We start from the raw sequence: 69,830 nt of genomic DNA, 5'->3' as shown, positions 1-69,830 counted from the left end.
CTGGGGCAGTGTCTGGGGCAATGGGGCGTGAGAACATCTGGGGCTGAGTGTGCAGAACGGCCGGGCAGTGGGGTAGGGCCTGCCATGGCAGCACAGAGGGGCAGAGGTCCAAGGGAGTTCTCATCGCGTGGGGACACGCGGTTGTGCCCCTGGCTGACTGAGGGTCTCCGTGTCTGTGCAGCAAAGTCCAGGTTCTTTTCCTTCACAGTGTGTGAAGGCACAGGGCGTGCGCTCGCTCTGAGCTGGGCACACAGGAGGACGTGTTTGTCATCCTTGCTACGAGAGAGGATGGCGATTAGGGAGGATGGGGAGGGAGGCTGCTTTCAGACTGAACAAGGGTGTGTGAGAGCAGGCGGGGTGCCCACCTGCTCTTTTTCTTCTCACTGGCTGGGCAGTGATATACCAGCCACCACCATGGCCCACCCCACCCCACCACACCCCACCACACTCCACCCCAGGCCTCTGTGGACTCGCCAGACAAGGTCAGGGCCCCTGTTCATTGCTCTTACAATACCCTGTTCTTTCTTTCCAGCTCATATTCCAGATGTAATTGATGATTTGGTTAATGTCTGTCCCTGACTCTTCTCTAAGATCTCTGAGGTCCCCTCTCTGCTGATTTAATATTGCGTTCCCAGCGTCAACCTCGGCGTCTGGCTTATAGTGGGAGCTCATATAGACAGGGAGACGGGCTCTCAAGAGGTGTCCGTGACAAGATATCATCATGTCCTTCCCCTGCTCACACAAGTTCACATTCATGGCTCCCTGAGCCTCCCTCATCGGCTTTCTAATTGAAAGGCCTGCAGTCAACAGCCACATTGTTCCCCAAATTCACTTCCCTTAAGCTCTCCTTTAGCCGGAACAGCCCTTTCCTCTGCCCACCCCCCACTTTGGTTGTCTTCAAAATCCCCGCAGGACCAGCTCAGAGTATCCCTCCCCTGACAAGCTTTCCTGGACTCCCCTGAAGGTCTAAACTAGCTTCTTTATGTGGGGTTGGCCTCTTTTGAGGATGGATATCCCAGTGATCAGCCAAGGTCACGGTCTCTTCAACCTGTATATTCCCAGCATGCCTTGCACACATGCAACAACTCTTTGTTTTTGTGTGTGTTGGGGGGGAGGTTTTTAAAATATATTGTTATTGATTTAAGAGAGGAAGGGAGAGGGAGAGAGATAGAAACATCACTGATGAGAGAGAATCATTGATCAACTGCCTCCTGCACGCCCCCTGCTGGGGATTGGGCCCACAACCAGGGCATGTGACCTGCCGGGGAATGAAACTGACCTCCTGGTTCATAGGTCGATGCTCAACCACTGATCCATGCCAGCTGGGCTCAACACCCCTTTGTTGAGTGGAAATTGAAAAAGAAAGGACCCACACCCGGCCCCTCCACGGACTATCAGCAGGCTCACTGCCTCACGGGTCAGAGATGGCAGAAGTCTGTGGGAGTGGGCGTCGTGACCTTACCAAGACCCTCAGTGTCTGGTGTGGCAGAGGCACACTAAGGCGGTCCCCAATGAGTCACACCCTCATAGATTCCCCTCCCCTTGAGCGTGGGCAGAACCTGTGCCTTGCGCTTAGCCCGTAGAATCTGACAGAGGTAAGGGGTCTAGCAGATGCAATTAAGATTCCACATCAGTTGATTCTGAGTTAGCAGCAGGCGTCCTCAAACTACGGCCCGCGGGCCACATGCGGCCCGCCGAGGACATTTATCCGGCCCGCCGGGTGCCGCTGCCTGTCCTGCTTAGCAGCCGACTCGTCCCGGGCCCGCAGTGCGCATAGGAATTTGTTCATAGTTTTTTTTTAAACTATAGTCCGGCCCTCCAACGGTCTGAGGGACAGTGAACTGGCCCCCTGTTTAAAAAGTTTGAGGACCCCTTGGTCTAGGAGCTGAGAGTGGCCCCTGGCAGCAAGGAAACCGGAACCGCAGTCCTGAGGCTGCAGGAACTGAAGACGCCAACAACGGTGCGAGCTCCGAAGAGGACCTTGAACTCAGAAAGGAGTGCAGCCTGGCCGACACCTGGCGAGACCCTGGCAACAGGTCCGGTTAAGCTGGACCCAGACTCTGACCCATGGAAACTGAGATTTTTAAAAAAAAATGTGTTGCTTTAAGTTACTAAATTAGTGGTAATTTGTTACTGGGCAACTAAACCGGATGGGCTTGAGACAACCAGCCATAAGGAGCAATACTGAGGGGAGGGTCATGGGGTGTGGGAGAGAGAATCCTGGGAACAGGAGGCTAAATTCAGGCCTTCACATGCGTACCACCACGGGGTTCACCTCCTTCCGCCCCTACTCCTCTCCTACCCGGGACCTGCCTTGTGAGTCTATGTGGAATCCAACTGGTCTCCGTGGATGACTTGCAGGGGACTTGGTTTGACTTGGTCCTAGTCTCTGAATGTCTTTGAATTCAGACCAAATTTGGGATGAAACTGTATCACAAACACACACACACACACACCTCCATCCTAACACCAACTGTAAGGCCCCAAATTACCATAGAGGCAGGTGTAACATGGATCCTCCCCCCTCAACACCCCCATCCAGAGCCCAGGCGCCTGCTTGTGGCCCAGACAGCCCCAAACCGACAGCTGCTGCTCCCCGGGGCTCCACTCCTGCTCTTGGGACCAGGCGGGCTGCAGGGGAAGAGTTCACAGCCTCTACGGCAGGCTGGCAGCTGGGGCTCCAGATGTGGGGGAGCCCGGATCCTGGGGATAGTGTTACACCCAAGTGGTCCGTTTGCTTTCCCAGGAGGGATGGGAATGTCAGGGGGTGTCTGGGATTGGAGAATCAGGGGAGGGGGCTAATTCCTACTCCCCTCTCCCCCTAGCTCTGCTCCTAGGCCCCTTCCTGGATGTGGGTAACTTGGAATCAGCTGAAAGTGGGGCTTGATGAATGGACCCAGGTCCCCAACCAATAGGGGGGCAAGCCTCCACCTGCTTTGAGTCTTTCCTGCCCGTGCAGAGAACCTGACTCGGATGTCCCAAGACCCTGCCAGAATCCTCCAGCCAGAGCAGCTGGTGAGAGGAGCCGGACCCCTTCTCAAGCCCTTCCTTTTGTCCACAGTGAATACGGCAGGATTTGGTTTCTCCACTGACACTTGTCCCCCCTCCCCCCAGCCCAGCCACTGGCCCAGGGCTCCCATCCATCCTGTCTCAGGCTGGGCCTCTCCAGGACACAAAGAAGGCATCTCAGGTTCCCTTGTCGGGGAGCTTGCCCTTTGATCTGCCCCCTCCTCCTACCCTGGGGGTCCTGGGGTGCCCCAGGGAAAGCTCATCCAGGGACAGGCACCCAAAGATAAGATCTGGGAGGGGAGGGAGCCCAGGGCACAAGGGACTTGAAAGGAGTGCCGAGAGTCCCCTGCCCCAGCTCACCTCTGCCTGATGCCTCGGCTCCCTCCCTGTGCATCTGCCAGTGCTCTCAATCCCCCTCGCCAGCGAGCCTGAATCCGGACTTCACAAAGCCTTTTCACAGCTGTGGTTTCACATGGCTGTCTCCTTAGCCCTATCAGAGAGCCATTATTGGACCCACTTTATAGATGAGCCGACTGACACACAAAGGTTTGCCCAAGGCCCCCTGATAGTAAATGGCAGAGCCAAGCTGGGAGCCATAGCTGCCTCCCTGGCACCCCCATCTCCTGTTCTTCCCCCAAGGCAGGCTCTATAGTGTCAACCTGGCAGCATGCTGAGTGTGGCCAGGGGTGGAGAGTGGGAGGGGTGTGTAGGGGGAGCACAGAGGGTTTTAGGGCAGTGAAATTATTCTGTGTGATACTACCATGGTGGATACATGTCATTATTTGTCCAAACCCATAGACTGTACAACACTAAAAGTGAACTCATGTAAATATGGGCTTTAGGTGATAATAATGTTCATTTGTTTTTAATATATTTTATTGATTTTTTTTTACAGAGAGGAAGGGAAAGATATAGAGTTAGAAACATTGATGAGAGAGAAACATCGATCAGCTGCCTCCTGCACACCTCCTACTGGGGATGTGCCCGCAACCAAGGTACATGCCCTTGAACAGAATCAAACCTGGGACCCTTGAGTTTGCAGGCCGACGCTCTATCCACTGAGCCAAACCGGTTAGGGCGGTGATAATGTTTTAATGTAGGTTCATCAGTGTAACAAATGCACTGTTGGAGTGTAGGATAGACAGTGGGGAGGGCTGTGCTGGGGAGACAGAGACAGGGACCCTATGGAAACTCTCGGTACTTTCCGCTCAGTTTTGCTGGGAAGCTAAAATTGCTCTACAAAATAAAGTCTATTAATTTTTTTAAAAGAACAGAGCACGGAAGGAGGAACTTTTGTTATTGATTTGGTTTTGGAGGAGTGGTGAAGATACATGACTTCTTGTTGTATGTTGAGCACGTTGAGTTTGAGATGTTGGTGGAACATGCAAAAGGCAGTATCTGACAGGCAACCAGGAGATGGGGTTTGGAGAGAGGTGGTGCGGAGGTAACACACTTGGGCCGTTTAGAGTGGGGATGGGGCCCACACTGGCAGTGGGTCATGTGACACAGGAAGGCAGCACAGCCTGGAGAGATTACACGGCATAGAAGGGGACCCACACGCTCTGGGGTGGCTGCAGTGAGCAGAGGCAGTTCAGTGTCTGGGCAACGGGGTAGAGGCAGGGGCAGGGGCAGGGGCAGCGCAGGGAGGACAGGGGTTCTGTTTCCGGGAAGGTGGGTATCCGTTTCCGGAAGGTTTTCCCCTCTGATCTCAGGAAGGCTGAGAGGGTGAGCCTGGGAGTGCAGAGCTGGATCCCACCCGGAAGGAGGCCAGCTTGGGCAGGAGAGGGGTGGGGGACTGGAGGAGAGCTGGGTGCTGTTGGTTGAGGCTGGAAGGGAGGAGGGGTGAGCCTCTTTTCCCTGAACCTGTAGTTTGGCAGGGAAGGTGAGAGGACGGGGGTTTGAGGGTGTGAGGGGTTCAGAGAAGGTGTTTATAGGATGAGGGAAGTGGGAGACTGTTTATAGACCGAGGGGACAGTCCTCAGAGGGGATCCAGAGCACAGGTGGAGGAGCAGGGACGTTGTCATGGATTGTTTCCATTTATCGTAGAAAAAGTATTACACCAATAAAATTTTTTTTGGGGGGGAAACACTCATAATTCCACCTCTCACCTCACTCGATGATGTCAAGTTTTCCTGGCAGAGAGAGGCAGGGAATCCAAGGAGGTCCTGTCCCAGGATCTTATCCTGCCCAGGGATGAGAAGAGAGGCTGGGCACTGAGGACTCACCACAGCCGTGAGGGGATTTAATATCGAATCTACCAGACACGAGTAAAAACATTGAACCCTGACCCCACCCCCCCCCACACCCACACGCCTCCCTCACCAGCTCCGGGTCCAGGTCCCCTCTCCAATGGCTGTCTTCCCTGGACCACCCCTTAGCAGGGTACCACCCGGAACCCTACGTGGAGGGGGTGGAAGGGCCACAGCACTAGTGGGGGACTGGGTGGTAATTGAATCCAGAGGCCCTGAGACAGAGGCCAATGGCTTTTCCCCGCCTAATTAGAGGGTTTTTTTGTGTTTTTTTTTTTTAACCCAGGAAACAAATCCATATGGTCTGCGATTGTTTCTCAGGCTCTTTACCCTCCTGAAGTCGTAAATGTCGTGGGCTTTTTAGCACCAGAGGATTGGGAAGGGGGAGGGCCCACGGGCTTAGGTTTCTCTGCTGGAGCCCAGTCCAGGATCTGGGGCCTCCAGGGGTCTTGTCCCCCGACCCCATCCGTTCAGACACCTCGGTTCCCTCTGTAAGTCCTGGCAGGCGGCCTCCACTGCCACCCACACATGTCTCCCCTTCTCCCCAAGCCCTTTCCTCTGGCCAAAAGCTCTCCCCCAACCCAGCCTTGCTCCCCCTCCTACCCTGCCAGGCATGCCGCTTTCCCTCTGCCCTCCCCCAAGTGTCCTGCCCTGGTGCCCACTGCCCTTTGTCTCTCTGCTGTGCTCCAAGTGTGACCTGTTTCCGCCATCAGATGGGGGAGCTGACAAGAGAATCATGTGTTTTCCGTTAGTCTGGGGCTTCTGAAGGGTTGCTCCAAGCGACCTTTATCTGCTCTCAGTAGCAGAAGGCACTGGGGTTAGGCCTGAGGAGGGTGGAAGGGAGAGGGCAGAGCTTTGCTATTTATACAAGGAGCTCCAGGAAGACTGGAACCTGGAGTCACACCCGTGAGCTGCTGACCACACGCACCACTGGCTGCCTCGCTGCACCAGGGCTGGGGGTTCCCCCTGGTGGAACCAGGGCCTGGGGTCGTGGTAGGGTTTTGGGGTTTGTTTTTTTCAAACTGGGAGAGAAGCTCCTTTGCTCAGGGCCTTCTAAGCTAGGAGGTCATTTTGGGAGAGACCTGGGAGTTCATGGGTGGGGAGCAAGGAGCCTGCTTTCTGCTCCTGAATCCTCCAGAATTTGCTGAGCTTTGGGGATTTGTTTGCAGATTAATATCTTGCCCTTGAGATCCTCCATCTCCAGGGCACTGTGAGAAGAGTCCAGGTATTTGGGGGTCCGAGGTTGCAAATGGGTTTCCATGTCCGCTGTGCATCCGTGGTGTGAACTTGGGAGAGTCATGCACCCCTCTGAGCCTCAGTGTCCTCACCTGTACAAAGGGATGAGCACACTATTCGTTGTTCCTCAGCCCAGCACGGGGTGCGGGGATTAATTAGTAAGAGGCAGTCCCCTATTCTCAAGGAGCTTCCAGTTCCGGCGAAATGAACTCTAAAGGGGGTTGGAGTGGAGACGTTGTGTACAAGGAGAACAGCCCAGAAGGCGGACAGGTGTCTGATGCATTAGCCTCCAGCCCCCGGTCCGCTGCAGCCATGTCCCTCGCCTTACTCCCCCTGCCCCCAGCCTTCCTCCAGCTCCTGCCTGGAGGCCCAGGTTATGTCTGTCTCACAATTAGTGTCTGTGGGTGGCTTTTCCTTCTCTGCTTCGTGGGCCAAGAGTGGGGGAAGGCGCGAGCTGCTGGTCTGGCTGGAGTCAGAGGGACAATGTGAATGGCTTTGCCAAACCGTGTCAAGCTGGATTAAGTCCCAGGGTTGGTCCCCCATTAATACACTTCTCTCTCTGCACTCTCCCACTCTCCACTTTCTGTCTGAGCACAGGTGGGTTCCAAGTTCTCCTTGATTAGCAGGCTCAGTCCTGGCTGCCTGGTGGGAGGGCTCCGTGTGCAAGGAGGTTGCAATGCACAAGGGGCTGGGGGGAGGGGTTTGGTGAGGATAGAGTGGCAGAGATGAATCAGCTTATAATTTAATAAAACATATCAAGCAAGGACTCAATATAGAATCGAGCCCTTTCTATGCAAAGTGCTGAGGAGCTCCTGGAGGAAAGAAATATGAGAGAGAGATCCGGAGGGCTTCCAGGAGGAGCTGGGAAAGGGACGTGGCTACAGGCAGGGCTCGGGAGAGGGCTCTGCAGGCAGCAGGCGCAGCAATAAGGGCCCCAATGGGAAGCATGAGCTGTACTTGGGGAACACAAGCCGCCCAGTCAGACTGCAGCTGGGAGATAGGCTGGAAGGGCACGGGGGGGGGGGGGTTCTTATGGGGGCCTCTAATGCCAGGATGGGATGACAGTGACTCAAATATCCACTGTGACCCAAGGTTGTGCTAGGTCTAGCCGTAAAGCGTTAAGTTCTACCGCAAATCTCCAAGGGAGCTGCTATCGCTTCCCATTTCCCATCTGAGAAACACAGGCTGAATGACCATGTGTGGGTACCTTCCCCACGACCCCAGGCCAGGGTCTGAACCCAGGACCGTGTGACTCTTAAGCTCACATCCTTCCCACCTGTGTCCTTGGGTGATGAGACCAAAATAACCAGTGGGCCTCAGAGCCTCTGTTTCAGGGACCCAGGGAGGGCCCAGCAGAGCCCCGAGCAGGGAGGGGGTGCAGTGTCTTGAGAAAGCAGGCTTGTCTGAGTCCCAGACTGAGGGCTCGGGCCTTGAGGAATCTCCATGGACAGGCAGCATGGGGGGCAGTTGGGAATAGGCAGAGGGGTCCAGGCCAGCCCCCCCAGGGTGGGACTCGGAGCTGCACTGTGGCCATGCTGGCCTCCTGCCCCCTCCACCAGGCCGGGCCTGTGTGGCTCTGTGCCAGGCTCCCAGTGGCGCCAGCCTCCTGCAGCCTGGGTGGGGGCTGGGAGCAGAGGGGAGGGGTGCTGGTGGCGGCACCAAGGTTAAGACACCAGGCTCAGAACTGGGATCCCCTTTCTTCTTCCCCTTGTGGGTTCCAGCTGTCCCTGCCACTCTTTGCAGGAGGGGGCAGGGGATTCTGGAAGGGGGATGAACCTTTGGAAATACCCAAATGGGATATTTCCAGTCTCCCCACATCAGCCCCTTGCCCCACCCTTCATCCCCACCTCACCCTCAGCCCAATGGTGGCAGACTCGGCCTGCCTGGGGGGAGGAACAGGAGATGGGGGTGCCAGGGAGGCAGCTATGGCTCCCAGCTTGGCTCTGCCTCTTCATATCAGGGGGCCTTGGGCAAACCTTTGGGTGTCAGTTGTCTCATCTATAAAGTGGGTCCAATAATAGCTCTCTGATAGGGCTAATGAGACAGCCATGTGAAACCACAGGTGAACGGGCTTTGTGAGTTAAAGTGTATTCCCTTATCATTGAGCAGTGTCACCAGAGGCCCAGTTATAGCTGCTGTGTTGCTTGGTTCACCCACTTCAGTGGCTGTGGTTAGCTCCGGTCCCTCAGGGTCCCCTAGGGCCTCCAGGTCCTCTCTCTCACTTTGAGGCCAAACCAGGAGCCAGAGTCCAAGGACTCAGGCCATGGCTCCCACTGACATCCCCTACCCTTACCCTCACTGCACACCCTCCCAGGCCTGGACTGTGGTGTCCCCTTTGTCCTTAATGGAGATTCTTCCTTGATGGAGGGCTGCCTGGGATTGGGGCATCAAATCTGAGTTTGGGTCAGCCCAAGACAGCCTCTATGCCAGTCTGCCAAGCAGACCCCTTTCTTGCCAAGAAAGGCAATGCCATGCTCCCAGATGGGGGAGCCAAGCCCCTGCTCCTGGCACCCATGCTCCCTCCACTGGCCCTTGACTAGCCAGACACTGGGTGGGAGCGGGGTGGGTGTCACAATCTGGCCTGGACTGCAGCCCTCCCTCCCAGCCCCCACTCCTCACCTGAGACACTGTTCTGGGTTTGCCCTGCTCCGGGGCTTCTGGCAGCCTCCCTAGAGAGGCATGAGACAGGCTCCAGCCTGACAGGCATGTGGCACTCTGGGCACGTGCCCAGCCCATGTGGTTTCCCAGGAAGGGGCGGGGCTGGATGTCCAGAGCTGCTGAGGTGGCTTCTGCATGAACCTATTGTGATTCTGGCAACTTCTTCGGTCCTGCCCTGGCCTACTGGTTGCTTAGTAAAGCCTCAATGAGGCGGCATTTTGACAGGGGTTCTAGCTTGTGGTTCTTCTGGCAGAATCAATCCCGCTTAGATTTTCAGACAATTTCCCTCTTCATTTTAAGTGAACTTTGAGCTCCTTGAGACCAAGGCGCTGGTTCTTGCTAATTAATCCTGCACCATTGGCACTGAGATGGATGTGAGGGGGACCGAAGAATGGGTGGGGGGTACAGGGCAAGATGGTTGGGACAACCAGAGAGGTAGGACCCTGAGGACCAAAGCTGACCCCTTTAAGCTGGTTTGGACGCTCACACAGAGGGACTGGGCTGGTGGACCTATGCTGTGGAGCCCAGGTGGCGGTGGATGGCTCAAGCCATCCAGCTTGAAACCTTTAAGCTTCCTGCCCAATGGAGGTCACATCCTCCTTCCTCTTCCCCACAACCAAGTCCCTCCTCATCCTAGGACATGCCCTATCTCCTCCCCCTCTCAGCAAAGCTTCAAGGAGAACCGTTTTCTATACAGTGGTATCTCCACTGTCTCACCTGCCACCTCTCCTCCCACCATTCACTGGTTTCTGCATCTCCCGCGGTCCAATCCAGGGGCTCATCTCAGCCTTCTCCCTCCCAGACCTCCCTGCAGCACCTGTACCAGGATCACCTGCTGCTCCCTCCTGGAAACTTGCTCCTTTCTTAGGCTTCCTTGATGCTGCAAGATCAGACTCCCCAAATCACTGACCGGCCCTTCTTGATCATCTCTGATCCTCATTCTCCTTGGTCACCTAAGCAGGCCTAGCCCAAGGGCTCTTTCTCCCTCTGTCCCATGGGGCCCTCACCCTGTGCCTGGCAGACGATCACAAAGCACTCCCCGGAATTTCCTGTGGCCCTGGAATTTCCCGGAGCTCCTGAATTGTATAACCGCATCTCCTGCCTTTCTCCATGGATGTCCCACAGTCTTGGCAAACTCAACAGGGAATTTGTGATCCCCCACAAAAGCCTGCCTCGCCTCCAGGGCTGTCTCCCCTCAGCTGCCAAAACTGGAGACTGGGAGTCATGGAGACTCCCCTCCGCCTTCCTATTTCCCATCTGATCTAGTGCCAAGAGGAGTTCATTCTTCCTTCTTAATGTTTCCTGAATTGCTTCCCTCTTTCCTCCCCACTGCTAGTTTCTGTGCCTGAAGCACCAACCTCCCAGCTGGTCTTCCTGCCTCTGGTTCCTCCTCCTTCCACAACGCTTTGTTGCTCAAACAACCCCAGTACCAGCCCGTTCAGTCCAAATTCCTCAGCCTGGCATTCTGGTACCTGTTAGATCTGGCCTGACTTTCACCTTGTTCCCATTATAATTTACACCCGTCAACGCTAACCATGCCTCGCTCCCCGTTCTTGTGCCTCTGCTCCAGCTGTTTCCTTTGCTGGAAATATTCTCCCCACCTATTTTCCATTCCCACAACCCAAATCCTGTCCATCCTTCAGAACTTCAAAACTCAGATCAAGGTCTCCCCCTCCAAGACCCTCCCCAGGTCCCTGCAGCCTTGAGGACTTCCTCCTCAGATCCCCAGTGCCTCCTGGATGCTCTGTGTCCCTATGTCTGTGCTGTTTCATGATTCTTGCTAGAAAGACACACCTGGGTCTAGGGGTGGAATGTCACTCAGATTGCCTGGTGAGGAGGAAGGAGCTACCTTTGTTGTTTTGGGGGGCCCCCTTTTCGTCATTGTACCTCAATTTCTCCCACTCTCAGTCCCCATGCTGCAGGCAGGGCATACCCCTGCCCAGGAAATGGAGCCCTGGAAATGGACCTCCACCTTAGCCAATCAGTGATTGACATTCCTGGGGCTGGGCCAATCAGAACCAAGGACGCCTGAAGACTTTCTGCTGGAGTTCTAGGACCTGAGGCTGTCTTTCCCATGAGCTGGAGCCTGAAGCTGTGCAGCCATTTATCAGCACAAGGGACTTGTCTATGGGAGGAAATGGAGGCAAGAGATGGAGAGGGAGAAACTCTGGGATGTTGTTTGAGCCTCTGAATCAAGCTGCGCCTAGAGCCTGCCCTACCCCCCACCCCCAAATCACTTCTGACAAACAGTAAATTCCCTGGAACCACCCTGGGTTTGGTTTCCTCCTCCTTGCATTACAAAGAGGCCGGGCTGGTGCACAGGGTGAGAAGAGGGGAGCTCCCAGGTGGCTGGCTTCTGGATCTCAGCATCATCTTCCAGGAGGTCATGGTGGGACCTCCCTTGGTTCCAAGGTTGAGCCGTGGAAGCCTGGCTGCCCTGGGCCCTGGCCGGCATATCCAGGGTGGCCCGCTGGCATCCCAAGGTCCGTAGGAGTAGATGAGAACCATCTGGACCCCGGAGTGAAGCCTTAGGCCCTGAGGTAGGGCTAGGTCTCCGGAATGTGGATGCTGAGCCCCAGGCTCAGGGTGGAGAGTGTTGAGGGGGCATCAGGCTCCTACTGCATGAAACAAAAGATCCCCAGACTCTATGAGTCATTAGAATATGGGTGGGGAATGGGAGGAGACTCAATCCCAACTTTCCCTGGAGCCCTTGGGGAATATAGCTGGAAACAGCCCAGCAGGGATTACCGGGAAGGGAGCACAGGGATTGGGAAGTGCCCGGATGCTGTGGGAAGAGGGAAGGACTGAGTGCCCTGGGAGGGATGAGAGTCGGAATGTTCCTGAATGTTCTTTCATGATGGAGCCTTAGGGAAATGCTCCTGGCCTCTCCTCTGACATGATGGGGGGATTGGGACAGGTAGAACTGAGGTGTGGAAATGGGGAGCCCTGACTTTCCGTTGAACCTGGGAGAAATCACCATAGATGTGAGGATGAAAGGTCTGCTCAGGGTGTGCCTTGGGAAGAGGACTGGGTGCCCATCTGAATGAAGGTGCTGCATCAGAGGCCCCCCAAGGATTTGTGCTGAGAACTGGGGGGTCTTTTATGAATCTGGAGAGTGACCTGGAGTCTGAGGCAGGGCCTAGGGCAGGCAGATTGCTGAAGAGGAGCCTGGTGTAGCTGGGAGGGGTCAGCATGAGGCAAAGGTGTTGGGGGAGTCAGAGATAAGGGGGCATGAGGCTGAAGGAGCCCTCCTTGCTTCAGCTCTTCTACACCCAGATTCCTGAGAGCTCGGTCTTTCCTCCTGGCCTTCTGCCCACCAGCTGCCACAGAGCGAGGGAGGAATCTGCTTTGCATTATCAGAGGAGCCGCGTCCCCCAGGCATATGGTCAGCAGACCCCCCAGCCAGGAGCATCATGGGTAATGTCTTCTCCTGACCCCAGCTCTGGCCCAGCCCCTTCTTCCCCTAGAGCAGTGGTTGGCAAACCGCGGCTCGTGAGCCATATGTGGCTCTTTGGCCCCTTGAGTGTGGCTCGGCGTTAGAACCACTTCTTCAAAATAGACTCGCCCAGGCCGAAAACCGACTTCTGCGCATGGGCCACGAAGTTTCAATCACACTGCACGTGCCCGCACGTGGTATTTTGTGGAAGAGCCACAATCAAGGGGCCAAAGAGCCGCATGTGGCTCATGAGCCACGGTTTGCCAACCACTGCCCTAGAGCATGGGGCTCTAAACTCAGTGGCCCCCCCACCACACCCCTCCCCAGTGGATGAAGAGGCTTTTCACATTGCTCCAGGTCTCATCTGGGTTCATTGACCTGGATGAAACAGGGGAGGGAGGCACTAGGGGAAGAGAAGGGGCTCTGATGGGCCAGCAAGATAAAAGGTCTCACCCTCTAGCCTAGAGAATGAAAGAGACAAAGAGATGTTCCCCAACCTGGGCGAAGAGAGGGCTTAGGGCTGGCACGCGGGTGGGAAGGGAGAACTATAGGCCTCGGGCCCAAGGAGATTGATGACACAGGAAGAAGCAAGGGAGCACCTATCGGTCCTCTGAGCCCACATCAGGTCAAGTTCACAGCTGGCTGGACTCAGAATGAGTCCTACTCTGGGAGGATGAAGCTCTGGAGCTGCCTGAGGTGATAGTCACATATGGCTACTGAGCACGGGCGATGGGCTAGCCCAACTGAGATGTACTGTAAGAATAGAATACATCCTGAATGTTGAAAGCTTAGTAGGAAAAAAGAGTAATGTATTTCATTGATCATCCTATCTAATAAAGAAGGAATATGCAAATTGACCATCACACCGTCATAAACATGGCACTGCCCATAGCCACAAGATGGAGGCGCCCAGTCCCCTCAGCCCCACTGGAGTCCCCCAGTCCTTTCAGTCCAGCCGGAAGGGGGGCAGCAGGTGCACGGTGCGGCCGGACCTGACCTCAGCCCCCCCAGCTGCCCAGGGCCAGCCCGAGGTGTAGGCAAGCCTCAGATGTCAGCCACCCAGCTGCTCAGGGTGGGCTCCAGGCACAGGCAAGCCTCAGATGGCGGCTGCCCATCAGGTAACCAGGGCCGGTCGAGGCTTGCGCTCCCAGCAGTGGCAGCAGCAGAGGTGTGATGGGGCGTCACATTCCCCTGATTGCTGGGTCACCTCCCATCCCTGAGGGCTCCCAGACTGTGGGAGGGGGCAGGCCAGGCTGTCGGACCCCTCCCTCCAGTGCATGAATTTTCATGCACTGGGCCTCTAGTTTTAAAATATTGATTACATGTTGAAATAATGCTTTGGACATAGTGGGCTAAATAACAATACGTTAAGTTCATCTCATCTGCTTCCTTTTACTTTGGAAATGTGGCTACTAAAAAAATGAGAATCACATATGTCACTTGCATTCTATTTCTATCAGACAGGGCTGCTTCAGAGCACGCCATTCATTCGGTCAACAAGGTTTTATTGGGTGCTAGCTCTATGCCAGGCAAGGTGCTGGGGATTAGAAAGTGAGCAAAACCAGACCCTGTCTCTGGTTTCCTGGGGTTTACAGTAATCAAATAATCACTCAGACGGGTGCCTAATTGCAGAGAGACAAGTGCTCTAAGAGAAAAGGAGTGGAGCATGGTGTTCTCTGAACCGGGGATCAAGAAGCCTGCATTGGGGCCAGGGTACGCTGAGAGCTTCCCCAACGAAGTGCCGGCCTGGGAGGTAACTTGAAAAAGAAGGGGAAAGGGTGTCCCAGACAGAAAGGACAGCATGTGCTAAAGCCCATGGCTAGAGGGATCATTGGAGCTTGAAGAGGCATAAGATGGCTGGTTTGGGGGAGCACAGAGTGAGTATGAGGGTGCCTGGGCATTGGCAGGGGCCTCACGCAGCCCTTGGAGGCCACATTAAAGGTGGGAAGCTTCTTCCCTAGCTGGTTTGGCTCAGTGGATAGAGCATCAGACTGTGGACTGAAGGTCCCGGGTTCGATTCCGGTCAGGGGCACATGCTTGGGTTGCAGGCTCGATCCCCAGTGGGGGGCGTGCAGGAGGCAGCCAATCAATGATTCACTCTCATCGTTGATGTTTCTCTCTCTCTCTCCCTCTCCCTTCCTCTGAAATCAATTAAAAAATATATATATATATATATTTTTTAAAAATGGGAAGCTCCTGAAGCATTTTCATTAGCCCTCCTGGGGGAATTGGAGAAAAGGGGGTGGAGGTGAGGCTGCAGGAGGGCAAACACGGCTTCTCCACAGTTTAGTGTGTGTTTGGGGGAGGGGGAGAAATCTCTGGTGCCCTGTCTTTAAGGCTCTCTGCCACCCAACCCCCAGGAGCCCTAGGTCAGGGTCAGTCACCTCTGTACCCCTCACCCAACCCTGTGTGCTCTGAGGAACTTCTTAGAATGCCCTCTTTTCCCCATCCCCATGGCCCCTTCTTTGCTTCAGGCCACCAGTGACCCCACCCCCCAGCCTATCCTGCTGCACCTCACCCTGCACCCAACAGCCAGAGCTAGTGCTTTCTAAACTGCAAGCTGTTGCCCAGCCAGTGTTGCTCAGTGGTTGGCGTTGGCTTAAGAACCAGGAGGTTGGGTTCGATTCCCAGTCAGGCACATGCCCGGGCTGTAGCTCGATCCCCAGTAGGAAACCTGCTGGAGGCAGCCAATCCATGGTTCTCTCTCATCATTGATAGTTCTCTCTCTCCCCGTCTCCCTTCCTCTCTGAAATCAATAAAAATATATTCTTTAAATAAAAATAATAAACTGCAAGCTGTCTATGGAGCCCCTGCTTAAAACCCCTCGGCGGCTCCACAGTGCTCCCCGAATGCAGTCCAGACGCCTTAGCATCTCTCCGTGAGGCCTGCTCCGCCTGGCCCCTGACCCCCCGCTCCCTGGGCTCCAGCACAGCCTCCCAGGCCCCGTGTGCTCTCTCCGGTCTCTCAGGGCCTGTGCTGAGCTGGTTCCTCTGCCAGGAACACTGTCCTCCCCCAGCTCATTGATTCCACTCCGCCCTAAGGACTCAGCTCCAACGTCCCTTTTCTAACAGACCTTCCCTAATCCCTGGCAGGGGTGGGTCTGGGCTGAGACCTTCCACTCACCCCTCGTGTAGCACTGCACACCATATGGGGCCTGTCTGCTGTGTCCCCCTCGAGAATGCAAGGTCGCTGAAGGCAGGGATTTGTGTCTCCCTTATTCACGCAGGCAGCATCGGGCTCTCCTTCGCCAGGTGCGATGTGTTTCCCCCGTCAGAACGGAGGCTCCCTTAGGACAGGCATGGTGCCTCCCTCAAGCCTGGGACTGTGTCTCCCCATCAAATGGGAGGTTCATTCAAGACAGAGACCATCTCCCCATCACACTGCACACTGGGGGTTACCCAAGTACCAGGGTCATTTCTCCCACCTATGGCATCCCCAACACTCCTTCCTCACAACCCTCTCAGTCTGGGGGTGGAAGATGGAAGACAGCCACCCCTCCAACTCGTGCCTCACTCTTGGCTGGGGCCCGGCTGACCCTTCCCTGGAATCTGAGATCAGGAAGGCTGTTTGTTTTTCTTTCCAGGAAGAGCAAGCCTCCTGTGCGTTTCCCAACATCCACGAGCCAGCCCCGTCAGAGGACCAGCAGGGGCTGAGGGATCAGCAGGGGCTGAGCAGCTCTGACCAGCTGCCTGGCCAGCCCTGGAGAGGGGAGCAGGCCTGGGGCCCGGAACCCTGCAGCTCAAGGAGCTCCCAGGCCCGGGCCAAGCAGGACTCAAAGCCAGGCTGGCAGGAGCCAGAGTTGGGACCTGCCTGGGAGAGCCACAAGGGAGGGCCTAACTCCAGGTCGGGTCAGCCAGGCTTCCTCCGGGCCATCTGGAGCCAGAGCCTGTGCATGTGTTTGGAGGGGGCGGGGGGAGTGTCTCCCAGGCCACGTGGGTGGCTGGGAGCCGCAGGGCTGTGATCTGGCCCTTCCAGCAAGCCTCTGGCTCCCCTGTGGTCACTTTCACTTCTGACATCTGGTCAAGTTTGCAGCTGGCCAGCTTCCTGCATAGCCATGTTCACTTTCCCTCTCCAAGATCTGGGGACAAAGGGCTCCCACTCCTTCCCTACCCCACAGAAATTAACTCCCTGGCTACTATGCATGTGAATGTGCTGGATTTCTGTTAAAACTTCCCCATGTGGTGTGCGTACAGGAGGGAGACAGGGCAGAGAAACAGGACGGGAACGGAGTTGAAAATGACACCTGGGTCCTTGTGACATATCCGACCTCGGCCAACTCAAAACACATGCATTTCCAGAAAGTCACTGCACCGATTTTCTTTCTTTGCTATTTAATGTTCATCCTTTATGTTTTATGTGTAAGTTTCAGGAGGGCCCAAGAAATGGTTACACAGGATGCAAGGGGAAGGTGTCGGGAGTCTGGAGCACACAGCCCCCGGCTGGGGGGCCCAAAGGGAGGGAGGAGGGGCCCCGAACCAAACACATGCTAAGCCATACCTGGCTCCCTCCAACCCCTCCCACCTGCTGGGGAGGAAAATAAATACTCACTCTGTCCCTCTCCCAGGCGCACAGGTGAGGGGCCAGCGGGTGAGTTTCCTCCTCCCACTACAGACTGAGGTCAAAGGAACGCCATCTACATACAATGTTCCCAGTCCCTGGCAGGGGGTTGGGAGAACCCTGGGTGTGTGGGGGGGTGGCTGTTAGTGCACCCCCCTGCTCTGGGCTCCTTCATGCTAAATAGAGGGGGGAGCCATTCATTCCAACATAAAGCAAAACAGAACAGGCCAGGAGGGACCTCCAGGCCCCTTCCTGGCACCAAGCTAGGGAAAAAGCTGTCTTTTGTAGAGTCCTCGAGACTTTGGACAGACCGTCCAGGGCCCACAGTTCAACTCAAGTCCTTCTTGCTGCGTTCCCAGACTGGTCCAATTTTCTTCATCGCAACCTTCGGGGCCCAGCCAAACCCATGGCTTCAGGGGAGGGGAGGCGGGGACAGCATTCCTCCATGTGCCGGCCCCTGGAAGGCAGGCGCCAGCTCGAGCCTCAGCCGTCCTTGGCCCGCCAAACCCGGGGGCGAGGGGAGACGGCCGAGCAGAGTTCAATTCCCTGTGATGCTTCTCTGGCAGCTGCCCCGGGCAGGATCCGGTCCCAGCCCAAGAGAAAGAACTTGTGGAGAAAAGAGTTCTCATCCGCTGTGTGTGTGCGTGTGTGTTTGTGTGTGTGTGTGTGCGTGCGTGTGTGTGTGTGTTGTATGTGGGGGGTCCTTAGCCCCTAACCCCGAGTACTGTCTGTGTTGGCTCTGGGTCTGTGCCGGGATGGAAGGCACCTACAGACTGGGCCACACCCAAGATGCCACACTGACATGCCTGAGGGGGGCAGGAAGGGGAAAGTGGCACCCCTTTCCACAAACCCCAAGCTGACTCGGGTTATGACGGACCCACGGACCAAGCCTTGGGTAAAGCATCCTGTCTCCCTCAGGATTGAACAGGCCTGGAGATGGTGGAGGGTGGACCAGATTTGGCTGTACAATACTCCCCAGAGGGTCACCTGGCCTCCCTCCCCCAGCCTTTAAGCAAAGCTGAGGCTTGCACCCCCCATTCAGAGAGGAGGAAGCCAGCCCACACTTGGCCACCCCATTGCTGGGTGGCTTTGGGCCAGTCACTGCCTCTCTTTGGGCCAGTCTACAACAAGGAGGGTGGACTAGATTTCAGTACCCCCTTCCCGCTCTGACAAGCCTTCGATCCTCTTCATCTTTGGCCACAGGGGGGATGTGATGGGGCTGAGGGAGGGTTCAGGATGCTCCCTCTTTCCCCAAGTTCACAGTGTAGAGTCCATGGCTCTGGTTCCTCAGTCTTCCCTCTGAGTCTCTGGGACCTTGTCATCACCCAACACCATCCCTGGTGTCAGCCCCCCCAGCTCTGACACCTGCTATGGTGGGAGGAGCTGGCCCGCCTAGAAGTGAGGGGAGAAGGAGCGGAAGGCTGGAGATGGTGAGGGGCAAGGGCAGGGTGGGCAGGCATCAGGGGCACTTCTGGCGCTGCAGAGGGAGTGTGTGGTCAGAAGCGATGGGGCCACAAGGGGTCAATGGCAGGGCTGTGGTTCAGGGGCCCCGGCTCCACAGCCCTGCCCAGAGGAGCTCAGCTCTGATGCTGGCCCACGGGGGTTGGCTGGAGCGTCAGTCATCGGAATGTGGGGCAGGGCAGGGGCTCCCGGGTCAGCTCACACAGGGGACGTGGCGGTAGACTCGCTGCACAGGCTCTCCACGATGTCGGCTCGCTGGATGCGGCGCAGGGCAGCCAGGAGGGCGTCGAGTGTGGCGCTGTCCTGGGCAGCCCAGCTGGCGAGCAGGGCGCGGACAGGGCAGGCCTCGTGGGTGAAGGAGTCTATGTGCTCAGGCTGGTAGCCCAGCTCGTCTGCCAGGTGCCGCCAGGTGTCCCCTGCAGAGCCATTGAGCAGCTTCTCCACCTCCTCCCGCTTGGCTGGTGGCAGGCTGCTGTAGAGGCCTCCATCCCCCTTGAGGGCTGCCAAGAACCAGGGGGCGTCACACACTAACCGCCGGGCCCCCTCCCCCCACAGTGGGCCTGGGCGCCCGGGAAAGACCCGAGAAGGGCTGAGGCAACTCTCCCCCCCAACCCCCACCGGGGCCTACAGACAGAGGGATGGCCAAGATGAGGCCCTGGATCGGTGGGGGAGTGGGGGGGTGCAAGCTGTGGAGGTCTGGGGGCGATGCTGACTCATGTGCCTCCCCACCCAGAGCCCAGCACTATCTCCACCCCTAACCCCTCCCCGTCCCCCAGCAATTAATCAAGGCAGAGAAGGAGACAAGACTTCTCAGTCCCAGACTCAGCTGTAGCAAGTGTCCTGGAGCTGGGCTATGGGCCACTAATTAGGGGACATAATTAACTACTTGTTCCCCAGAAGTCCAGGGCAGGAGGCTAATTGCAGCCACTTGGGGGAGTAATTAGCCCTAGGGGGGACAATTAGCTTGATGAGTCTGGATGCTCCAATTTGTCAAAGCCTCCATTTCTCAAGTCGCTCTGGGAAAAGGACCTCCCCCACCCCTTCCCTCACCCCGACTCTCCCATCCTTCCACCCAGAGGCACAGGGAGCCAGCCCCTCTGGCAGTCCTTCCTAGAGTCTAATCTTCATCACCCCTAATGGCCCTGCCTCAGTCCCCTGCCCGGCCTTGCTGCTCACCCTGGCCCGCGGCCGTCTGCGTGTGGGGTTGCTGGTCATGCAGGCTCTGGCTGTCCACAGAGATGCCGCTGTCGCTGTGGAGTTTTTCTCCCTCGGGTGGGGGTGTCTGGTTCACCGGCCGGCTGTTGGCTCCTTGCTTGTTCTGCTTGCAGCTGTTCCACCTGGAGCCAGAAGACAGGCCCAGCCTCAGGGGGCGGAGGGGAGGGAGGGGTGCACTGGCCATGCGGCTAAGGCATCTGATGTGTAAAGCCAGGGGCACAGTGGGCACCCAACTATCACCCCCGCCAAGGTGCCTAAGGTTCCCCTTTCTCTGCATAGCGGCCTGGCCTACACGGAAAGCATCGTGAGGGCAGAGGGGCGCCCAGGGCTTGGTGCACACTGCGAGGGTTCAATAAATGTTCCTGGAATGAATGACGCATAAATAAATGACTTCCCAGAATTCCACTTTCCCAATCTCCTCGTAAAATACTCGCACATGTGTGCAGGACACATGTCGTACAGGGACTTCCTCTGCTGTTATAAAGCACTAAGAAAAAGCGGCACAAACCAAATGTCCATCAATAGGCAACGGGTTAAATAAATCATGGCCCACCCACATTATGGAGTGAGTGGTTAGAAATGATCAGATAATCTCATGTCCCAAGGAAAGCTCGCCTGAGGAAGACTGGTGAAAAAGCAAGTTGTAGAATATATACTAGGAAGTGTGATCCCAGTGATGCTAAGATATATATATATATATACCTGCGCGTTTCGTCCAACTAAAACGTTTTATGTGCATGTGTTTATAACTGCACAGAAAATGGTTGGAAAGGGCTCAAACAGATTCCGATGATGAGCGGGGTAGGATTTGGGGAGATAAAAGGGAGCTTTTGCTTTTGGCTTTACAAGACTTTACCCTTGTTTGCATTTTCCCAAACAGGCCTATATTACTTTGATGTTTTGTTTCTTGTTAGGAATGAAAAATGCACTTAAACATTTGAAATGCTTTCTGGGAGCCCTGGATTTCTGGATGTGGATGCCACAGCCTCCCAAGTGTGAACTGGGAAGGAAGAGACACACGCACGTGTCGGTACCTGTGTGGGTCAATGGGGTTCAGGGAATGAGGACAGAGGCAGTTGGGAGAGCAAGCCTTGTGTGTGCAGCTCAGCTAGGGCTGCGTCAGAGAGGGGAGAGCGGGGGAGTGGGCGGTGCTGACCCCAGGAAGGACAGGGACAGCCCCCTCCCTGCCTGCTGACGGCCATGCCCGGGAGTGGAGCAGCTGATGGTGAGTGACGATGAGCTGGCTTTGGGGTTGAGTTAAAAGAGTGTGTGCGTTTTCCGGTCAAGGTCACAGTAAAGCCCGCCTTGAGAGCAAAGGTCTCTTCTCTGCCCCTCCCCCTCACCTCTTGAAGGCGATGTAGGCCACGAGGCCCACAACCACAGCGGCCAGGATGGAGCAGTAGACGGGGATGAGGTTGTCATTGGAGCCTCGGGTCACCACGGGCTGGGAGCTGCCCATCACGGTAGTCACCACGTCTGCCACCGTGCTGGCCACGAGGTCTTGGTCTGGAGGTCCCTCGGGCTCCTGGGTGCCGGGGGCGGTGCTGTCCGAGCCCTCTGGGGGCGTGGCCCGTGTGGTCCAGCGGCCAGGGATCTCTGGGAGGGACGGAGACGGGACTGAGCGACCATTCCCCTCAGCCCTTCCCTTTGCGACCGGAGTCCTGAGTCCCCAGCCCATGTCAGGGGCTCATGTGCCCAGCTCTCACCCATATGGGTGGAGAGCAAGAGCCCGGGAGTCAGGAGACCCAGGTCCCCTCCACGTCCCCGTCCATGGAATGGGGACATTAAGAGAGATGGTCCCTCAGCTCCCTTCCACCCCGCAGGTAGCTGAGGTTCTAGAAATCGACCCGGCCTCCCCTGGGGGCCCAGAGCCTGGCACACAGAGAGGAGAGAGTCAGCCCCAGGAAGCCTCTAGCTGGGGTCACTCTGGGAAATGTTGTAACCGCTCTGGCCCTAGGTTGCCCCAATGCCCCCAGCCACCCCTGTCCTAAGGAAGGATGAGGGTACTCGGGTACTGCCCCCCCAACCCCCACCCCAGAACTGGCACTCCGCCTCCTTTCCAGTCTCTGTTGTCTTAGCTCTAGGCTTGGACAGGGCGGGGATGCCATACAAGCGTGCTTCCAGCCAGCCAGTCCTTGGACAGCGGCTAGCCGTTTCCTGCCCTGCGTGGCCCTCGCACCCTCTGATCTTGCCACCCAGGGGGGAGTATCAAGTAGCCCGAACCCTCCCCGGGCAGGAGGCACGCTGCTGGTGGAGAGAGGGCCTGTGAAGCAGGGACTGCCCAGCACCTCAGGGGCAGGAGACCGTGCCTCGCCACCCACCTAGGCCTTCTCCTGCCAGCTGGGGATTGCCAGCCTCTCTGGCAGGGGACCCAGGTACCTCCTGGCACCAGTGGGTGGGATTTTCCACTCTGTCACCCAGCTGGGGGCAGTTCCTGGGGGTGTGGGCTCTGGTCTGCCTGGGGGTGCCTGTCTGGGCAACGCTGCTTATCCGATCTGTCTTCACTTCCCACCCCTAGGGCAGGGAGGGAAGCGGATGGGACATACCGATGGCGTGATGGGGAAAGCGCCTTGCCCTTCACCTCAGTCTCACCAGCTCCCAGTTTGCCCACCCAAGTTGGAGTCAAAGCTGCCCAGGGGTCTCTGGGCCTCCTGGCTCCAGACTAGGATGCTTCAAAGAGCCTTGTTTTCAGCACCTTCTGAGGGGTGAGGCCCGCAGATGGGAATCTGGAATCCATTTGGCTGGCACTGGGGAGGGGGCTGACATCTGCCCCATTCCCCCAGCTCAGTCCTGGGAGGGGGTGGGGCAGAAAGGGGAGGAGACGTAGCCCTGTCTTTCATACCCCCAAATAGGGCATTTGACGAGGAGGGGAGGGGCTCCCCTTGCCCTGCTAGGGACCTGGGCAGGTCAGCCTGAGCCCTGAGGGAGCCCCAGCTCATAAGCTGAAGGTGTGGTGAAGCGGACCATCAGGGCTGTGAGTGGGGGGCGAGGGACAGACCAGGCTGAAGACGGGGCTGTCCTGGGCATCTCCCCACATTCTCCAATACCCTCTGATGGGCGCTGGGGATGAGATCCAGATGTGGCCATGTCCACTGGCATTCCAGCCCCTAAGCCCTTGGCAGGTCCTGACAGCCGTTTCCGGAATGGGAGCTGCCAGACTTGGGGGTGGAAAGAGGGACCAGGTTATCCCTCCTAAATCTAACTTTCGCTGAGGCAATGAGGGGGGGGGGCTTCTGCCCCAAGGGAGGGTGAGTCACCACGTTGACACCTGAAATGTATATGCGAGAAAGTACGATACAATGGAGGGGAGGGGGCAACCCAATGAATCCAATTCTGTTTCCTGAAGGGTCCCTCTGCCCCAGAGCCCACACTTAACCCTTCAGAGGCTAGAGTAGAGGGGCAGAGGGTAAACACAGCTCTCAGGGGTACCCTCCTCCTTCAGGGTGGCTGGGAAAGTGGGGTGCGATCTGGGAGGAATCTATGAATGCCCCCAAAGAGGCAGAGCCCACCCCTCCCCCAGCCACCACCTTTCTTTGCTTTTACCGCGCCCCTGACTAAGTCCCCCCACAGCCGGTCTGGACTTGCCCAGGGAGCTGTGCTGGCGCCTGCCTGTTGCCAGCAGCTGAAGCTCCCTCCCTGCCCCGTGCCTGGCGCCACTGGCCTGTCTCCTGGCCCAGGGCAACTGCCACCGGAACCACCAAGTTCTGTACCCCCACCCTCCTCCCACTCCCAGCCCAAGACAGGAAGCTTCACACACACCTGGCTCAGCCCAACTGAACAGCCCCTCCGCCTGAGCCAGAGGTCACGGGGCTGGGGGGTGAGGGGGGGGGGAGGTTGTGTGGGAGCCAATGTCAGACTGCAGGCTCCCCACAAGGGGGACCTACCTCCCCCATCTGACTGGGGACCGACTGAAGGCAGAGGCTGTGCTGCCGCCACCAGAATGAGGGCGCTCCTGGGAGATGAGTGCTGGGGCCTTGACTCCCTCATCAGACCAGGCCAAGGCTGTCTCTCCCATCACACTTGGGGTCCCCTAAGGAGGCGCTGCACTGCCTGCTGGGACTGAGGGTATCCTGAGGGCTAGGGAAGTAGCTAAGTGGGCCCCCAGCCACAGGGTGATGGAGACAAAGTAAAGCATTGCCGGCCTCTCCCTGCAGTGAAAAGCCCGCCCATCTCCCCGAGACATGTCACCAACCAGAGACCCAAACCGCCCGCTCTCACTGCCACGGCGCTTCCTCCTCCCATCCCAGGAACCACCCCACCTCCTTCCGGCCTGGGTCTGGCTCAGGGGGGCACACCCAACTCCCATCCTCCCCTGGGGGCGGGGTGGGGGGCTGAGACCTCACTGTACCCGCCTCTCATCCTGGGGCTCCTGCCACTCCCCCTCCACCCCAAAGTCCCACCCCCACGGCGTCCTTAGTGTCCCCGGGTCCAACTTCATCTTCAACTAACTAAAAATGGCTGTAGACACCCCCCCCTTCCCTCCTTTGAGCTAAGCGTTGAAACAGGCCACCTTCTCTAACCCACACCACTGCCCAGTGAGGAAACTGGGGTCCAAGACGGAGTGACCCCTCTAACAAATACCCCTCAGGTAGCAAGTGACAGGTAGATTCATCCTAGGTCCCAGAGCCACAGCCCACCCTGGACCTAGACCAGGCCTCCCTGCGAAGGGGCCCAGCTCCTGGGTCCCCAAGCCCCTTTTCCAGTTCAGGAAGCCGGCTCTGTGCTCTGGTCACCGTGGCCGCTTCCCAGCTGCTTACCTGCCACCTGCCCAATGCCCGCTGCCAGCCACAGACGTAGAGGCTGTGGCCTGGGAGGAGGAGGAGGAGGATGGCTTTCCAAACGCTTAGCTCAAAGGAGGGAGAGGGAGAGGGGGCCTTGGGTGAGAAGGATCGGGAGCCACCCCTCCATCAGGTCTCAGGGAAGGTGGCCCCTGCTCAAGCCTTGCCTGGCCCTCCCCGGCCCCCAGGGGGCGCGCTTCCCCAGCCTGCGGCGGCCGTGGCCGGGGACCGGAGACCGGGGACCGGGGACCGGGCCCGCGGCGCGCTCACCCTCGCACTCGGCGTCGGCCCAGCGCGTGCACTCGCGCAGCTGGCGCTCGGTGTCCTCGCACACGGTGCACGGCAGGCACGGGTCCACGTGGTTGGCCTCGTCGGAGTACGTGCCGTCGGGGCACTCCTCGCACACGGTGTTCTGCTTGTCCTGGCAGGAGAACACGAGCCCCGAGCCCGCCTCGCACACGCGGCACGCCTCGCAGCGGCCCGTGGTCTCGTTCTGGTAGTAGCCGTAGGCGCAGCGGCACACCGCGTCGTCCGCCTCCACGCAGGGCGCCGACATGCTCTGCAGCCCCACGCACTCGGTGCACGGCTTACAGGGCTCCGTGGCGCTCACCACGTCGGAGAACGTCACGCCTGCGGGCAAAGGGGTGTGGGGGAGCTCTCCTGGGCCCAGATGTTAGTCGCCTGCCTTTGGGGCAGCTGGAATGCAAGGGCTGCAGGTCCTCCCTCCCCCCCCCCCCCCCACCTCTGCCAGGGCCTCCGCCGGGGCGCTGACTCCCTGGTTCAGCCTCCCCCCCTCATGGATTCCCACCCTCTCTCTCCCCTCGGGGCCCTGATCCCAAGTCTGGGAAAGCTTGTGGCAGCCCGCTGGGAAGGAGGAAGGGGACCAGGAGCCCCTGCTCCAGGCGAGGAAGCCATGGCTCTGGGGCTTGGCAGGGTAACCCGGCTGGTGCAGGTCAATTACTTGGCAAATTCTCTTAGAGAGTTCCCAGCAAGATTAAGGAATAATCTATAGGTGGTTCCCACCCAGCCCTCCCCGCAGGCCAGAGCTGGATTGTGAACCCGGCCCAGGCATGGGGCCACCGCCATGGAGCCTCCTGCCTCAGCTGCCCTTCCACAGGTGGGGGGTGGGGGTGGGGTCAGGTGTGGCCCGAATGGGAGTAACTAGGGTTGAACAGCTTAAGTTCCCACCCACGGCGCTCCCCCACGCTGCTGAAAGGCTTGGCTCTCCAGGGTAGGGATGGGAATCCTGGCAAGCAAGTTCAGGTACAGCAGGAGGGATTGGAGCTAGAAAGAAAGAAGGACTTGCATATCTCATCCTCTGCCCTTTCCAAGGGCATAAAGGGGAGATTTCCAGGCTCACGCCTAACGCACGCTCTCTTAGTAATGGGGGGAGGGATGCCAGGGGTGCCAGGTCTTCCCCTTCTTGTGCAGAGAAGAGGAGGCCCGGGGCACATTTCCTTCACCCCTTCCAGCCCAGGCTGGAGAACTCGTGCCAATCTGAATCCAGAAGGATGCCTCCTTGCTCCCAGGGGAGGAAGAGCGGGGGTTTAGCAACCTGAGAACCAGGGCAGGTCTGCTCAGAATGTGGAAGTAGAAGTAGAGAAAGTGTCAGATCCCACTGAAGGGAAATCAAGGCCTGTTGTGGGGTCTGATCACAACCCTCTCTAAAGGCACCAAGAGACAACATGGAGCTCTTGGTGGGTGGGGGTGGGAATGGGGGGGGGTAAAGAAGCAAAGAAGAAAGCCAGACAGAAGTGAAAGGGGAAAAAACTGGGGGGAGAAGAGAACAGAGTCAGTTCTGGCAGAGGGACCCCTGTATTTCTCTTCCTAGGAATCAGGCAGATCTGGATTCAAAAGTGCTTCCATCACTTATTAGCTGTGTGACTCTGGGTGTTTTACTTAACCTCTCTGAGCTTTTTTCTTTCTCTGTAAAACAGGGACTAATATCTCCACTCACAGGGTTGTGGTGAGGAATAAGTGGGATTCCACTGTAAAGCGCTTGACACTCAGCCAGGATCTATAAAGGTTGGGCCCCTGGGGTGGGCAGTGATAAATATGGTGAGCTTCAGTAGCAGGGATGTAGTCAGACAGCAGAAAGGACTTCCAAACACAATCAGCCGAGGCAGGACTTACTTCCAGTTTAAATAAACAAGAGGCTCCTATCTGGTTGGCATGTGGTGGGGGGCGGGGGGGGTATAGTCACCCTGAAGGGAAAGGGAGGGCCTTGCTCATGGGAAAATACAGAAAATGAGCAGAAAACTCCTGGGAAAGGGTTTTAAGGGGTGGGAAAAATGTGGTCTTTTTTGGCAGAGAATGAAGGCAGGAGCTTAATGGGTTTCCTTGTGGAAACGTTTTGAGGATAGAAAGTCCACTGGGGTCTCCATTCCATAAAGTGGGCTTGTAAAGGCAGCCTGTTAACGCAGCTGCTGGAGAGAGAGGGGAGGAGGGAAGAGGAGGGGGGCAGGAGGAAATGAGAGGGAGGATTCCTGCCACCACTTCTGAGCTTGCTCCCCTCCTGATCCCCAGAACCTCCCTCCCCAGGCTCCTCTGCCCCACCCTTTGCTTTTACGGAAGATGAGAGGGGGCCCATCCTGGGAGACTCAGGGTCCAGGGAGGAGAGGCCCTGGGCCGGAGTCTAGGAAATGAGAGAGGCAATCTTGGGAGCTTCCGGGGTAGGCAATAGTTGGCCAACCCTTCCCTGGGATGGAAACCCTGTTAGGCGAGGGCCAGGGCAGGTGGCCAGATGACAAACACTACAGGATGTCCAGTCTCCCCACCCAGTCCCAGGCATCCCTCTGCTGGGGGGTGGAGTTATAGGATTCATAAGCACAGAGAGGGGAAAACAGTATGTTGGGGAATACCAAGGAGTTGTGGTTGTCTGAAGGATGGAGAGGTGTGCAGGTGTTGTTTTGTTTTGTTTTTAAATCTATTTTTATTGATTTCAGACAGGAAGGGAGAGGGAGAGATAGAAACATCAATGATAAGAATCATTGATTGGCTGCCTCCTGCATGCCCCACACGGGGGATCGAGCCCACGACCCAGGCATGTGCCCTGTCCAGGAATCGAACAGTGACCTCCTGGTTCATAGATCTACGCTCACCCACGGAGCCAAGCCGGCTGGGCACGCAGGTGTTGGCAGAGGTGGTGGGGAGGCATCCAGAGGTAAGACGAGGCTGGCAGGTGGATTCAGAGTTCCCAGTTCCTGTACCTGGTTCCCAGCCTGATTATAGAATCATCTGAGTATGATCACCACAGGCCCTCGGGGTGGGCCGTGCGTGCCAGGGAGAAGTGAGCAAAGCTTTCTGGGCAGGGTCAGCCACAGAGCACTGAGCCCAGAGCCTGAAAGCAGCAACTGAGGCTGGGGGCATCCAGCAGAGCTGAGACCTCTGACTCCACAGCACACAGATTCCAGACCCCAGACACACCACCCCGCAGCCTCCCTCACCCAGTAGGAAGACAGGATTCTCTCCCTTCCCCAAGGAAATCTCAGGTAGGAATGGCCACAGTGGCCCTCTCCCCATAAGAAGCACATCCCTATAGTACTCCACCCCCACCCCTGCTGCCTGGGGAAAGCTCTTCGTCCTTAGTCAGAGCTGGAGAACAGCTGGCCTGGGAGGAGGGGTAGCCACACCCTCCCAGGATCCCCCAAGGTCAGTCTACAGGGCAGCCAGTATTTGATCCTCCTCCCCTCCCCCCAAAAACACCGAGGGTAAGTGGCAGCCATTGATTTTGCAGTGCAGATGATATTTTTAGCTCATCTTAGTGTCAGCTACTCCTCCCACCTGGCCACACTCTTCTACCAGGCTTCTCTGCTTGGGGGCTGGGAAGGGGCTCCCCTTTGGGGTCCCCCATGAGGTCTCCTCCTTCCTCTGCATACCTCTCACCCATTCTCAGCTTCCCCTTTCTGCCTCCTATCCTGCATCAGACCCATGTCTGATGCCCATGCAGTTGTGGGCAGGAGACCCTGCCAGGAGGCAGAGGACTTATAAGGCCTCTCCTCCCCAGCCCCCGGCCCCTCCCTTCCCTTCCTCTCCCCTCTCCCCACCTGCCACCCTGTACTCACTGTCCAGGCAGGGCTCACACACGGTCTGGTTGGCTCCACAAGGCTGGGCCACACCCTCTCCTAGGTTGCAGGCTTTGCAGCACTCGCCGCTGTGGGTGTACAGGCCCGTGAGGCATGCCTCCTGGGCACCTCCGAAGGACACCTGGGTCGGGGGAGAGCAGAAGGTCAGACTGGCAAGAAAAAGGAGAGGGGGTATCTTCTGAGGAATCAAACACCCCTCCCCAAAGCTTTCTATTGGAACCACCTGGGCCCGGATGAGCTCACCAGGGAGGTATTAGGCACATCAAAGCTGGCCGGGAAGAAAGGCAGTGGGGGGCACTGCACCCCTGCAGGCTGCTGGGGGGGTGAGGTCAGAGCCTCCCAGGCTGACCCTCTGCACAGTTCATTTCGGGGTTACAGCAGCTCTTGGAACCTCAAGGATACACCACATGCGGAAGGAGGCTTGAGGCCCAGGGGAGGGCCTTCAGGTTGCAGCTCGAACAGGGCACCCAGCCAAGGGGGCAACTGGCAGCTGAGATTTAGTCCAAATGCCACTTTCTAAGCTGCACACCTGCAGGGCTGCATCTGCCCAGAGGGGAGCCTTTTTCTAACAAAGGCTAGCGGGGCCCTCCCTACCCCAGGTCCTCCATTCTACCATTCCGCATATTATATATCCAGCAGGCGGTATCTGTGCCCAAGAGCAGAAGGCCGAGGGGGTGGGGTCTGGGGTTCAAATCCTGATTCTGTATTGGGAGCTCTGACCTGCCCTGCTCTCCCTCTCTGAGTCTCCATCCCTCCACATAGGTAGAGATGGCTGCAGCTCCGGGCCAGAGCAAAGACCAGCCGATCGGCAAGAGTGTGGCGCCAAGATGTGAGAAAGGGTCGCCTGTTATCAATGATGAGAAAGTGGCGGCTGTCATCACCCAGCAGCCCAGCTCCACGAGGGTTTGATTTCCAGTCACCAGCCCTCCCCGCTCCCTGCCCCCCATGCAGCCAGCGGGAACAGCTCTGGAACCAGGGGAAAAGGGAGTCGGATTCCTGCCGCCGAGGCATCTTTGCTCATGGATGGAACAATTTAGCACCAGAGTCCCTAGAGGGAGGGGCTGCTGGCAGCTTGCTTTATATTTCTGTTCCTTAAAAAAAAACACAACTTCATGTCTAATAAAACTCCCAAGCCCGTTTCCCTGGCCCCAGACCACGCGGCTCCCACTTGATATCGACAGGAAGTATGGGCTCTCAGGTCGTGGGAGCAGAGGGAGCCTTAAAGGTCCTTTTGGACATCCCTCCGCTTCCTCACTGACCAGGTCATGGCCAATAACACTCCCCTCCTTGCCCTAACCAGTTTGGCTCAGTGGATAGAGCGTCAGCCTGCGGACTGAAGGGTCCCGGGTTCAATTCCGGTCAAGGGCATGTACCTTGGTTGCAGACATCCTCAGTAGGGGGTGTGCAGGAGGCAGCTGATCAATGTTTCTCTTTCATTGATGTTTCTAACTCTCTATCCCTTTCCCTTTCTCTCTGTTAAAAAAAAAAAAAACACAGCACAACAAAAAACACTCCCCTTCCTCCAGTCCTTTAAGATATCCTGAGATCTCACCAGGGTTAGGTGGAGGCAGGAGGGTGGACAGATGGGATCGGTCTAGGAGGCAACCTTTGGTCCTCAAGAGACCAGCAAGGGAGGGTGCTGGCAGCACAGGAGGGGGATCTCGGGTGTTGCCACCATCTCCTCCCAGGTGGCAGGGACACAGTGCTGGAAACATCTGCAGACCAGAAGTCTTGGGGGTAGGGGGAGTCCCAGATACAGGCTTTCCCCAGGAGGCTCGTGAGATTATAGAAGAGTCTGTTTGGATTTCTTTTCATCCTTTCGGGCTCCGTTTAAATATTACTTCCTCAAGGAAGTGGGCCAGTGTCCCCCCTCCCCCTCCCAGATCAGGTGGGGCTGCCCTGTTACACATTCTCCCTGTGGACTATTTGTGTCAGCTCTGACACTTCACAGGATCCCCCAATGGACTGTCAACTCCCTGAGGGCCGGGCCGTTGTCCCAGAGCCTGACAGGGAACCTGGCACTGAACAGGGACCTCACTTAACTAGAACTCGGCGGAATGACTTCCGGATGGCCGAGTTTCCCGGAAGCTAAGGCGCTGCTGCTCTAATCACCTCTTGGTTTTCATTCTCCCCGGGGTGGCTGCACCTTTCCCAGACTGGAACGGATCTTCATGGTTTCCCCATGACTCAGGGACTCAGTACTCACACCAGTGATTATTCCGGGCTGCTGTGCAGGGAAGCCCTTGTGTTCTTTATCCCAAATTACTACCACACGATTGTCTCTTTCAGTTCTCCTGTCAGCTTTTTAAAATACCCTTTCTGCCCTGACCGGTTTGGCTCAGTGGATAGAGCGTCAGCCTGTGGACTGAAGGGTCCCAGGTTCGATTCCGGTCAAGGGTATGTACCTTGGTTGTGGGCACAACCCCAGTAGGGGGTGTGCAGGAGGCAGCTGATGGATGTTTCTCTCTCATTGATGTTTCTAACTCTCTATCCCTCTCCCTTCCTCTCTGTAAAAAATCAATAAAATATGTTTAAAAAAATAAAATAAAATACTTTTTCTGTCTCCTCCCTTCCTGCCGAGATATCAGTGGGCAACTCTTGCTGCTACCAGAGTGTGACCTGCGTGGCCCCTCCCACAGCATTCTAACCTAGCACCATTCTAACCTCCTAGGTGTCATGGGCTCTTTAGGAACTATGGCACTGGCCTTGGTAGGCAGGTGTATGAAATGAGTGTAAGGAGGCTCTGAACCAGGAGGGGCAATTCTCGGAGTAGATAGTGTGAGCTCACACTATCTACTCCGAGAACTGCCCCTCCTGGTTCAGAGCCTCCTGGTTCACTGCCTTCGTCCTCAGCGGCCTCTGTGGCTCTGTATCCTGGCTCATCACTTAGCGCTAGGCGATCTGGGGCCAGTCTTGAATTTCTCTGTGCCTCAGTATCTTCTGCATAAGGTCATTATGACCGGACCTGCCTCATAGGGTTGCTGTAAGCATTACATGAATAAGGTGTTCATACACTTGGGGAACTCTCTTTTCCAAGGTCTTTCTTTCTTCTATTTCCTCATTGGCAAGTGATTTTATTTATTTTTAAATTACATTTACTGGGACAACATTGGTTAATAAGATCATATAGGTTTCTTTAAAAAATTTTTTTTATTGATTTCAGAGAGGAAGGGAGGCGAGAGAGAGATAGAACCATCAATGATTAGAGAGAATCATGGATTGGCTGTCCCATGCACACCCCTGACTGGAGATCGAGCCCCTACCAGGATTGGAACTGTGACCTCCTGGTTCATAGGTCGGCATTCAACCACTGAGCCATGCCGGCTGGGTAAGATCATATAGGTTTTAAGTGTACATGTCTATGATACGCAATCTGTATACTGCATAATAGTCGTCGAAGGGGCAGCCTTGTACAAGCCCCTCTTCCTCCAAGCCTGCTCTTCCTGCTGCAGCTGGTGGTCCTTTCTCCTCTCCCAAGTCTTGCGTTTGGAATCAAGTCCATGTAATTAGTGACCATGTATTTCCTGTGCTTGTTTTATGTCCCTATTTCAAAACATCCTAGATCTGCTTCTTAATAGTACGTTATTTTGAGTAAATTATCAACCTCTCTGAGCCTCAGCGCTTCCCTCTCCCCTACCCCCCAATCACACTGGACACTAGTATCTGCTGTTCAGGGTTGCTGTGGAAATGATATGAAATCATTTATGCAAATCGGTCTGGGGTACAGTAGGAGTTAATTAACTGTTGGGTATCAAAGAAGCATCTTGTCTTGGGGAGAGCAGGCTGCTGAGTCTGGTTGGGAGGTAGTGGGAGGGAAGAGTTAGCCACCCCCTAAAAAAGGAAACCATCTAAGAGTCGGGGGCAGGGTAGACATGAAGCAAGTCTTTGCTACCAGGGAGTCTGAGGACGGCATGGGGACCACAGGAGGATGGGTAATTGCTCTCCTTAAAGTTAGGTAATTCAACAACTCTTTACTGAGTGTTGAAATAAGAGTTTCCAAGGAGACATGGTCCCTGATTTCTGGGGGAACCACAGGCCCATGGGGGAAAGGAAATGTCACCCAAACAGCTACTCTAGAAGCCAAGATGCTGAGGGGGAAGGACTTGAGGGATTGCCTTCATCCCCTCTCTGACAGATGGGGAAACGGAGGCCCACAGAGGTCCCTGTTACGTGGCCTGATGCTTGGCCCCGGCCACACCTTCTGTTGGTTCCAGCCAGGGCAATCTTGGGAAGTTGGGAGGGATGACTAGGATCCAGGCTAATTGTTCCAAAATGACCAATTTACCAAAATGATAGATGCAGTTGCCTGAAATTTACATTATTACATTTATCATTTCCCGTCTGAATGATTTCATCCCATTTTTAAAAAAATGTTTGCAATCTTTTTATTTATTTATTTATTTTGCCATTTCAAGGCTTTCAAGAAACTAAGGTGGAAGTACTCTTAGATAAACTGATTTAAGAATATAAAAAATGGCCCTCGCCGGTTTTGCTCAGTGGATAGAGCAGCGGCCTGCAGACTGAAGGGTCCCAGGTTCCATCCCCGGCCAAGGACACAGGCCCGGGTTGTGGGTTCGATCCCCAGTAGGGGGTGTGCAGGAGGCAGCCGATCAATGATTCTCTCTCATCATTGATGTTTCTATCTCTCTGTCCCTCTCCCTTCCTCTCTGAAATCAATAAAGAAATATATATTTTTTAAAAAAGAATCTAAAAAGTTTTTTAATTAGACAAAATAGAAAACACACCAAAAATAGTTGGAAGAATGGACTATGAACGCTTCAGTGTGTTGAATCCTAACTGTTCACAACAGCTTCAGCAAAGGGATCTTTAGGGGAATGGAGCCATCAGCCACGCCATGGGGTTGAAGCGTTGTCAAATGTGGGGAGGGTCTTTTGAGGTCGCTGCAACCCGCGGGGGTGGGGGGGCGGGCACTGGCACATGCTCCCCACCCCTTTAGATAAGGGCTGAGTTTGGGTAGGGGACAAGAGCTCATTACTGAGGAGGAGGATGCGTGGAGACTCTGAGAGGGGTGTGCTGCGTGGGGCCAAGGGACTCCGTTCCAAATGTGTGGGCATAGGACACCGATGTAACCTCCGGGGCTAGTCGTGATTCGGGGCCACTCACGCCCTCGGTGATCTAGAAGGGGGAGGGGCTGGCATAGGGAGGACAGGGTGAGCTCCAAGCCACGCCTCCTCCTCGGTTCCAAAGCCTCCACCACTTCCTAACTGCGGGAGCCTGGTTTCGTGCCTGAAAGTCTGGGAGGTTCAGCTCCATCGACTGTAAAATGGGAATAACTAGATTTACGCTGATGGGACCTTAGGAGGGTTCAATAATGCAACAGAAATGACCCAGGCAATGCGTGTCACATAGTACGCATTCAACCAATTTTATTATTCCCGTCCCCCCCCCCCGGCCCGCCCAGGGAAGAATCTATGCAGGTGAGTGGGACCGGGATGGTACAGCCGGGTGGGAACCCCTTCTCTCCTCCCCCGCCCGGCAGCTCGCGTCCTCCTATTTGCTGCCCTCACTGCATCCCTATTAGGCGCATTAGCCAGCGCGGCGGCTCCGGTTACAGACGTCTGAATGACAAAGTGCCTCCATTACCGGCGCGCCCGCCAGCGGACCCGCCGGGACGCGCTTTGGTTTCAGCGCGCTCGCTCTGGCCCTGGAAGAACTCGGAGCGCGCGGTGCGCAGAGCCGGCCCGCAGAGCCGCGGCGAGGCGGAGGCGAGAGCCGCAGGGGCTGCTGGCGGCAGACTCTGCGCGGGTCCACTTGCCCCAGCTCCCAGGCCCTCCACGCCCAGCTCTCCTCCTTCCTCGCCTCTCCTCCACTCGGGGGACACTTCCTCCAGCCCCGGTCCGGCGCCCACCCGCCCGCCCCTCCGGGATCCACACTACTACTGTCCACCCCTGTCCCACCTCCCTTCCCGGTGGAGAAGCACCTGTCTGCCGCGGCGTTTGTCAGCAGAGGTCACTTCCAAATCCTCGGACGAAGCCACAGGTATCCACCACTAAACCGCGGAAAGGGGGCCGGCGCCTTCCTATCCCACCGCTGGCCCGACTCGGGATGGGGTCAAGCCCGCCCCGCCGCTGCTCTCTCCCGAGCTGGGACGCCGGGCTGCCCCTTTCAAAGGTACGGGCAGTGCAGGGCTGGGAATCAGGTGAGGGGCAGTCGAGCCAGGACGCTGGCACAACTTGCGTGTGGGATCCTAGCCAAGTTGTTTAAACTCTCAGAGTCTCCGTCTCCATATCAGTAAAAGGGGGACTGGGGAGGGGGCGGGGGCGCGATGCTCAGATGAGGGGTGAAGATGTCAGGGAGAGTGAGGACAGACACCTCCTCCATTGCCAAACCTTCCGGGGCACTCCGCACATGGCCGCACACCGGTCACCCATCCTGAATATCTTGTCAGAACTACAGGGCGGACTTAGATGCTTAAGAGGACCCGCCGTCCTTCGCCCAGACAGAATCCGGGGCGTCGGGACACCTCTGTCTCACTCAGTGCTCAGCGTCTTCACCCGAAAGTTGGGCCGGACATGGGCGGAATCCCAACCCGCCTGGGTGCTGGAGCGGAGGGAACCGCGGGCGCGGCGCTCAGCTCACTTAACTTAATGGGGGGCGGGTGCGCAGCCCCAGCGGCGCCCGCAGCTGCGGAGGGCGCAACCCTCGTACCGCAGCGCCCCCTGGGGGCCGCCTCCGCCTCCGAGACCCTGGGCTGCGCGCTGCCGGGACATTCCCCTCCTGGCGCGTCCGGGCGCTCTGCACCCGAGACGGGGCGGCCGCCAGACCCGGTCGGACGACGCCCACTCCATCCCTTCCTGTCCGCTGCGCTTCTTCAAACCGCGAGACTAAGCGCTTCGGAGCAGCCCGTGGGTTGGGGAAAGGGTTCGCCCCGGCGAAGTGGGCGCTCCCTTCCCAGCCTCCGGTCCTCCGCGCAATTCCCCGACTGGGCGAGGCCGCAAGAAAGAGCGCACGACAGGAGCGGAAAACGTCCCTTCCGCGGCTCCTCTTCTCCACCCACTGCCCCTCGGCAGCCCCGCGGGGTCCCGACCACCTTCGGGGCCGCTCTTCCTTCTCCGTCCTCTTTCATTTTGCTTCCATCTCTCTACCTCCCTCGCCGCCGTCCCTTTTTGCCCTACCCAACCCACTTTTCTCTCTTCAACCGACGACCTCCACTCCCCGAAGCTATGCCTCCCACGCCCCTCCCCCCATTGTCTGGCCAGTCCTCATTGTCCGCTGCCCGGTCCCCTTGGTCGTTCCAACCTCCTCCCCATTGTTCCAGCCCCTCATCTCCAGCCCCGCTTGCCCCTCACATCTCTAGTTCCCGTGGCATTCCTCATCTTTCTCTATCCTGGGTTCTGTCCCACGACACCCCAGAAATCAAGATGCTGGGAGGGGGTGGGGGGAAAGTCGCCTTGAGGTCCTGGCATTCAAGCGCCCTCTTCCAAAGAACCCAGGCTCCAAGAACCGCAGGACCCCCTCCTCTGAGACCCTCCCAGCTCCTCCACACCCACACACCCAGGTACCGGAGTACCCGCATCCGTGCGCGCCTCGGGTCCGCACCTCTGCCCTGGATCTCAGGGTCTCCTCGGCGCCCTGAGAACCCTAGACGCTCCTCTATGGGCCCTGGCATCGGCGCTCCTCTCCCGCCATCCATCCCCAGCATCTGGGAGCCCGGCGCTTGGTCCTGTGTTCCCTCGGGGAAACCTGAACCCCTAGGGTTCCGGTCCAGGGAAAGAGAGCGGGCTCCCCTCCGGCTAGCACTCACCCCCAGCAGCAGCAGCAGCAGGCGCGGCCGGTCCATGGCGCAGCCGGCGGCACCTGCCCCCATCGTCCGCCTCCCGCGGCAACGCCGACTTCCAGTTAGTCCGCTCTGCGGACAGATAGGGCTGCGCTGCGCTCCGGCACCCGCCCCCCGGAGCTGGCGGAGGCTCCGCTCCCTCTGGCTGCGGGCGGGAGGGGCTGAGAGAAGCCAGTGCGGCGGCCCCGCCTCCTCCCCGCCCAGCCCGCCCACCCCCGGAACCTTGCCCGCCTGCTCCGCTGCCTCCGAGAGGGGAGAGAAGGGGAAGAGAGGGTGTGCGGCGAGCTGCGGCCGCGCGCTCCGCTGCCGTTTCTCATCGCCCTAGCCCTCAGAGCCTCTCCCTCACCTCGCCCCGGTACCCAGAGTGCCAGGCCCGCCCTAGGGCACGTCTGTCCCGGATACTGTGGGCCTTGGACCAGGGCGGCTCCCATTCCCCTCCGGCTGCGCCCACCCGCGGGACTCACTTTCTTACCCATCTTCCTCTGCCCTCCATCCCCAGCATCTGGCTTCAGCTTCTTCCCGGTGTGCTGCTCTCTCCCCAGCCTTTATCAGCAAGATGCCCGCTGCCCGCCCGGCCCTTTCTCTTCTGGTCCATACCCTACCTCTGCCCCTTCCCAGTGCAAAGGCCTAGGGGGAGGGGGAGGGAAGAGTAGCAGGTGGCTACTAGAATGACTCGGAGGGGGGGCATTCAAGGGGGAGTCCATCCCGAAATCATTCTCAAATGATGGGTTTGAAGGGATCACAAGTGTGCACACATAACACAGGAAGACACAGTCTCAAGCTCACATACATCTACTTATGTACCACATATGCCCACACCATCCTCATGCACTCATGTAGACCTGCACGTCCCACATATGTGTGTGCACCTCCACACTCAAGCACACATGCACACTCATTGCACATGTGGTCATAATAAACACGCATGCTCACCTACACATTCAGTCATGTGCGCATGTACAGTCACCTCCACACAAGCCCCCTGTGCATAGTCTCTTGCACAAATGCACACACACATTCATGCACACACACACACTTACACCCATACACAAACACACAGGTGTATCCTCAGCAACATACCTGTTCTAGGCCAAATGTTTCCATTAGCTTACGGCTATGGTTTCTTATTGGAATGCCTGGTGCACAGTACGTGCTCAGTGAAGGCCTATAGATGAGAATAAATGGGAAAGCGGTCGGATGGACTCACATCCAAGTACACATCCATGTGCTGTGTTATCATCCCACACTCACCATGTCCCAGAAGCCTTGACAGGTCCAAATCATAGGCTCAGCAACCCAGGGAATGTGCCAGCAGTCTTTTGATCGGAAGCACCCCACCACCACCTTGATGCTCGCCTTTGCCTACCCCCACACTTTCCTGGTTCCCAGATATGAAGACCCAGTAGCACATGTGGGGGGCATGTCTACAAAGTCCATCCCAGCACCCTGATCTTGAGCATGTGTATTTGTGTATGGGTGTAAGTGTGTGTGTGTGTGTGTGTGTGTGTGGACCTCAGTTTTGGCTTTGAAAAAAAATAGTACTAATCTCCCATGTTACCGGAAGGAGAGATCAGTGCACTTGGGAAGAGGACATGCTGGCAGTTGGTAGGTGATTTCCTAGATCAGCTGCAGGTCATTCATTCATTCATTCATTCGGGGAAATTTTAGCCCTGTGAATTATTTTAAATATATTTTATTGTTTTTTTACAGAGAGAAAGGGAGAGGGATAGAGAGTTAGAAACAGCGATGAGAGAGAAACATCGATCAGCTGCCTCCTGCACACTCCCTACTGGGGATGTGCCCGCAACCAAGGTACATGCCCTTGATCAGAATCGAACCTGGGACCCCTGAGTCCGCAGGCTGATGCTCTAACCACTGAGCCAAACCGGTCAGGGCTGCCCCGTGAATTTCTTTCGTGGGCAACCAACTAAGCCCGGGGGCAGATCCAGGAAGGACAGGTAGACATTGTGCACGACTGTGGGCGAGCCAGCACCTGGATGGCTGGCGGAAGAGGCCAGGAAGCCAGCCCATCTTCAGAAGTCCCTGAGGTTCCCTCCTCCGGGACAGGGACCCGCCTCTGAGCTGTTTCCCTTCCCCTCGGCTTTTATAGCCCATCCTTTCCTTTCAGCTGAGTTCATGGAAGGCAGGAAGGGGCAACATTAGTACTAACAGCGGCACTGAGCTGCTTACTACCAAGGGTATACACGGTGTGGCATTAATTTAAATACTCCTGTTATTAATTTATGATCCCAGTTACTATTATTGCCAAGGTTATCCATCTCGACACAATTTAATATGACCCACACTACCATGGCTGAGCCTGGGTTATTAATAATTTCCATGGTCTTGATCATTTAAGCCTTACTCGAACAATTACAAGCAGCAATTGTTACTATTATTAGCAGTGTTTCTCTGAGTAAGCCCACACACAAGACCACGATGAAATGCTGAGTGCTGGCGGGGAGAGTGGCTCCGCAGAGTACGTGGAGGAAAGAGCACTGAACAGAGAGTCAGACCAACCTGGCTATAAATGCCTGCACAGCCCCCTCCCCCCGCCCCCCGCATGGCTTACTCCCGTGTGGTTTCAGGCAGGTTCAGTCATCTCTGCCTCTGTTTCCTCATCTATAAAACGGGAATTTTTTAAAAGATCCTATCATGCATGGGCATGGTGAATAACAAATGAGGTGACAGTGTTATTCACAAAGAGAGACTCCATCCCCTTTGACACATTCAATGCATATTTCTTTAAATATATTTTATTGATTTTTTACAGAGAGGAAGGGAGAGGGATAGAGAGTTAGAAACATCGATGAGAGAGAAACATCGATCAGCTGCCTCCTGCACACTCCCTACTGGGGATGTGCCCGCAACCAAGGTACATGCCCTTGACCGGAATCGAACCTGGGACCTTTCAGTCCGCAGGCTGACGCTCTATCCACTGAGCCAAACCGGTTTTGGCTCAACGCATGTTTATTGAGCATGCAATATAGGGCGCACACTGTTCTAGGCACTGGGGACACAGCGGTGAGCCATAGCAGCTGCTCGCGAGGAGCTGATGTTCTGGTGTGTTTAGGTATTTGATGTGAAGGATTATTTTAGGATGTGACACCTTGGCTTGACCATTCTGTAGATAGCACAGCTGCGATCAGGATGCTCCTTTGCTGGGACCACCACCGTGACCACAATCACCACCACTGTCACCATCACAGCCACCTATACCAAAACCAGCACCACCATGACCTCCGTCATCATGACGCCAGCATCGACACCGGAAACACCACAGCTACACTGCCATCACTCCCCTCCCACAATCTTCCCATCACTACCATGACTGCCACACCATCGTCTCCACCATCCCCATCATCATCACAGCTGCCAGGGTCGTGGCCACCACCACCACCTGCCTTCCTGCATCTGCACCATCACAAGCAGCGGGGATTCCTGCTTCTAATGGATCTGTCCCTTTTCCTTGGAGCAATATCAGAGGCCCTACGGAGCCACTGCCTGCCTCAGCTTAATTCCCTAAGAGTCATGACCCCGGGCCTCAAACATGAGTGTCCTTCAAAAATTTCTCCCCAACCCGGCCAGTGTGGCTCAATGGTTGAGCATCAACCCATGAACCAGGAGGTCACAGTTCCATTCCGGTCAGGGCACATGCCTGCATTGCAGGCTCTATCCCCAGTAGGGGGCATGCAGAAGGCAGCTGATCCTCTCTCTCATCATTGATATTTCTATCCCTCTCTTCTCACCCATCCTCTCTCTGAAATCAATTAAAAATATATTACTATTAATTTAAATATTTTTAAAAAATTTCTCCCTGACCCAGCCCCCTTGCCCCTAATCCTTAGCACTTGCAGCCGCCACTGTAGGATGGGCATGGGAGTGGGCTCGGGAGTTGACTGGCAAATGGGATCAGACAGGCAGCATCAAGGAGGCAGCTGTTTTTAAGGGAGGGCCCCCCAGAACCATATCCCACGACAGAGTTGCACATCTAGAGGGCCCCGACCCCCATCACACATACGCCAAGGTTTCCTAAACCTGATAGTGACCTAAGGGGAAAGGGTGGAGAAAATCATTGCAGTTCCACCTGGAGCTGGGAATGGGAGTGGTGAGTCGCACTGCATTGTCAGGAGTTGAAATGGGCTTGCCCCTCCCCTGTTCATCTCCCCACCCCTCTGTCACACACTTCCAAGAAGGCAAGCTCCTTACACACACTCCCTGTTCTCCATCTCCCTGCATGGCTCACACCTCCCTTGTCCATCCCTAGGGAACCAGCCTGCAGCCCAACCCACTTCCGAACAGAAACGGGACAGCAGGAATGAACTCACATTTACTGAGCCGTCCTATGGGCTGGGAGATTCACACAATTATCTCCTTTAATCCCCACTTCCATGAAGGAGGTGCTGGGATCACCATTTTACAGATGAAAAGACTGAGGCTTGAAGAAGTTAAGCCACTTGCCCAAGAACCCCCAGAAGGAAGCAGCGGTACCATAACTGGCCACTAGATCGCACAAGGCCCTCCACAGCCACACTTTCCGGTGTTAACCCTCGTGTCTGTTCACTCCTCCTCTCCATTCCAGGCACCCTCCACCCCCAGCCTTCACCTCAATGAGTTGGGGAGATAGACCTGCATGTCAGAGGGGCAGCACTCTGCCCTTCGATGTCATCCCCCAGGTGCCCCTCGGACATGCACTGCAGACTCTGTGCTGGAGGGGCCTAGGTAGGATGGGCAGAGGCAAAGGTGTGACTTCGAAGCTCTGTTAGCGAGTGCTCACTTTTCCTGCTTTGGGAGAATCACTTCCCCTACCACCAGTCTCAGTGTCCAACCAGAGAAAGGGTGACGGGAGATGAACAAGGAGACAACAATTTCCGAAGGGGAGGAAGGGGAGGGGAGGGGCTGGGCCTCCCCCAGCTGCATCCCATCTGCCCTGGGCAGGCGGCCAGGCAAGGTAAGTGAAACCTGCTGCCCCCCATTAGGAGCTGGCTCGGTGGCTTTGAAGCGTGATGCAGTGATTACATCGGAGCTGACTCCTTCTGGGCCGCAGGGGGCGAGCGGGAGGTGGGGGCTTGACCGGTGAGGGGGGCAGGGTGGGGCCCAGGGACTGGTTTGGGGTCAGTGCGGTTTGATTCTGGAGCTGCATGAGTAGTGAGAGGGGTGGGAGGGGAGTTAGTCAATTTTGGAGCCCAGTTAGATTAACTGGAGCATCAAAGTGGGCCAGTTGCACTGTGCCCTCCCCCACCGTCTGCTCCAGCCTAAGGCCAGGGCTCCTTTCCTACCTCCACCCTGTCCTGCAAGGGGCCTGTCTGACCCACATTCGTCAGCCTTCCCACCTCCAAGCCCTTCTGTGGGTTACAGTCCCCCGAGAGCTGTCTTCTCTCTTCCTTTGACGTAACAGTAGAATTGGCCAGTCTTCCAGCATCTCCTGTGCAGTCTTTTCCTTCAAAGGCCAACCTCCCTCCCACCTGTGCCCCATTCTGTACCCATATCTCTTGCCAAGGAGCCACAGGATCCGATCAATTCATTCAGGTAGACCGTAGGGGCTTAATTTCCCCAGATTTTGTGTCTTGGAGAAGGGGTGTCCAGAGAAGGCAATGCTATACCCAAGAGCTTGAATGGGGAGCGAGTTCCAGGCCTGTGCTAAGGGCACATGGAGAGAGAGTAAGGGTACCACCTACTTCAGGGCAGCCATCTTCCTTGCTGACAAGGGGCCACCCCTCCCAGCCCTCTGAGCCAGCCTCTGCCCTCATCTTCGTGGCACACATCCCCTCAAGTAGCTTTCCCTTTAGGAAATCCCTCCTGACGCTCAACTTGGATCCTTCCCAGCCCTGCAGGATTGCAGAGCTGCCAGCAGTTCTGAGGGATTCAGTCTTCTCGTTCACTCTCTATCCTGCATCCGAGGGGGGCAGGGGGGGGGGCGGGCGGGCAGGCTACCATTTATTGGCTATGTGCACTCAGGCCTGTCCCTTCCCCTACCTCAGTTTCCTTCTTTGTAAAATGGGCACTACGGCCAGCATGGCTCAGTGGTTGAGCATCGACCTATGAACCAGGTCACAGTTCGATTCCCGGTCAGGGCACATGCCTGGGTTTTGGACTCCATCCCCAGTGTGGAGCATGCAGGAAGCATCCAATCAGTGATTCTCTCTCATCATTGCTGTTTCTCTCTCTCCCTCTCCCTTCCTCTCTGAGATCAATAAAAAATAAATAAAATGGGCATAAGATGCCAGTGTCACTTAGTTCGAGCCGTCAGGAAGGTATTGAATGAATGTGCTTTGTAAGTCAAGGGAGCTGGAACGTTGTCAATTACTCTTGTTCTATTCGCTGCGCTGCTGCTGCTGCTGGTGGTGGCTTCTGGCCTGCAGGCTGGGGACTGGATGAAGGGTGAGATGACATTTCAGCACTGGAGACCCGAGGGCTTCGGGTCTTCCTGCTGCAGAGAAGAGCCAGAGCTGTGACAGTTGTCGGGCTCAGCACAATTCCCACGGGAATCGCTGAGGGAGGAGACATCCCAGGCCCGAGCTTATCTTCACTCTGGCTGGTCTGGGAAGTGGGGTCAAGTGCAATTGTCTGGGTTGGTTTCCAGCAGGGGAGGGTACAGGGCATGGACGTACAGTCTGTTAAGTCTTCCCATCAAGAGAAGACCCCCAAGAGGGCTCAGATAGGGGGAGGAGCTGGAGGAGGAGGGTCCCTTCCCTGTCCCACTTCCCGGACCCGTTGGGCTGGGAAGCCTGAGGCGGGGCTGGACATTGAAGACCAGAGGCCTGAGCAGCCCGCTCTTCCTGCAGCGGCTCCCAGTCACATCCACTCCCCTTGCTGACTGGATGCCCCATCTGAGAGAAGACACAGTCCTGCCCTGGGGGAAACTCCAGTCTGAGGGGGAGACAGCTCTTGCCTGGAAGTCCCCTTACTCTAAAGAGGGAGACACAGTCTCGGGCTGCTGGCCCCTCTTCCAGGGGAGTGCAGAGATGCTCCTGGGACCTGGAGAAGAACATCAAAGCCACTGTCTTTCCCCACACTCCCAAAGGGGCGGAGAGGGGGAAGACAGGCCATGACCTGGGGGTCTCCTAGTCTAAGGGGTTCCCCAATCAAACGGGAGAGATTCACACTCCTGGCAGGAAGGCCAGGACTCAGATTTTAGAAGTGGAAGCCACCCAGAGGCCATCCGCAGTTGGGGAAACTGAGGCCCAGAGAAGTATATGACTTGTTCTAAGTCACTAGGGGATCTGTTGCAAAGAAGAGAATTTCAGATCAGTTTCCGCAGGGTGTGGTGAAGAAGGCCCTGGGCGGGGAGGCTGGGGATGGGGTTCTCTCTTCAGCATCTCCCAGCTCCCTGTGTAATCTGGGGCCACTCGCCGTGCCTCTCGGGGTGGTGTCCACCTGTGACACATGAAACTGTCCTTTAAGACTGCCCCTGCCCCTGTTCCCGGGGAAGCCTGAGGCCAGCCAGGTTCTCGTCCAGCCCAGCCTGACCCAGACACAGGTTGCCCTGGGCGGGGTGGGGGTGGGGGTGGGGGCAGGTGCAGGCAGGCGGGGTCACCTCCTGAAGGAGCCAGTGGGGAGAGGAAAGCGCTGAGTTGGCACTCAGAGCCCCAGCCACGTCCGCTCCTGTTCCATTATTCATCCCTGTAAGAGGCTCTCCCTCCTCTGCCCGACCCAGGCCCGGGCTCGAGAAATGCCTTTGCCTCCCCCCACTCAACCGCCCCCCCTCAGCTGGAAACTCTTAAGCAAAAAGGTCGTCAAGATGATTAAATGCGAACAGATTTTAGCTTTTTTTCTACTTTAATTAAAAATATGCTCTTCGTTCAGAGGAAGCTGGAGACGGAATCGTAGCTCCCCGAAGACCACTGGGCTGAAACGTGGGGTGGAAACACTTCGAGATGTCAGAGGGCTGGCCCTGGGTGGCCTGGGTCAGGGGCCTGCCTGGAGCTGCCGTGTGCCCACAGGCCCTGTCCACAGGGGGCAGCAGGAGCCCCGAGGCCTCTGGGCACTGGAGACGGAGCCAACACAGAGGCAGGGGGGCGGGTGAGCAGGTCTGCACCCTGGATCCGGGGTGGGAGTGGAGTGGGGAGCAGAAAGAGTTCCACTCCATAGACCCTCACTACTGGGGAGCCCCCAGTCTGGGGTGGGGACAGGTCAGTGTCCTCAAGAAGGGCTGGGGTAAGTGAGAAATGGGCATGTGACTTCCAACACGGCCAGAAGCAAACCCTGGCGCGGCCCAGGGCACCTCTGAACAACGAGGTGGTGAGCGGGGCAGCCAGCAACGGCCTCACAGGCTTTGAGCAGGCCGACCACAGAGCCGGACAGGGGCCGGAGGGCTGCGTGCAGGGCAGTGGTGGGAAGGCTATGGGAAGGGGTGAGACAGGGACACTGTGCAGCGTGGCTCAGGGGTTGAGCATCGCCTTACTATGAACCAGGAGGTCAAGGTTCCATTCCCGGTCAAGGCACATGCCCGGGTTGTGGGCTCCATCCCCAGTGTGGGGCGTGCAGGAGGCAGCCGATCCATGATTCTCTCTCATCATTATGTTTCTCTCTCTCTCTCTCTCTCTCTCCCTCTCCCTTCCTCTCTGAAATCAATAAAAATCTATTGAAGAAAAAACGCAAAGGTGATGGGGAGCAGGAAGAAGCCAGCAGGAGGACGCTACCCTCTCTCCTCCCCTCCTTCTGCCAGAGATCAGGATTCCAGAGGAGGAGTGGCCGGGAAGGGATTTGGTTGAGACACCTGAGAACATCCGCAGGGGGAGGAGGGAGGGAGGGCAGGGCGGGGGAGCTGGCACCGGCTGCAGGAACCACAGGAGCCCACAGCCCTTGCTCACCCATCCCGTTTCCGGTCTGGCCCCAGCCCTGGGCAAGCCCTGGAGCAGAGTGTAAGAGAGGATGGCTGCATTTGAAGTTCCCCATCACCATCCACGCTGCCTCTGCGCCTGCGGGAGAACAGACTGGGCCGGAGGGAAAGGCCTCCTTCCACTTCCTGTACCTGTGCTGGGTGGTCCCGTCTGCCCTCCCCTCAGGAGCAGAGTTGGCCCCTAACCACGGGAGAAGATTCCCCCTTCCTAGTGAGTCATCCTGGTGTTGGGGGGCGGGGGAGGGGGGTACAGCCCAGAGACCAACACAGCACCCAGCTCCCAGGCCAGGAAGCAAGCAGCTCTGATCAGCTTTGGGAAAGGGGTCTGCAGAGAGGCACCGGGACCCTTCAGAGCACCCCAAGCCCGCCCATGTCTTTCCAGTCCCATCTTTATCACCCGTTCTCCTACCACCACTGCCAATGTTAGGGGAACAGGAGGAGGGGGAACCGCCAACTCAGCAAGGCTCCCAGGGGAGGTCACATGCGCTGGGCCTTGACCAGGGGAGAGGATTTCACCAGGACAGGGAGGGGAGGGGCGTCAGAGCGTGGGGGGCTGAGAGGAAGCATGGAAGTGCTGAGCGATCAGTTTGGGGGCAGCATTAGGGATGCGGGAAGCAAATGGGTGGAGATGGAGCTGGCTATGCATCTTGGGGTACCCTGAAAGCCCCTTTTTTCTTGTTGGTGATGGATCTCTCTCTCTCTCTCTCTCTCTCTCTCTCTCTCTCTCTCTAGTTGACATGCCCATCCTGCCCCCAGGGACAGGCAGCAGGCTCCAAGTCAAAACCTCCTACTTCTCCAAGAATGGCTCCGGTCCACCCTCTCTCCTTCCAAATTTAGTGACTCGAGTCTGGCTGTCTCTGGCTCCCATCAGCCTGGTCCGCTGGCCTCTCTCCCTGGCTGCTTTAGTGGAATGGGTCTGTCTGCCTGGACCTTGGGTGTCGCCTCTCCCACTCTCCCAGTTCACGGGCTGCACTGCAAACCCCACCTAGACTAGCATCCTGGCACCTCTTGTCCAGGAAGAAAATTTGCCAGGAGAGGGGAGGGGTGCTGGCCTCACTCTAGGTGGATGGGAGACCTGGCACCTGGGTTCCCACAGCCCCACTTCTCTGAAACGGCTGTTCACCCAAGCAGCCCCCATGCCTTTGGCCTTCCGTCCTTTGTTCTACTTTTAGAAAAACCAGGGACTCCATGGCTGGGAGTGAGTAGCCTATTTTGATAGTCCAAATGGAGCAGCCTGGGGAGGGGTAGCTGACAGGGCGGGTAGCGTGTCTCTGTTGGCGGGCACTGCCTTGCCCGGAACTTGCTTTTCCTCCCCACTGTTAATTATCAAAATTAACCGAACACTATAAATAACCCAACTCGGAGACTTGAAGAGCCTCACTTCTAATTAATTCATTTCCAATCAAGACACTTCTGCGCCCCCCTACCCTAGAGTCGGAGGGATGGGAACCTCATGGTGCAGCTTTTCAAATATTGAACTTGACTGTCCCCCTCGCTCATGAGCTGGGAACGCACAAAGAGGAGAGAGAGAGAGAGAGAGAGAGAGAGAGAGAGAGAGAGAGAGAGAGAGAGAGACCACTCAGCTTTCTTGGAAGGAGGTAACCTATAAATAACCCCATATTGGTGCATTTGATGGACTGGATTGGCTTTTCTTATAATGAGGAGACATGGAGGGTGGGGGTGGGGCGGTGGAGACTTCCATCTGCCTCCTCCTTTACTGGGCAATAAATTTAAAGCAAGACCGTGAGCACCATCCAAGGCCTCTGTGTTGGCCAGAGCTGGGGAGACTGATCGATAGAAGAGGAGGAGGAGGGATGGGAAGGCGGGGAGAGAGGGAGAAAGAGAACACGCAAGCCCTAGATAAGTGCAGGGAGGGGGAGAGAATAGGAAGGGGAGCGGAGAAAGAAAGAGAAGGAGAGAGGAGAGAAGTGAGGGAGAAGGAAGGAGGGAGACAGATAAGGAAGGAAAAGGGCAGCAAGAGAAAAGAGTGACAGGGAGGAAAAGGGGTGGGAGGGGCATTTACACCCCCACCTTGTACCATGACCCTTAGCCAGAGACCCAGTGGCTGCTCTAGCGCCAACCGGCCTTGTGCCCAGCTGCCTCGTGTCAAGATTCTCCCGCGGCGTCTCCTCTCCCAGAGCTGTTGACATCCTTTGAGAAATCATGTGGCCTGTGTGCCCCACCCAAGTGCCCAGCTGCCCCCAGCAGGCAGGCCCTGGCTCCTGGCTCCCTGCCCTTGGGGGAAGGGACCTGGACCAAGAGGGAGCAGGCCTCCCATGGCATCTGCTCATCGTCTTTCTGGACCAAGTGCCCGGCTTGACGTGGGTGGAGGACAGGGGAGAAGGGGACAGAGATTGAGTCAGAACAGAAGCGAGAAGGGAGAGACAGGGCGAAAGGAGACGGAAGCAGAGGCACAGAGAGAAGGAGAAAGAGGGGCTGCGCTCGAGAGGAAGGATGAGAAAGGGAGAGGAGAGCAGAGACGCACACAGACATAGAGATGGACAGGAGGGGAGCCGAGAGAGGTGGCTCTGACTCAGTGGGCCTTGGCCCCTTGGGTCCAGGTCACAGGGCGAGCTGGAGCTGAGGCCTGGGAGGCCAGTGCAGGCTGGGCTCCCTCAAGTGCCATGAACTTGGGCAGGTGATCTCTGCCCGGCGAACTCTTACCCATCGGCACAGTGGGTGTGACGTCAGCCCGTTCATCCTCGGGAGGTTGTCGTGAAGGTTAAACAAGGTTAAATGCGTACAGAAATCTTAGCCAGGGGTCTGGCGCAGCATGAGTGCTCCACTCGACGTGGCTGTTACTACTAGCAGTACTAGGAGAAGCGCTAATCCTAGTAGCAATGCTAATGTTACCTTCCTTATCTAACCCCTTTGTGGGAGCCAGACTGGGGTCCCCTAGAGCAGGGCTGTGGCCTCCGCCCCATCCCGGGAGCTTCCATCAGGCTGGGAGTTCCCTGAGGCCGGGGCAGCCCAGGTCCTTTCCCCTCTGAACACCCACCCTGGCCTTTCGTGGGCAGAGGGTCCCAGGCAGGGGCGCAGGTTGTTGACCTACTAACTGAGTGGCTGCCGTGGAACTCAGGGCCTCTGGGGCTGCCTCCTTCTCTCATCGCCTCCGGCAGCCTCCCAGCCTCCTGTTCCTGTCCACCTGGCCCTCCTCCTCCAGCTGAGGTGAAGGGATGGACCAGGTGGGGAGAGTGGCCTTTTCCCACTGACATCCTGTCCCTGGGCCTCCCTTTTCAGGGAGCTGGGGAGGGGGCTGCTGGGAGCCAGCCCCCGGGCAATCTGATCTCCATTAGCCCCTTCTCTGGTTCTCATTACCAGGGCCCAGGCGGCTTCGGCTTCGGAAACGTGTAATTTCCCCGCAGCTTTTCTCTCCTTCCTCTGCCTTTTGAGGTCCCTCTCCCATCCCAGTCCTCCTTGGAGGCCCCTCCTCCAGTGGAGCAGCAACAGGGGCGAAGCGGCAAACTTTATGGGGGGCTTATGACATGGCCCTCAATCTCAGCCCAATCTGGATCTCAGGGAGCAGGATGGCGCCTTTCTTTCTAAATAAGAAGTATCTCCCCTCTCACTTACCCCTTCTCCCTGGGCTCCTTACCTCCCCTCCCCCACTGGCAGCATATACCACCAGAGTCTGAGAGAGCGGGCTGTCAACTGCCCCACTGGGGCCCCCCAGAACGTCCCTGTCGGGCTCCAGGGCACCCAGCTTTGTGCCTGCACTGAGGGAGGCAGGCCGGAATGAACGGGCTGCACGAATGCTCAAACAAGCAAACAAAGACATGGTAGCAGGGAGGGACATGAACTCAGCCAAAGAGAAAAACCGAAGCCGGGGATGCTCATCCCCCCCGTCTATTGCTCCAGCCTCATTCCCTCCTACTCGCCATTCACAACTTGGCACAGGAATCGCCTCCTCCAGGAAGCCCTCCATGTGGACCACTTGAACCTCAGGCACACTGCTACCCCCTGTCCCAGGACACTGTGGCATGGTCAGTGATTGCCTTCTCTCTCTGTCTGGGTGCTCAGCCCCTTGGGGAGGGGCGTGATTGTGTCTGTTATCTATCTGGGGTCCTTCTTGCCTCCTGCAGGCCTGTGGGGGAATGAGTGCATGGAGCAAGAAGTGAATGAATGAAGGAGCAACGAACCAACAGCAGCGTAAACTCCACCTGTAGAGGATTAGGGACGTCAAAGCAGGCGTGCCCCTCTGTGAACTGCAGCCATTAAAAGCTATAATTAGGAAGCAAGGGTCAGCAAGGGGAGAGTAATAAGGAGAAAAAAGTGGAATTGCAGTTCTATCTAAATTCAATATGCCATGTGCTCCAGGACCAGAAGGGAGCAATTGTACGTTGTTGCTTTTTAAAAACCCTCCTTTAATGTTGGTTTATTATGTTTACAATTCACAAATGACTTGTTAAGGACTTTCTGATGCCTAAAAAAGAGGCAGGGAGGAATCCCCACATGAACAGAAGAGAATGTGGGCAGGGGGTTTCCCTCATCGCCTTCTCTGGCTCCTCACTGCTCCCCCGCCCCCCCCCCTCCAGGACTGGACAGTGGCCTGGCCTCGCCCAGATCTGCTGCAGGAGGAGAGAGCACCCTGCTTGCTGGGGAAGGCGGCTGCAGGACCTAAACAGCCTTGATTGAATATATAAATGGACAGGCCTGGGCAGTGCCCAGATGGAGTGTGGCAGACATTGTCCCTGCCCTCTGGGGTTTCCAGGATGATCCAGACAGACAGATGGGGACAGACATGGATGGGCAGCCAGGAACAAATATAAAACAGAATGTGAAATCAGACGCTGTGTGTGTACACATACATATAAGGTGACTGTCTCTCTTTTCCTCTACCTGGTGAACTCCTATTCACCCTTCAAGGCCCAGTTCATTTGTCCAGTCATCCACGTATTCATTTGTGATGGATATCTGTTGCCCAGCATCACTTTGCCCTTTTTAGCTCATGTGAAACTTCCTCTTCCCAACGCTTTTGTGGGGAGAAGCTGACTTTTACTCATCCCTCTGCCCACTCCAGGAATGGTCATGATGTGACCAAAACCTAGTGAATTAGTATATGCAGTACCCTAAGCCATGTGATTGGCTCAAGGACGGACATATCACTAAATCCACCCAATGAGAGTTAGCGATGGGCTTCCTTTGAGACTATAGGGAGGGAAGCGCTTTCTTCATGTTGGGGTGCCAAGCTGAAGTATTATAAGCATTCTTACCATCCCTTGGGGAGAGCTTGGCTGAGAATAAAGCCAACACAAGAAGAAAAGCGGAATCAAGAAGTGCCCAGGGGTGCCTGGCTGGCGTGGCTCAGTGGTTAAGCATTGACTTATGAACCAGGAGGTCACAGTTCGATTCCCGATCAGGCCACATGCCCCATCCCCACTGTCGGGGGTGCAGGAGGCAGCCGAGCAATAATTGTCTCTCGCCGAAACCGGTTTGGCTCAGTGGATAGAGCGTCGGCCTGCGGACTGAAAGGTCCCAGATTCGATTCCGGTCAAGGGCACGTACTTTGGTTGTGGGCACATCCCCAGTAGGGGGTGTGCAGGAGGCAGCTGATCGATGTTTCTCTCTCATCGATGTTTCTAACTCTCTATCCCTCTCCCTTCCTCTCTGTAAAATATCAATAAAAATATATTTAAAAAAATAATAATTGTCTCTCTTCGTTGATGTTTCTCTCTTTCCCTCTCTCTCCCTTCCTCTCTGAAATAAATTTTAATTTTTTCTTTAAAAAGAGAGGTGCTCAGTGGCAACATTTAGCACTGGTGTCTAGCTTTTCCTGGACCTTGACCCTAATCCTACTCCAAGAACCGTCAGTTATGTTGAACCATAAATTCTCTTTTTTTGCTTAAGCCAGTTGAGATGGTTTTCTGGACTGACAACCTAAATGCTCCTGACAATGCATCATTCCACTTACCAAACACTTACAGCGCTCGGCTCTGTGCCAGGCGCTGGGTGGTGGAATCCGAGGATGACTGAGGCACAGCCCCTGCCTTCCAGGAGCTCAGAGTCGCCTGAGCTTTGTCCAAATGCTGCCCCTCCGTGCCACTGGCCAGCACCCACAGACAGCGAGCTCTGTTCTCCGCTCTGCTCCCCAGCAATATGTTCACATTATTCCTTCAACAAATAGTCTTTAGCTGCCTGCAACACACTCGGCTCTGCAGTTCCTCCTATTGTCCTAGACTATGTCCGTATCTGTCCCTGTCTCTGCCTCTTAGACGGCAAGTCTTGGACGACGGGTGCCATGTTGGTGACTCCCCAGGGCCCGACACCTGCTCCTGGCTCATGTTTGTTGAGTGAATGTGAATGAGTGCATCTCCGTATGTTCATGTGTGCTGGGGTGGGGCAGCAACAGCCAAGGAGAAACGATGTGATGTAGAGCAGAGCGGCCTGCAGGCTTCTAGATCTAGTGCGGGGCGGGGGGTGGGCTCTGCCACAGGAACTAGCCCTCTGCCGATCAGTCCAACAAGCCACCGACAGAAGCATTCCACACATTGTCACCACAAGCTTCTCTCTCTCTGCCCAGTCCTTCCCCAAGCCCCGCCCATTGTTCCGCCTGCCTCTCCCTGGAGCTGAGTAAGGTGTCATCGTAGCCCCTCCCTCTCAAGCCTGAGTGCTTCCAGGGTCTAATGGATCTATTCATTCTTTTTTAATATATATATATATATATATAGTCAGAGAGGAAAGGAGAAGGAGAGAGAGACAGAAACATCAATGATGAGAGAAAATCATTGATTGGCTGCCTCCTGCACGCCCCCTACTGGGTATTGAGCCTGCAACCTGGACATGTGCCTGACTGGGAATGGAACCGTGACCTCCTGGTTCATGGGTGGACACTCAACCACTGAGCTACACCGGCTGGGCAGATTCTTTCATTCTCCACACAGCACTCTCTCACGTGACTGACTTACTCCTTCTCCAGACACCTTCCCTCCTTGTTCTCTCCTTTGTTGTGTCCCCTCCTCCTGTATCTCTTACCCTTTTCTCTCCTCTTCTTCCCAGCTCTCTTTCGTTCCCCATCTCTTTCCCTTCTCCTCATCTCTTTCTCCAGCTTTCCCATATTCCCACTAGGCCATTCCTCCCAGTCCATGTATGCAGCTGGTTAAATTTCTGTAAACAATTAAGTTTGTAATAAATTCAATTGTATCGCTTCCTTATTAGAAGCTTATAGCATTTGGGAAGAGGGACTTGGGCGGCTAAGAGGCTGATATGCTCTCTGACGGCTGAGTGCCTGGAAGTGGAGCGCTCCCATTTTCAAATTAACTTGAGCTTCACATATTTCATTATCTCCCACATTTCCCCCTGTCGGATCATCCCAAGCTTTTCTCTTTCCTGCCTCTCTGCCTGAGTTTCTCCTCCTCTGCCATCCTCGGGTCCCAGGAGACATTCTCTTACAGTAGGGAGGATGCAGGCTGTGCAGCAAGAAGGACTTCCCGGCTGGTCGTACATGAAAAGAATCCTTAGATAGAAGGAGAGGATGGGAGGAAGGCGAGTCTCCATCAGTGGAGAACTGTGGTCACGGCGGGAGAAGGGGAAACCAGCCTCCTCAGTCCTGAAACCTGGGGACCTGAGACCCACAGAGCAGCTGGCACGAGTCTCCCAGCTCAAGACTCTGGAGGGGGAGTGGGAGCAAACAGCTGCACACATCTGGAAGATGCTTGCCAGCTCCATTAGCCCAGGCACCAGCGGGGGCGTATTTGATGTTTGATCTTGGCTTCAACGCAGGGAGGAAGCCAATGGGATGGCAGCGACTGCTCACGGAGACACCCCCTGCCACCAGCCTGGCTCCCCTCCCTGATCCCCTGACAGTCCAAGCCAACTTCCAAGGCATAAATGAAATGCCAGAAAACCAAACACTGACCCCCCCACACCCCATCCCCACGGCAGTGGAGCCAAAGCCAATTCCCCTTGGTGGGGGGTGTGGTGCTAGAGCCTCCTACCCGCCTGCACCCCTCCCCATGCCTTTGTCTGTCTCAGGCCCTAGGAGAGAGGCTGAGCGCCAGACCACAGTCACGCCTCATTTTGGTTCTTTTTGCAGAGGGCAGGTAATTAATGGAGGTTTTGTTTGTTTTTAGGGAGGCAGGGAGTGAGTCCTAAAGACTTATTTGGGAGCCCTGGCTGGCGTTGCTCAGTGGTTAGAGCCTCAGCCTGCTCATGGGAGGGTCACAGTTTGATTCCTGGTCCAGGGCAGGTAGCTGGGTTGCAGGTCCAATTGATCCCCATCCCCCTTTCAGGCGAGTGTGGGAGGCAACCAATCGATGTGACAACATCTATGTTTTTTCTCTCTCTGCCTCCTCTCTCCCTCTCTCTCCCCCTCCCTTCCACGCTCTCTAAAAATCAATGGAAAAAATAACCTCACTCCTCCGGTGAGAATTAAAAAAAAAAAAAAAAAAAGACGTATTTGGAAGAGAAAGTTTGAGGATAGCAAGGAAAATCAGCAAACTGCTATTAAGTAGGACTGACATGTGCAGCAGGGAATGCAGAACTACTATGCATGTATGGAGTGCCTGCCACATGCATATAACACATAACGCGGTGAAAAGATGGCCCACTGGGGGAGGCAGCTATGTAAGCAACTTAAGTACAGTGACAAGGATGATAAAGGCACCCGTGGCGTGGATGGGAGGCAGTATACCTGCCATGAAAGGGCTTCGTGGAGGCAGTGACACTTGAGCTGAGCTGAGAAGGGTGAATAGAAGCCAGCCAGGCAGAGAGGAAGGGGAGGAGCCTGCCAGGGAGTGGAGCAGCACTGACAAAGTCTGGGGGTATTGAGGGAGAATGAATGAACCCCTGGACTGCAGCAAGGGTGTGAGAGCCTGTGTGTGGTGGGGTGGGCAGGGGCAGTGTTGGGAAAAGCTCCTATCTGCTAACCCTTCGCATTTACACAGCACTTCGCAATCGTCAGGCGCTTTTCAAAGTCACAGTCTTATCTAACCTTCATCACAGCCCATAGGAGGCAGGTTTCCGATGCCCAGTGTAGGAATGAGGAACCTGCAGCTCAGAGAAATCAAGGGATTGACCCAAACTGCTCTGAACAGAGGAAGCTCTGTGCAGAGTCCCCGGCCCTTGTGGGGCCTTCAGACTGGGGAAGGTGGAGGTGAGGGGGGTGTCCAGATAGATGTACCCTGAGCCCCAGTTTAGACCCAGGAACGGAGAAACAGGGGGGAGTGTGAGGGGAGCAGCTCAGGCAGGCTTCCTGGCAGAGGGAGCCATAGAATTTGGTTGGGATACGAAGGAGGGGGAAGCTGGTGTGAAATTTGGTGAAGGCAGGGGCTGGGAGTCAGGGAGAGCTCACTGGGCGAAGGGAGGTGGCAGAACTGAGTGTTGGTCTGAATTGCAACAAAGTGGGATGAGCTGGAAACAGCGAGAGATGGTCGGAAGGCAGTCTGAGGCACCCGGACACAGTGGGTCATGGTGGCTTTACACGGGGCACAGTGTGGGGAAGTGGAGAAGGACAGGCTTTAAAGTGGGCTTTGGAGGGGGAAGGAGCTGGGTTCAAATCCCATCCTCACAGCTTCCACCTCAGAGGAGTGAGAATCAAATAGGCTGATGCTTAGCACGGAACCTGCTACGTGGCATGTGTGGGGTGTCCCCTGAGGAGATAATGGTAGGAACAGAACTTTTGAAAAAATTAATAGGTATTGAATGACTACTGTGTGCTAGGAGCTGAGTAAGAAGCTTCCACATAGGTTAGAGTTTTTGAGATTTGCTGCGTCGTAAGACTCGCCGGGGTGACTTAGATCTTCGGGACTGAGTGCTTTTTTTTTTTTTTTTTTTAATATATTTTATTGATATTTCACAGAGAGGAAGGGAGAGGGATAGAGAGCTAGAAACATCGATGAGAGAGAAACATCGATCAGCTGCCTCCTGCACACCTCCCACTGAGGATGTGCCCGCAACCAAGGTACATGCCCTTGACCGGAATCGAACCCGGGACCTTTCAGTCCGCAGGCCAATGCTCTATCCACTTAGCCAAACCGGTTTCGGCAGGACTGAGTGCTTTTAACAAGGGTCCCAGGTGGTTGTTAGGCTCAGGCAAGGGTGGAGAACACTAACAGGTGAGAAAAGCTAAAGGAGGCTGGCTCTAGCATGGAGAGGGGCCCAAGGCTGGCAGATGAGGAAGGCAGCTGCTGGTGTGGTCCCAGCCAGAAGGATAAAGGACTGCTGGGGTATGTTTATTATGTATCTACTGGAGCCCGTTGCACAAAATTCGTGCACGGGGCGGGGAGGGGGGCGGGGGGCGTCCTTCAGCCCGGTCTGTTTTAATAGGCAGTCTCCAAACTAGAGACTGGAAAACCTAAAAGTAGAGTGCTCAGATTTCAGGCATCAGGTGCTATTAGCAGGATTTCTATCCCAATTAAACTCTAATTCTTAGCTCTCAACAGTCTGGACAAACTGCCCTTCACTATCTCCCAAGTTTCTTATTCGTCACTATCCCATTCTTTTTTTTTTTTTTTACTTCAATGTTTTATATCTACATCAGTATCAACATACCTTACAAAACCCACTGCCAGCCTAGCTGGGCAGGCAGGAGGGGGGTCCATGGCAGCATAGGAAACCGTGGTTCTTGTCCCAAAAGAGGAGAAAATGGGTTTACAGTCAAGGAAACAAAATCAGAGCCCAACATGATCAAGGAGAAGCCTTGAAGCTGCATGGAGCGGAGGTGCTGGGGGCAGCGGTGCATCTCGGCTCCTGGGAAGCCTGCAGTCAGATAGGGCCCAGCTCTTGAGGTTATTTTTAATAATTTTGCTTTTGGGGGAGGAGGGCTTCTGGGCAGCAGCTCCAGGTGGGGGGACCAGTGTGGGTTCCACTTCAGGGTTTGGAGAAGTTGGGTCTGTGTGGTGGGACCCGCGGGGGAGCTTGGGGGAACTGTAGGGACTAGTGGGGGCAGCCAGAGCCCGGAGATGGCAGTGCCCATGGGGAAAGGGGGCATGGGGTGGAGGAGGTGTGCTCCTCTAACAGAGACTTAGAGGCACAGAGACTAAGAGAGACAGAGAGGGTAGAGATGAGGATAGAAAGAGTGAGAGGAAGAGAGAGACTCAGAGAAAGCAAGAGAGAGATTGAGACAGAGAAAGATTCACAAAGAAGAGAGACAGACAGACAGAAAGATGGAGTCCTGTTCTGTATGAGTCAGCGGGCTGGGGGGGAGGTGGGGGCTGAGGCCAGGGCTCGCACGTGCCAGTGTGACGGTAAGTGCATCTTGTGTTGCATGAGGGAGGTGTGCTGGTAACGCAGCACCAGCTCCTTCAGAGGCCCGTGCAGGCTGTAGGGCTCCGCAAAACCCAAGCCAGTGGCCGTGGGGTAGAGGACACAGTGCTGGGCATCGCCGGCCACCGCCACAGAGCAGGCACAGCAGCCCCGCTGGCTGCTCTCACGGGTGAGGAAGGTACCATCCCGCTGGCCGTTCAGCATTTCCTCAGCCTGCGTGCGGTTGATCTTGCCCACACACCAGGTTCGTTCCCCATGGTGGGGAAGATCATCCGCATCCTCATCAGTGCACACTGGTCTTCAGGCTCATTTGTGATTCCCAACCACTCGTTGGTTTTCTTCTGCCGGGCGCCTTTCTGGGTGAGCCAGACCAGGCACTGGTCTCGGCTCCTGCGCAGCTGCATGAGGTCTGGCTTCAGGCTGTTCATGTGCTTATCGATCTCCGATCTCCCCTTATCCGCCTGTGTCCGCAGCTCCTGTTCCAGCTTCGTGGGTGTGGCTCCCGTGGATCTCGACGATGTGAGATGTGAGCCGTTCTGAGTTCAGCAGGATCCTCTGCATCTCTTTGGCATTGCCCTCACGCCGGAAGTGCTCCAGGTACTCCTGGCTGCACTTCTCTTGAGTCTGGCCCTGCTCTTCCAAGCCCTTGGTGGTTTCACTGAAGGCGTCGATGGCGGGGCGCTTCACCTGCAGTTCCTGCGAGGTGCGTGTGTACTCCGCCTAGAGCTGGGCGTCCTCGCGGCTCTTGTCCTCCGCTTCAAACCGAGGAAACAAAGGGAACCTTTAATTCTGCTCTTCCTCGCCGCCAGGGAACAGCAAACCTCAAGGGAAATCATTTCCCGCCAGAAGTCACATCCAAATACTGCGAGGACTATAGGGCGGACTGTGCACATGCGCAGTAACAGGCTCACGTTCCGGCCGTAGGCGCCCAGGCGTCCTCCGCAATCCCACAATCCCTTGGTCGCCCTCCGCAATCCCACAATCCCCTGGTCGCGTACTTCCGGTGTTTCTAGCTCCTCCTTAAATGGCGTTTCCTTCAGTCGCGTTGCAAGTCCAGGGCCTCTAGTTGGAGAGGATTTTTCTGTTCTTTGGCGTTGATAGCTGTCTACTACTTGGAATCAGTGAAGTTTCGGGAGCACTGCCGCTGCCATGAACGTGTGGGTCCCAGCGCACTCATGAAACAACCGCCCATTCAGCCCACCGCTGGCGCCGTCCGGGTTCTCAATGAGGAAGGTACTGGGCTGAGCCGTTTTCCAATCGGATCTTCCTCTTCCTTCCCCAGCACACTCCACACCTACTCTGGGCCAACCACCCCATCCCCGCAGACCCTTAAGACCTTCCCCTCTATTTGAGTTTCCCCCATCAAACTCGCACCCTATTGCGTTGCCTAGGGGCGCCCCTAATTGCTCCTTGGGGTGCCAGGCCAGCCTGGGCAAGGGGCTGTGGTGTTCTGGTCTCTGGTCGTTCTGGTAGCTGCCTTTTTATATATATTTATATAGATGGCTGCATACAGATTATCCTAAAACTTAGAGGTCTAAGACAATTTCAACCATATATTATCTCACGTAGTTTCTGTGGGTTAGGGATTCGGGAGCAGCCTAGCTGAGTAGTTCTGTCTGAAGGTCTCTCGAGAGGTCACAGTCAGGTGTCACGTGGGGCTGCAGTCACTGAAGGCTTTCCTAGAGCTGCAAGATGGCACGCTCACCTGGGCTGTGCCGGCTGTTGGAGGCCTTAGCACATGGGCCTCTCCGTAGGGCTGCTTGAGCGTCCTTACAACATGGCGGCTGGCTTCCCCTCAAGCAAGCGATCTAGGAAACAAGGAGGAAGCCTTTCCTTTTCATGGCCTGACCTTGAAAGTCACACTCTGTCATTTCTGCAATATTCTATTGGTTACAGGACTTTGACCCTGTTTGAGTGGGAGGGGACTCAGAGCATGAAAACATGAGGTTCACCGACACCACATTGGAGACTGGCTACCTCCATTTCATGGATGGGGAAATCTGAGGCTTACAGTCCCTCAAAGCAGAGGCTTGACCCCTGATTTCCCGGCTCTGAGCCCAGCAACTTGCCACACACACAAACACACACAGCTTTTGGGAGATGAACCCACTGGTGGTGAAACCTAGGTCTGTGCCTCCAGCTGGGTGGAGGGGAGGGGTGACAATGGGGCCTCCCAGGCCTGAGAAGTAAATATAATCCATGTTTGCTCAGCAGAAAGAAAGCTTCCAGGCGGGTGTGGGAGGGAGGGGCTCCCTTCATCTAAACATGCTTCTGCCCTCATGGGCTGTGTTTTCCATTTAAAACCACACTCGGGGTGGCTGGGAAAATATGCTCGATCTGGGTGTGTTTTCTGGAAATTCAACCTGTTGGGGTTCTTGCCCCTTTCTCAGTGCCCCCAAGAATGGGCTTATCCTGCCTCCCACCGCCGTGGTGGCTCACTCCCAGGGTGGTCTCAGACCCCTGTCTCACCCTCTCTGAGCCCCCAGGAGCTGGGGCGGCTGCCAAGTCTCTCCTGGTTTTGGAGCAACATCAGTCTTCCTATCTTGATGTCACAGACTTTGGGGAAGCGCTGCCTTAGTCCAGGGAGACCTCAGTTTTCAAAAGGGCCTGAATGCAGGGGGTGTGCCTCCCCCGTTAGACTCTAACCCTAAGGGCCAGTGTCTCCCAGGAAGTGGTAGCCCCCAGAGTGGGCAGCATCTCGTTCCTCAGCTGACAGTGGGTGGAGCGATGGCTAAGGTGGGATGGAGAGGTCCCATGAGGGCGGGGCCCTCCCATTCCTCCTGCTCTTTTCCTCCATTCCTCCTGCTCTTTTCCTCCATTGCCTTCTCCCCAGTTTTCTTTTCCCTGGTTAGCAGCCTTGGCCCAGGGAAGAAGGGAGTTAGCAAAGAAATATAATGAGGACGACGAGAGAGAGGCCAAGGTGATAGGTCTCAGGATGGCACTGCGGGCTCCTTCCTCTCCTCTTTGTGGGCACTCTCCACCTGTGTGTTGGCCCCTCCCCAGCTCCTCAGCTAGATGAACCGCACAGAACAAAGAGCTGCAGAGTGGGAGAGACCCCTGGGCTCACTGTGCAAATGGAGAAACTGAGGTTCAGAGAAGGAACAAAGTGCCCACTGAGTAGGCTGCGGAAGGCAAGCAGCCTCTTTCAGGTGTGGGCACTGGGCAGACCTGGCAATGGCCACCATCAGGGTCAAAGGTCATCACATGCCTTCAGGAAGCCCAGCCCTCCTAAGGGGAAGAGAAGAAGAAGCAGAGGATGCTCAGAAATTTCAGGGAATCCTCTTGGTATGTGTGTGTGTGGGCGGGGGGGTAGGAGGGGAAGCGGGTGTGTAGGGTCCCCAGGGGGAGGAGACAGAGAGGAACCGCAGGTGTAACCTGGCTTTAGACAGGCAGAACCAAACCTCCAGGCCTCAGTTTTTCCATCTGGAAAATGGGGATTTGTTTCTCCAGACTGGCTGATTATGAATTGCAGATCAGAGCCTTTCCCTGTCAGCCCTGGCCTCTAAGCACTGAGGACATGAACTTGGCCTCCTCTCTCCTGCCCTGATGCACAATTTCCTCTATAGTGAAGGGGGGAAGGAAAATAAACCCTCTGGGAGGTTTGAGGTCACTCGGGTCACTTGAGAGCTCCTATTGCAGCAGTGTGGATGGATACTAGGTTAGAAGGACTTCCAGGCCTAGTGGGCAGTGTCCCTGCAGGGTGTGGCCACCCCCAGCTGGGAGGGAGCTCCTCTCTCCTGACATAGCCTGCTGGTGCTCCTCCTCCCTGGGTGCAGGGGAAGGGTATGGTGGTATAGAGGGCGCTGGATTCCTGGACCCCTGCTGGGATGCCTCTCCCCACCAGCTTCAGGTGCCCACAAGCCACCTGTTTCATTACAAAGCCACTTTGAGGCCGGGAGGTGGGGGGAACCACCCTCTGATGACTCCCCACCACCACCACTACAGCCTGGCCCTAAGTTTCCTGCTTAGGGGAGGAGGGGAGAGGGACAGAGAAGGTAGCTCTGAAGAGGCTGGACTGGCCATGGGAGAGGATCAGTGCCAACTGCGGGGAAAGGGCATGGAGAAACAAGCATTTCAAGCAAAAGGAAAAGTGTTCCATGAAGAAAAGCTGGTGCCAAGGCCTGCCTTTTGAGCCCTTGATTCAACCCTCAGAATTCTGTGAGAGACCCAACACCCCTGAAAAACAATAGCCAGTGCAGGGAAGCCTCAGGAGACAGGACTCGGGGGTGGGGGGGGGGGAGTGGGGGAGAGATTTTAAAATAAATAAATGAGAATTTATCACAGTGGTTCTCAACCTCCCTAATGCCTCGACCCTTTAATACAGTTCCTCATGTTGTGGTGACTCCCAACCATAAAATTATTTTCGTTGCTACTTCATAACTGTAATTTTGCTACTGTCATGAATCGTAATGTAAATATCTGTGTTTTCCGATGGTCTTAGGCGACCCCTGTCAGCAGTTCTCAACCTGTGGGTCAAGACCCCTTTCACAGGGGTCACCTGAGACCATCAGAAAACACAGATATTTACATTACGATTCATAACAGTAGCAAAATTACAGTTATGAAGTAGCAACGAAACTAGTTTTATGGTTGGGGGTCACCACAACATGAGGAACTGTATTAAAGGGTCGAGGCATTAGGGAGGTTGAGAACCACTGAATTTTATCAGGTGGTTTGAAGACAATAAAATAGATTGGTGTTATAGAGAGTGCCTGGGGGCTGCAACAGATGGAGGGGTCAGGGAGGGCCTCTCGGAGGAGGTGACATTTGAGTTGACACCTGAAGGCCAAGAAGGAGCCAGCTGTGTGTAGAGGGGGGAAGCATTCTAGACCGAGCAATAGCTGGTGCAAAGGCCCTGAGGCTTGGTAGAGTTTGAGCCAGAGTAAGAAGACCAGAGTGAGTGGGGACAAGAGTGGCTGGAGACGGGAAACCAAGATGGCGGCATAGGTAAACACCTAAACTGCTGCCTCGCACAACAATTTCAAAACTACAACTAAAAGACAGAACGGACACCAACCAGAACCACAGGAAAGCTGGCTGAGTGAAAATTCTACAACTAGAAGCAAAGAGAAAAGCTCACAGAGAATTGGAGGTACGGCAAAGGGGCTTTGTGCGCGCAGAGAGGAAGGGCGGCTGAGAGCCTGGCTGACTTTCTCTGGCGGAAGGGGGAAGGAAGCCTCCGACCGCACTGAACCCCAGTTCTGACTGCACTGAACCCTAGTTCCGGGTGAACCCCTGGGGACCCACGCTCTTACAGGGGGAGTCTGGACTCTCGGGCGGAGACTCGAGCTGGGAAAGGCAGAAGTCTGAAGGCGCACGCGGGCCAGTGCGCACAAAGGCTGCGGAGGTTGCCACAGGCTTTCCCTAGTGGAAGGGAATCAGAGGATCCTGACTGCACTGAGCCCCAGTTCTGACTGCAGTGAACCCCAGTTCCAGGCGAGCCCCTGGGGACCCACGCTCTTGTGGGGGGAGTCTGGACTCTCGGGCGGAGACTCGGGAGCCGGGGAAGGCGGAGGACTGAAAGTGCGCACGCACGCGCGTGCCAGTGCGCACAAAGGCTGCAGAAGTTGCCACAGGCTTTCCCTAGTGGAAGGGAGTCAGAGGATTCTGACTGCACTGAGCCCCAGTTCTGACGGCAGTGAACCCCAGTTCCAGGCGAGCCCCTGGGGACCCACGCTTTTGTGGGGGGAGTCTGGACTCTCAGGCGGAGACTCGAGCTGGGGAAGGCGGAGGACTGAAAGCACACATGCGCGCAAGGGCAAGGCTGACAGGAAGCCAAAACTGAGACTCCACCCCATCCAAGCTGAGCACAGAGGCTATTGCAATTTGGCAAGTCTAATCCTATAAGGCTGTCTCCAGCACCGAACTTCTCCCAGCATAGACACAGCTGATCCTTACAGCCAACTGGCCCAGAGGTCAATTCTTCCCAGTGATACCAACAACAATAAAGACTTAATTACAACAAGGCTGTACACACAGTCCACAAAGGGGTGCACCAAGAGTGTCCACCTCAGGTTAACTGGGGAAGCAGACCCACTGGGCCATATTGGAAACCTAGCACAAATATCTACCTTACCAACTCAGGGAATCAATGAAAATGCGGGGTCAAAGAATCAGATCACAAACGAAAGAAACGGAGGAAAACAAACGACTGGATATAGAATTCAAAACCACGGTTATAAGACTTTTTAAGAATATCCTAGAAAAGGCCGATAAATATAACGAGACCCTCGAAGATATGAAAAAGGACCAACTAGAAATTAAACATACACTGACTGAAATAAAAAATATTATACAGAGACCCAGAAACAGAATAGAGGAACACAAGAATCAAGTCAAAGAATTGAAATACAAAGAAGCAAAAAACACTCAACCGAAAAAGCAAAAAGCAAAAAAAAAATCCAAAAAGTTGAAGATAATGTAAGAAGACTCTGGGACAACTTCAAGCGTACCAACAACAGAATTATGGGGGTGCCAGAAGAAGAGAGAGAGCAAGATACTGAAAACCTATTTGAAGAAATAATGACCGAAAACTTCCCCCACCTGGTGAAAGAAATAGACTTACAAGTCCAGGAAGCACACAGAACCCCAAACAAAAGGAATCCAAAGAGGACCACACCAAGACACATCATAATTAAAATGCCAAGGGGAGAAACCAAGATGGCGGCATAGGTAAACACCTAAACTGCTGCCTCGCACAACAATTTCAAAACTACAACTAAAAGACAGAACGGACACCATCCAGAACCACAGGAAAGCTGGCTGAGTGAAAATTCTACAACTAGAAGGAAGGAGAAAAGCTCACAGAGAATTGGAGGTACGGCAAAGGGTCTTTGTGCACGCAGAGAGGAAGGGCGGCTGAGAGCCTGGCTGACTTCCTCTGGCGGAAGGGGGAAGGAAGCCTCCGACCGCACTGAACCCTAGTTCTGACTGCACTGAACCCCAGTTCCGGGCGAACCCCTGGGGACCCACGCTCTTGTGGGGGGAGTCTGGACTCTCGGGCGGAGACTCGGGAGCCGGGGAAGGCGGAGGACTGAAAGTGCACACGCGCGCGAGCGCCGGTGCGCACAAAGGCTGCGGGGGTTGCCACAGGCTTTCCCTAGTGGAGGGGAGTCAGAGGATTCTGACTGCACTGAGCCCCAGTTCTGACTGCAGTGAACCCCAGTTCCAGGCGAGCCCCTGGAGACCCACGCTCTTGTGGGGGGAGTCTGGACTCTCGGGCGGAGACTCGGGAGCTGGGGAAAACAGAGGACTGAAAGCGCGCCCGCGCCGGTGCGCACAAGGGCTGCGGAGGTTGCCGCGGGCTTTCCCTGGTGGAGGGGAGTCAGAGGCTCCTGACGGCACTGTGCCCCAGTTCTGACTGCACTGAACCCCGGTTCCAGGCGAGCCCCTGGGGACCCACGCTCTTGTGGGGGGAGTCTGGACTCTCAGGCGGAGACTCGAGCTGGGGAAGGCGGAGGACTGAAAGCGCACGTGCGCGCAGGGGCGGGGCTGACAGGAAGCCAAGACTGAGGCTCCACCCCATCCAAGCTGAGCACAGAGGCTATTGCAATTTGGCAAGTCTAATCCTATAGGGCTGTCTCCAGCACCGAACTTCTCCCAGCATAGACACAGCTGATCCTTATAGCCAGCTGACCCGGAGGTCAATTCTTCCCAGTGATACCAACAACAATAAAGACTTAATTACAACAAGGCTGTACACACAGTCCACAAAGGGGTGCACCAAGAGTGTCCACCTCAGGTTAACTGGGGAAGCAGACCCACTGGGCCATATTGGAAACCTAGCACAAATATCTACCTTACCAACTCAGGGAATCAGTGAAAATGCGGGGTCAAAGAATCAGATCACAAACGAAAGAAATGGAGGAAAACAAACGACTGGATATAGAATTCAAAACCACCGTTATAAGACTTTTTAAGAATATCCTAGAAAAGGCCGATAAATATCCTAGAAAAGGCCGATAAATATAACGAGACCCTCGAAGATATGAAAAAGGACCAACTAGAAATTAAACATACACTGACTGAAATAAAAAATATTATACAGAGACCCCGAAACAGAATAGAGGAACACAAGAATCAAGTCAAAGAATTGAAATACAAAGAAGCAAAAAACACTCAACCGAAAAAGCAAAAAGCAAAAAAAAAAATCCAAAAAGCTGAAGATAATGTAAGAAGACTCTGGGACAACTTCAAGCGTACCAACATCAGAATTATGGGGGTGCCAGAAGAAGAGAGAGAGCAAGATACTGAAAACCTATTTGAAGAAATAATGACTGAAAACTTCCCCCACCTGGTGAAAGAAATAGACTTACAAGTCCAGGAAGCCCACAGAACCCCAAACAAAAGGAATCCAAAGAGGACCACACCAAGACACATCATAATTAAAATGCCAAGAGCAAAAGACAAAGAGAGAATATTAAAAGCAGCAAGAGAAAAACAGTTAATTACCTACAAGGGAGCACCCATACGACTGTCAGCTGACTTCTCAACAGAAACTATGCAGGCCAGATGGGAGTGGCAAGAAATTTTCAATGTGATGAATAGCAAGAACCTACAACCAAGATTACTCTACCCAGCAAAGCTATCATTCAGAATTGAAGGGCAGATAAAGAGCTTCACAGATAAGAAAAAGCTGAAGGAGTTCATCACCACCAAACCAGTATTATATGACATGCTGAAAGGTATTCTTAAAGAAGAGGAAGAAGAAAAAAGTAAAGAGAAAAATTATGAACAACAAATACATATCTATCAACAAGCGAACCTAAAAATCAAGTGAATTAAAAACCTGAGGAGCAGAATAATCTGGTGAATATAATAGAATCAGGGGCATAGAAAGGGAATGGACTGATAATTCTCAGGGGGAAAGGAGTATGGGGGGTTCATGAAGAGAATGGACAAAAATCATACACCTATGGATGAGGACAGTGGTGGGGAGGTAAGGGCAGAAGGTGGGGTGGGAAAGGGGTGGAGGGGAGCTATGGAGGGAAAAAGGAGAAATAATTGTAATAATCTGAATAAAGATTTATTTTAAAAAAAAAAAAAAATAAAATAAAATAAAATAAAATAAAAAAAATAAATAATTAAAATGCCAAGAGCAAAAGACAAAGAATATTAAAAGCAGCAAGAGAAAAACAGTTAATTACCTACAAGGGAGCACCCATACGACTGTCAGCTGACTTCTCAACAGAAACTATGCAGGCCAGACGGGAGTGGCAAGAAATTTTCAATGTGATGAATAGCAAGAACCTACAACCAAGATTACTCTACCCAGCAAAGCTATCATTCAGAATTGAAGGGCAGATAAAGAGCTTCACAGATAAGAAAAAGCTGAAGGAGTTCATCACCACCAAACCAGTATTATATGAAATGCTAAAAGGTATTCTTAAAGAAGAGGAAGAAGAAAAAAGTAAAGAGAAAAATTATGAACAACAAATACATATCTATCAACAAGTGAACCTAAAAATCAAGTGAATTAAAAACCTGAGGAGCAGAATAATCTGGTGAATATAATAGAATCAGGGGCATAGAAAGGGAGTGGACTGATAATTCTCAGGGGGAAAGGGGTATGGGGGGTTCATGAAGAGAATGGACAAAAATCATACACCTATGGATGAGGACAGTGGGGGGGAGGTAAGGGCAGAAGGTGGGGTGGGAAATGGGTGGAGGGGAGCTATGGGGGCAAAAAGGAGAAATAATTGTAATAATCTGAATAAAGATTTATTAAAAAAAAAAAAGAATTCTGGAGGTAATAAATGCCTGTTACTTTAAAAAAAAAAAAAAAAAAAAAGAGTGGCTGGAGGTGGGATCAGAGAGGTAGTCAGAGGCCTTGTACAGTAAGGCAAGGAGGTTGAATTTTCTGCCTAATGTGATGGAAAATCCTGAGAAGGTTTTGCTAGGGGAGTGCCGAGATAGGATTTATGTCTTTAAAAGATCCGGCTGCTGTCTGGAGAGTGGATTATAGGTGGCAGAGTGCAGGCGGGGAAGGGAGGCTCGCCCCGTGTCAGACCGACAGCCACTGGCGGCAGTGGAGACAGAGAGGAGTGCCCGATGCCGGTTTGGTTTAGAATGAGAGCCAGCAGGCCCTGCTGACAACTGGATGTGGCTGAGGCTCAAAGGGAGGAGTGGAGATGACGCCTTGGCCGGAGCAGCCGAGAGAGGCTGGTGGTGCCCCGTTGTGGACTGTTCTCCATTCATCTCCTGCCACAAGCCCAGGCTTCCCTCTGCAGAGGCCACAGGACAGTTGTTCATTCATGGGTTCCCACAGGAGGTATTTCTAGAGCTCCAACCAGGCCCCTTCCAGCTTCCAGTCCTGCCCTGACCAGCCTCTGCCCCGTTTCCAACAGTCGGGGTGGACAGCAGCCCTCCATCCAGCCTGGCGGGTAGAGGGGCGACCTCATACACTGTTTCAACCCAGGTGTGGTGTACAGACTTTAGGGGCTGTGGAGAGCTTGAGAATCTCTCTGTGTGGTGCAATGCTCTAGAGAAGGAAGGGGCAGGGATTGTCCCTGTCCAGGGAGTGGAGCCCCCACCAATCCCTGCACCTGGGAGAGCAGCTAAGGGCAGGCACTCTTTGACATTGTGGAGTGTCATGAATGACAGGCTCCTGGGAGCCTGGATGCCTGGACAAGACACCGGCAGAGGAAGGTCCCCAAGAGTGTCTGCACCTGGGGATGATTGCCTTCTATTGCAGGTCCTGAGATGTGGAAGCTCAGACTGGTTAAGTGACTTCCCAGAGGTCACACAGCAGTTTCTCAAAGTCTCTTTTGTCTTGTTCTGTGAAACTTAAGACAAAACTTTCGAGTGCCATGCTACAGCGCTCTGCTATGTCACTCACCAGCCTCTGCTCTCTGTTGCCCTTGAGCCAGACCCTCATTTGCTTCCAAGCGTTTGTCCAAGCCTTTCCTCCTGTCCCCATTGCTCTGTCCATTTTCTCTAGAAAACCACCCCTCACCACTCACACCTACCTAGATGCTCCCTAAGACCTAAGGGTCCCACTGCCTTTGGATGCCCCTCCCTGGCTAGCAGGGCGGGGTGGGGGGCAGGGGGCGGAAGCCTCAGATGGCAGCTCAGAGCAGCGTCCCGCCCCGCCCCTCCCGGAGCCCCAGTCTGTCAGCAGTGATGGATGCCGGGCAGCAGTCCCTTGGAACGGATCCTAGATCTAAAAGCTTCACCAAGCCATCCTGGGTGGGAGGTGGGGGAGGGACACGGGGGTCCCCCAGAGCCCGGCTCCCTGCCATGAATCAAGCGGCCGGCAGAGCCAATTAGCACAGACAAGAGCCCAGCAATGAATCATGAGCCCATTAGTTGGGCCGGCTCGCACCTCCCCCCACCCAAGGGGGGTCCTGGCCAGGGGTGGGGGCAAGGTCGGGGGTCCTTCCTCCCTCTGGACAGCCTCCTCTTCCCCTCACCCTCAGAACTGCTAAGAAGACCCTCCCACCTTGGAAGCTGGAGTGGACAGGATGACAGTCAAGTCATTTGCATACATTTGCATGGAGTGAGGGCATTGGAAGCCCCCTCCCTCCCCCAGGCAGGCCTCTCCACCCTACCCTGCAGGACTGGTTTAACCTGAGAAAGCACCTGCTAGGTGCCCTGTAGCCTCGCCCTTTCCTCCATCCTCCAGGGACAGAGGGCTAGACCTGGGTTAGCAGGTGGTATGACAGATGAGCCCTGAACCCAGCTGCGCGGATAACCCAGGTCAGCCCCTACCACCCAAACCCAGCCCTCCTCCAACAGGGAGGAAGATGCAGCCCACAGGGGCTTGTCAAAGACCCAGCTCAGCCAGGTAGCGAACGGCCTCACCTGTCAGCCCAGCCAGTGCCCCTAGAGCCACCTCCCTGAGCCCTTGAGGGTCTCTGCGTTCATGTCATTTGTGGCAGGTTAAAGCCCCAAAGCTGGACTCTGACTGGTCAGTGGTTAGGACTGAGTCCCTGTGGAGCAATGGCGGGTGAGGAAGGGAACCAGAGATTGCAAGAGGGAGTCAGAGAAGGTGGAGGGAGACACGAAGCAGCCGGCACTGTGGATGCCATGTGACAACTGCTGGCCAATGGTGTGGCCCTGGGCCTGTCTCACCTGGACAGCTTCAGTGCTGGCCAATGGCCCTGTCAGTGATGAGTGGTTACTGGGATACAGCAGTCTCCTGCAATAGCTGACCCTCACTGTCACTTTCTCCATTTTATAGGTGAGATTATTAGTTAGGTTTGGAGAGGGTAGGGACTTGTCCAAGGTCCGGGAACAAGAACATGGAAATCAAATTTGAACCCAGGTCTGACTGACCTCAGTGCCTAAGCAGCTTCTCTCTGAGCCCATGACTCTGCTTCTGGCCTGGACTTAGCCTCGTTTATACAGCTGCCTCGTGTCCTATAGGGGCCTCTGGCTCAGTATGTTGAATCTGAACTCATCATCCCTTACCAACCCAGCCGCTCCTCTTCCCTGCGAAAGGTACCGTTAGCCACTGGCTGCCCCGAGCCAGCTCTCTTTCTTCCTCCACACCCAACCAGACATGCGGGTGTGGAATCTGGTCCAGTCTGTCTATGACATGGCCCCCTCGTTGGACCCCTACTCCCCAGCTTCATAGCAGTGGTGTGGCCCAGGCCCTGGGACTCTCTCACCTGGATGACTCCAGGACTCTCCCAGTGGTCCTCCAAGACCCCCCACCCCCCTCAACTCCTTCTTCCATGTTGCTGCTGGAGTGTGCTTCCTCAAATACAATCTAATCCTTCACTTCCACTTGGCTCCCCATCACGTTCAAGATAAAGCATCAAAAGGCCTCCACCAGTGGTCCCAGCATGCCTTTCTCAACTCATCTCTGTCCACTTTCCTCTGAACACCCAGCGAGCTATTGGCCACCTGGGATTGCTCACCTTGCCCAGCAGGTACCAAGGTGTGCATGCCTCTTAGCCTTCCATCCTGCTATGCCTCGGCCAGAAATGTCCCGTTTCCCATCTCTGCCTGGTCAACTTGTACTCCTTCTAAAATCAGTTCAATATCACCTCCTCAATGAAACTTCCCCTGCCCTGCCCAGGAAGGATGAATCGCCCCTCCTCTGTGCTCCCACAGCACTTTGCTCAAACTGCTGGCCTAGCACTTCCATACCCAGTATAGTGCAGTTAGTGGGTGACGGCCCACCCCCCTTGCCTGAGAGGCCGGGGTCATGGCTTACTCAACTCAGCTTCCCTGACAGGGTCTGGCACGTCAGAGACGTTCAATAAAGGTTTGATAGATGGGTAGCCTGTCCTCTCCCTCCTCTTTCTCTATTCTCCAGCTTCCTTTCTCCTGGCTTCCATCCCAAGTGGAAACCATCC

General features: G+C 55.3%; 1 protein-coding gene across 1 annotated transcript; it reads right to left on the bottom strand.

The window, feature by feature from the left end:
• Positions 1-16,914: 16,914 nt before the first annotated feature.
• NGFR (nerve growth factor receptor) lies at positions 16,915-36,619 on the bottom strand. Its single transcript, XM_080680579.1, has 6 exons — positions 36,450-36,619; positions 28,664-28,805; positions 24,870-25,229; positions 21,165-21,417; positions 19,783-19,943; positions 16,915-19,106 (listed from the first exon to the last, which is right to left on the bottom strand). The coding sequence occupies exons 1-6, from the start codon at positions 36,510-36,512 to the stop codon at positions 18,805-18,807; spliced, it is 1,281 nt and encodes a 426-aa protein (XP_080536705.1). The 5' UTR covers positions 36,513-36,619; the 3' UTR covers positions 16,915-18,804.
• Between the last annotated feature and the right edge of the window lie 33,211 nt (positions 36,620-69,830).

This window comes from Plecotus auritus, assembly GCF_963455305.1.
Source record: "Plecotus auritus genome assembly, chromosome: 7".
Taxonomy (NCBI): Eukaryota; Metazoa; Chordata; class Mammalia; order Chiroptera; family Vespertilionidae; genus Plecotus; species Plecotus auritus.
This window is presented reverse-complemented; position numbering and strand designations above follow the sequence as displayed.

What these genes read in the sequence shown, in the direction of transcription:
- NGFR (XM_080680579.1), bottom strand. Translation starts at nt 36,512, where the DNA reads ATGGGGGCAGGTGCCGCCGGCTGCGCCATGGACCGGCCGCGCCTGCTG. An exon ending in TGCTGCTGCTGCTGCTGGGG is followed by an intron (nt 28,806 to 36,449) that starts GTGAGTGCTAGC and finishes CCCCCGACCCAG; the next exon opens with GTGTCCTTCGGAGGTGCCCA. An exon ending in GTGTGAGCCCTGCCTGGACA is followed by an intron (nt 25,230 to 28,663) that starts GTGAGTACAGGG and finishes CTTTGCCCGCAG; the next exon opens with GCGTGACGTTCTCCGACGTG.